The sequence below is a fragment of the Helianthus annuus genome, chromosome 16, assembly GCF_002127325.2.
Source record: "Helianthus annuus cultivar XRQ/B chromosome 16, HanXRQr2.0-SUNRISE, whole genome shotgun sequence".
NCBI lineage: Eukaryota > Viridiplantae > Streptophyta > Magnoliopsida > Asterales > Asteraceae > Helianthus > Helianthus annuus.
The window spans coordinates 107,805,272-107,877,360 of NC_035448.2; the positions used below are offsets into that span (position 1 = coordinate 107,805,272).

Here is a 72,089-nt window from a genome sequence, read left to right on the forward strand (position 1 = left end):
GAGTAACAGAAATGGGCTCGTGCAGAACCCCACTGGGTTCGCACAAGGCGGTCTGTTGGTACTTAGACTATAGACTATGTCAATTCTAAGACATCGACCCGGACTAGGTCGAGTCTTGCCTAATTCCCTATAGTTATGGCTCTGATACCAATCTGTTACACCCCAACCGATGACGGAAACATCGAGGTGAGGCACTGAGCGAAACAGATTGTCCAAAAGAATCCATAACACAATTGGTGACAATATAATTAACATTCATGTCCCATACCATAAACGCATAAAGCACAAATAGTTATTACAGACATAGTTCTCAAAGACAAAACATTGTTCCGACAACTCATAAATTATTCGTGGGTTTCTAGACTACCTAACTTGATTCCATGACATCCAGCAAATAAAAGCATCCTAAACACCTGTCACATACGTTAAAATAAAGTCAATACACATAGTGTAAAGGTGAGTACACAAGTTTAATAGTATAACAGTAGCGAAAGCGATTTACGCATAACCAACATGTAACACGTAGAAATGTGAAGTAAGTAAGCTATCGACAATGAAATATGCACAGACATGACTGCGAGTTGTATAATGCGTAACACATATCACCACCACGACACTTGAAGAAATACCCTCAACAACCCCTGTCCACGACAGGTGTTGAGTCCAAACTATAGTACTATCATTGATAAGGTGTCAGGCTACAATCACTGTGTAAACATAACATAAAAGCATTCATCGAATAACACGTATAACATGCAGAGCAGTTAGCGTAAAAAAAGTGGTTACGTTGTGTGTCGATGTGATTTGATATAGATAACGTATGTAACACCCAAAAGTGTGTCAAGCAAAAAGGGATCGAGTGTACTCACTGATCGTGTTTAGTAAATAAACACAGTCTTGGATTGAAGGGAGCGTTTGATAGATTAGCCTGATCACGGTACGATAGTATAAGCGTTGAACAGTGCGTAAAACAAAGTGTCGGTAAGATGAGAGACGAATGATGATCCGGTCGGATGACCGTCCAGACGGATGGTCATCCGGACAGATGACCATTCGGTTGGTTGGTCATTCGACTGAAGGAAGTGTGTTTGTGAAATGTTTGAACTTTTAAAGTTTTCGTTGTAGTATAAATAAAGTCATTCGATCGGATGGTCATCCTAACGGATGACCGTTCCATCGGATGGCTGTTCGATTGAAACTGATATTCTTTGAAGTTTTGAAAATTATTTAAGTGTTTGAGATTACAAATCACCTGGTCGAATAGTCGTTCGATCGGACAGCTATTCGATTGAGCAGCTTGTTTGTTTGAAATTTTACAAAATCAGTTAAGTTGGAAAGCTTACGGTTTAACGGAGACGGTATGACGAGGTGTTAAACAATGGGAATCACATCAAGTCCAACTCATCCGATCGGACGGGAATCACCCCGTTAGACCAGCCTTAACTGTTCTTGACGGAGTTTCATGTTTAACCCATGAATCGGTCATCTTTTCGATAGTAATCCGTTCTCAGTCTGGTTCTCCACTAGAGAATGAAGAGCCCGAACGAGTTCAGTTTCTATCGGTTTTGAGTTAAAAGGTGAAAAAAATGTTGAAGGAAAGTTTGAAATAGTTTGAAAATGTTTAGATTAATGTAGAAATCAGTGTAAAACGTGTAGAAATCCATTAGATCCGGACCATTCTTAATGAGATGAGGTCACACTTCAATGTTCATAAGAACTCATGATGACGTCACCTTAGAACAACCCAAATCAGATGATTTCACAGTGAAAAGTTGTGATTTGATGGAGAAGATGATGAGAAAGTGTGTGCTGATTGTGAAAGTACAAGATTTAGGAAGAAAACTTACAAGAATCGCGAGAAATCGAGAGAAAGGAGGCTGAGAGTGCACGGGTCGGAGGGAGCTGTCACATCAATGAGCAGTGATGTGACAGGAGGGGTATTTATAGTGTGAGAGGAGAAAAAGGCGGTGCGAAGTGGACCGGTCAGACGGCCGTTCGATCAGATGGCATCGGATGGTCATCCGGTCGGATGTCCATTCGACCGAATGGTCGATCGGTTGGCCTTTGCAAGTTGGTTTTCCGACTTTTGTTTCGTGCGTTGAGCGTTGCGTTGCGTTTAGGTGGGTTGCGAGTAAGAGATGCGATGGTTTTAAACAATAATTACATAAATAATATAACTAACACATAACAACATACAAGTACGTAAAGTTGCTTTTAGCGTTTGTGATTGGATTGCGATGCGATAGAGTTGCGATTGCGTTTACGAATAACACCTCAAACAATTATAAACATGCACAAGTAAAGCACATAATAGCACACACACATAGAATAATACCAATAACTGCGGTTCGAGTTGCGATGCGATAGCGATGCGATAGCGATGAGATAACTTTAAGTAGATCAGCGTTTAGTTGCGTTTATCGCATTGTTACTTCATATATTACAAATCGTAAAATAGCTTTAACTACTATATCGATTATCGAGGTTCAAGAGTACAAGCAATAATTAAGTAAGAAATGACAGATCTGAACGTTGACATTCCTTGACTTTGACGTTGACTTTGAATGGTACTTTGACTTCATAAGTCGGGTTGTTACAGTTTTAAATCTTAGAAAAACCTCAAAATAGAAATTTCATTTTAGTTTTTAGTTTGCTTTTTTTTCTATTTGATTTTACTTTGGGTAGTCGAGTTTTGTTTTTACAGGTACATGTTTTACAAGCACTTTATTTCACCATGAATTGGGTAGATGATGACCCATGTGAATGTTGTGGGAGCCGAGAACATCTATTGCATGAATGCTCATTGTTCCATGATAAAGTTCAAGCATACAAGGATCGGGAAGACTCCCTCATCGGAAGGTACGGATATGGAAAGGCGGATTATGAGGATCTCAAAGGTCCATCCTCACATTATGCATACGTTAAACCATATCCACTACCAAATTGTCAAGAATACTACCACCCCGATACGGATTACCATTACGAGCAAGGGTGGGATTACAACAATTATGAACAAGATATGCCACATTACTCAAGTTACCGGGAGGAGTATGTCGATTACTACCATGAATACCACCAGTCCGCATACAAGGACCCCACAAGATTCGATGCATTCCAAGTTTGATGCTCTCATAAACATGGTGAAAGAATATCATGAGGATATCAAAGATATGAAGAAAGCAAATGAAGTGAGAGATAAAGCTCATGAAGTATTGGTGATGCAAGTGGGTCAAATAGCTGATGAAATAGCCCAAATTAAATGCGAGCGGGATGAGTTGGCTAATGGTGTTGTGGTTGATGGTGATGTGGTGGAAGAGGTTATAGATCTTTCGGAGCAAGAAACTGAATATTTGAACCGAATTGAAGACATAACACTGCAAGATGAGTCAGAGCGGAAAGAAGCCCAAGTTCATTTCTATCCTTTACCCATGTTTATTACTCCAACCAATAATGTTGGGGATGAGGGGCCGGTGATAAGGGTTCGTAAGGTGGCATTGCAAGACATTGGACAATTTGTTAAGAAACAACCCCAAAGTTGTGCAATATGTATGCTGAGTAAAAGAAAAAGAGAGTGGATTCGACATGCCAACTACCGAGCGTATGTTGGAAACTCGGTAGGCAAATGTTCACTTAGACCACCGTGAGAGGCAAAATCAGGTATGATTGTTATATATTTTGTATTATTAATCGTTTTATTTTTTATTTTATCCGTTTTCTTAGATAAATGAACGTTGTGGGTGTGTTCCCTATATAACTCTCATGAGACCTACTCATCCTTCCGAGCTATCGGGATGTTTAAAGGGCTTGTGTGCATATGCTAAATGCCGCCGTGATTCGTACGAAATTGAGTTATATTTAACTTTAACACTCTTAACTATATTTTTATATGACATATTATACCTACTAGGGGAAGGTTCATTTGAGAAGAAAATTTATGTGAGAAGAAAGAGAACCAAGGGTACAATTGTAAAAAATTAAATATTTTTTCACTTATCTCATTTATTATCATATTTGACTAATTAATTAGTCATAAAAACTATTATCATTCACACTAATGTTTTTTGACTACACACATCAAAAACTTACCCAACACCTTTCGAAATTTATCCTAAACAACCCGTAACTTATCATATATACATTGTAATTTATCCTACACTCTAAATTATTATTTTTTTTTTTTGAAAAAAATATATATATTTTGAAGATAAGTTACAAATTTTAATGTAGTTAGCTATTAAAGAGGAATGCTACTAATTAATGATCTTTGTAGGTTTACCATATTACTCTTATAGTAAAATTGAATACTTATATCAAATGAAGTAGAGTAAGCTGCCATTTTGGTCCCTGTGGTTTGGGCATTTTTGTCATTTTAGTCCAAATCTCAAACTTTTTACATCTGGGTCCTTGTGGTTTGCATTTTGTTGTCATTTAGTCCAAAATCCAAAAACCCTCTATTTTGACTGTTGAAACCTGATTATTTTGTCCTTTAGTGCAGGGGCATTTTGGTCACTCTGATTTTACTCTTCTAATAAATTAAAACAAAAATAATTATATATTATATAATATATATATATATAACCCTCGATCTCTCTCTCTCACTAAAACAACACAGATACACCATACTCTCTCTCTCTCTCAGTTCTCTCTCTCTCTCTCTCTACACCGTTCACCATCGGCATCACCATAGATCACCACCTTCCACCGCCATACACACACTATCTCTCTCTCTCTCAGTTCTCTCTCTCTCTCTCTACACAGATCTCTCCTCCATCCTTCTTTCTTTTCAGATCTGTAAATAGGGGGTGGTTGACGATGACTGATTATGATGATGATGACTGATGATGATGATGGACGGGGATTATGATGATGATGTAAGGGGGTGGTTGACGACGGCAGTGGATGTGGTTATGGTGTGGCTCGGGTTTGGGTTTGCTTTGAGTTTGGTGAAGGTGGTGACGGCGCCAACTCCGGTGATAGGGATTCATCGTCTAGTAAGTGATAACGTGAGTATTTGGGGATTTTGGGTGTTTTATGAAGTTCTAGTGAATATTTGGGGATTTTGAGTTTTTGTTTCTAGTGAATATTTGGGGATTTTGGGTGGTTACGATGGTGGATTTGAGGGTTTTTCATGGTGGGTTTTCGGATTTGAGGGGTTTTCACAATGGTTGTGGTGGCAGGTGGATGGTGGTGTTGGTGGTTGCAGGTGGGTGGTGGTGACGGTGGTTGTGGGGGTGGGAGTGGGTGATGGCAGGTGGCGGGATTGAGAGGTGGTGTAGAGAGATGGGGGCGGTGGTGGCAGATGGGGGCGGTGGTAGGAGATGGGGGCGATGGTGGCTGGTGTTTGCTGCTGCTGGTGTTCATCTTCATCATCGACAACTTCAGGGTTTTATTTGCGGAGCCGCTGTCACCGGAAAACGAGGAAGGAGGTGTGGGTGTGACTGTTGGATGGGACGACGGTGGTGGTGGTGGTGGTGGTGGTGGTGGTGCTATAGAGAGAGAGAAGAGAGAGAGGGAGGAGGCGGCGGCGGTGGTGGTGGTGCTATAGAGAGAGAGAAGAGAGAGAGAGATGTGATTATGTTGGGGATGATGATGATTTATTTGATCTGCTGATTGCACAAATGAAATTATATTTAAAAATGACCAAAATGCCCCTGCACTAAAGGACAAAATAATCAGTTTTCAACAGTAAAAAATCAGGGATTTTGAGTTTTGGACTAAAATGGCAACAAAATACAAACCACAGGGACCCAGATGTAAAAAGTTTGAGATTTGGACTAAAATGGCAAAAGTGCCCAAACCACAGGGACCAAAATGGCAGTTTTCTCAATGAAGTAAAATGAAGCATTCTTATTGGTTTAAATATCTTCTTTTTTCTTCTTACAAAAAGTTTTTTCTCATTTGAACTCTGCACATACCTACTAAACATGATATATATACTTTAATCACTAAAATATATTAAGTTCAGTTTTGTAACTTATAAATATACCTTAATTTCAAAAGTCACTACCTATTTATATAAATCAAAATTTGAACTTATAATATTAAAACAAAAGAAATATATATCTTTTAATATTTCATATGACAATAATCTATATATACACTTTTATATTTTCCCTAAAAAATTACGTTTTTTATATTTTAGCATGATTTCATCTATGGCCTTTCTATAGACCATTAAGCATCATAGATTCCATTATCTAAGTAGATCATAATTTTAGAGAAAATAATTTCATATATATTTTTTTATATTCGAAAAGAAATCCAATTTTGTATATAATTCTAAAGACAATATGATGAAGTGAACAATCTATAACAAAACACACAAAACACATGTGACATCTAGAAATATCAACATAACAAAAAGGTAACCAATGTAATGACAAATATTATACACTAATCTTAATTTTGTTCAAAACACAAATCTATATCTAAGCCCCAAGTTATATACTAGAAATAAAGAAACAACATGTATATAAAATATAAATCTTTATCATTTGGGTTGGCAGAGGTTTATAGAATTCTGGAAAAATTAAAGAAATGAATAAAAGATATGGATTTTAAATATGCCCACCTTGTTTTCACTTGATGATTTGAGAGCACTTGGGCAGAATTGTGGTGAAGGAAAAAGGGTTGTTTTGCTTAGAGAATTCTTGGTGATTTAGAGTTTTGAAGAAGAAGAAAAGATTACTAAAAATTTGTTAATAAGAAACAAGTAAATGGCTTTTATTTTAGCCTTAATTATCCCATTACTTGGGACATTAACACTTGTTCCCGGGTTTCATTAAATGAGAGAAAAGAAAAGATTTGGAAGGAAATAATTTTTAGTTGTGTTTCAGAATTTCATTAAAAGAGAGAAGAGAAGAGAAAATGGGAGGTTTTTTCCCTAAATTTAATTTTTCCAATTTGGAAAGAAACGGAGAGAAGAGAAAAGAAAATGAGAGAATCCTTTCTTTTCTCCCCTTAAGTTAACTCGGGAACACAACGTAAGGTTCTGTTTGTTTTTGCTTATATTGTCTGTAAAGAGCTTATGTCTGCGGGCGGGCAGACATAAGCCCTTGAAGACTGTTTGTTTAAAAAAAAAGATCTTAAAATGGCTTTTAATAGCTTAAAAAAAGCTATGCATGATAGCTTCACTAAACAGATCGGATCTTCACACACACCCTTCTTCTTCTTCCTCTTCTCCCCTGCCACCACCACCTCCGCCACCACCACCGCACCACCTCCGCCACCACCTCCACCACCACCATCGTCAAAACCCACCACCACCCAACCCATCTGTGAGAGAGAGAGAGATCGGTGAGAGAAAGAGAGACCGTAGAGAGAGAGAGACCTGTGAGAGAGAGAGATCTGTGAGAGAGAGAGACCGTAGAGAGAGAGACCTGTGAGAGAGAGAGATCTGTGAGAGAGAGAGAGAGAGAGAGAGAGACCTGTGAGAGAGAGAGAGAGAGACCTGTGTGATGGCGGAGGTGGTGCGGTGGTGGTGGTTGTAGAGAGAGAGTGTGTTCTGTGAGAGAGAGAGACCGTAGAGAGAGAGGCGGTGGTGTGATGGCGGTGGTGTGATGGCGGAGGTGGTGCGGTGGTGGTGGCAGAGGTGGTGCGGTGGTGGTGGTGGTTGTAGAGAGAGAAAGAGTTTGTAGAGAGAGAGAGCTTGTGTGTGTTGTGTGGTTGAAGTTGTTTTTGAAGAAAAAAAACAAACCCTCTTCTCCTTGCAGACTGCAGACATTTGGGCCACATCTTCTCTTGCAGATGCCTGCAGATGTGGTTCGCATACTACAGACATTTTACATATGAAAAGACAAACAGCACCTAAAACATGCCATAAATTGGAGACTTGAAAGGGTCAAAGACTGAATAATTGCACAAAGACCGTTTCTGTCCAAAATAAAATCTGCAGGTCACCTTCGTCTGGTAAGGAATGACCTTCGCTGGAAAATTGGACTTTCGCATGGGACCTTTGCTGCTATTCATGGACCTTCGCTGAGAGCTCGCCTTTGCTGGGGGTTAACCTCCGTCTAGGATTCACCTTCGCATAAAAGTCACCTTTGTTGAGGGTCACTTTCGCATAAGAGTCACCTTCGCTAAAGGTGCTGATGTGTTGTTTAAGTATTATTTTTAATATATTAGCCAATCTAATAAAAGAAAAGGGTAAATTATTTTTTGAGTCCATGTGTTTTAGTGGTTTTAACTAATTGAGTCCAAAAGCAAAAAGTTTAACAACCTGAGTCCCTATAAGCATTTTCATTAACCATTTGAGTCCTTTTGAGTCCAAATTTTAACCTTTTGAGTCCAATTTTTGGACTCAAATTGTTATAAAATGAACAAAATTGGACTCAAAATGTTATAAAATAAATGGCTAGGGACTCAGGGCGTTAAACTTTTTGATTTTGGACTCAAGTGGTTAAAACCACTAAAACACAGGGACTAAAAAGTAATTTACTCAAAAGAAAATTAAATATCGATCGAGATACAAAAGACATAAACCAAATTCAAGTGTTCATTTATTACAGTTCGAGTTCGGATTACAACGGGTCGGGTTCTAGGATCCATTTATGGCGGATGTTACATTTGAGGGAACCAAATGGATATTCCTTGATGGTGACGTTTGGCCTAAGGCCCATCAGCCCATCTCCTTCTCCAAACCCTTCGGCTATCAATACCAACCTTCAACCACATGTTTAAGGATTTCGATTTCTGGATCTCTAACTCTTAACACACACTTGTTTCCTTACTTTCTTGTAATAACATTACTCATTCTCATGCCAGATTGTGGTTACGAGAAGAACCCCCACCTCTCCTTATCGCAACAAGCTCACTATGTTTTGTTTTGCAGATCACTCCAAGTTTTGTAGATCGAAGAAGAGATTAAGAGGATACCCCCTTGTCGAGAATACCACTATAGCTCTATCCCACGTGGAATAAAACTGGTATTCTTCAGCATGAGATCTTATTACACATCTTTATTTTATTTGATTACTCATGCTTATTCCAAGGCATTGTTTTTAGGATTGAAATTCGTTATTCACTCTTTTGACACCCCTAATGAAGAGCCAAATGTGAATGCTCTAACAGTTGGTTGCTAATCAAATCTTATATCCCATCTTTCAAAATGAAACCATAGAATTACCTCTTAATCCCCTTCAAACAAACTTATCAAGCTATCATTATTTAAAAATATTGATTAAATTTTTATAATACTCATACAGTCATACCCATTTAAAAAGGGTGTTACAACAACTTATAAACATGTTACATAAATCGTAAATAGAAAGTCTATGGATTTGGTGATTTACTATTTTTAACAACTATTTAATTCTTTCTTTTTCGGCAATCTAACAAATTGTACGGTCTATCCATCCCAAAACCAATCTCTATGAAACCCATAATTTAACTATTTACAAATCTATATCTATTCTATACTATATAATAAAAAATCAATACGTGAATACGTGTGACAGATGTCATTCATTGGATGTATTTACTTTCTGATTTCTCGCCTCCGTCTCCTACTTATATTGTATTAATTAAATAAATAATAAATTAATATTAAACTTTAACTTTGAGTGTCGAATGCAATCCTTCTATTTTTCTAATAAAATATTATCCTCAAATTTAAATTGTTAATTTAAGATGCTTTTAAATAAAACAAATTACTAAAACCAAACTTTGGTTAATATACTTTTATTTTCATTATTAAAAAATTGTTATCTCAATTTTATTACAAAATTTATATATCAAATTTTAGTAGTTTTTTAAACATATAACTTTTTTTCTATTATTTGGTATATAAAATTAGATTTATTCAACTCATGTAATACACATGTTTTTTTAAACGTACCTTTTTATTATTTACTATACAAAACTATAAAAATCACATAAATATTTGTAGCTATTCTTTAAACTATGATAATTTGAGACATAGTTTTTAATGTAAAAACTCATACCTTGATGAATTTTTATTTTTGTAAGTGTACAATTATACTCTAGTGTGTTTATGCTAAAGTAAGCTAAGTCCATTTGTTAAAGTAAACCATTTGCCTTAACCTTTTAATTAACTGTTATTTTTATTTTTTTGATTGTTTATGATTTTAGTGCCAAAGTAAGTCGTGTGCATTTGCTATATTTGCTAAATGTGTATTTGTAAATATATTTTGATTTATAAAAAAAATCAAATATCCATTTATTTATTTATCAATTTTATATCACAAATTTTTAAATTACGGCGTATGTGTTTAATTTTTTACGCTTTTATATATAGAAGTGAGCCGACGAAACAAACCGAATTTGTAACGATCTTTTTGTCATAAAACGACTTCAGTTTTTGTGTTCTCTCCTTCTCTTGCTATAGCGTTTGTCGATACCGTCTCAAGCCAAATCGATACGGTTCAAATTTTTGTCAAACTCACGGGTTAAATTCTGCTAGTTACAAATAAATAAAAACATGAATTATATTAAAAAGAAAAACTAGATCATTGGAAATAATTATGTTGCATGCGTTATATATAATATTATATAAATAATATAATAATGAGGGCTAGAGATTCATGCAGAAATCCAAACCTCCGCTCAAAACTTCTCGGCGAGCCATGATCGTTCCATTTTTCACGCTAACTGACACTTCAATCTCTCTCTGAGATCCACAATATATTCATCACTTTCAGTCCACAACTCATGTGGACTATAACCAACCAATGCCTGCCACTTTAACCTAGCTAGTTCAATTCACTCCATTGATCGATACTGTGTTTGGATCTCACAGTGTCAGCCACTCAGTCAGTTAGGGTTTCAACTTTCAAACACAAAATGTCGGTGGTAAAAGATCAGAACGAACGAGAACGAGAGTGTGCAGTTGATGATGATGATGAGTGGGGAGATCTGATCACGACTCCGAATCGGTTGATTCCGAATGAGTATTTTGTTTTGAAGGCGGAGGAAATGGAGTGTGGAGCGGATGATGATGATGAGGAGGAGGAGAGGAGAAGAGCTAGGGTTTGTGAAGATGTTGAGGGTGATGTGAAGGTTAGGGTTTCATCGACACCTGTTACGGTTTGGTCTCAGATTCTTACTGCACCGTCTGAGATTAGTATCGAATCGTTGCTGGATTCTACTGTTATGATTCCTAATAGTCAGGTAAAATTGTTGTAATCTCATTAATCTGGAATTTAAGATACATATTTTGTTATTTTTTTAATATATCGAAATAGAAGGCAAACAGGTAACAAGTTGGGGTTTTGGATAGGTAAATTAAGTTTTTTACTAACTACATTTGTAGATCTTTGGGGTCATAACATTACTATGCATGACCCGTTTGGACTCGACTAAGTAGCTCCACTGCTACATATGGAACAGGAGTATGTTTTGGGGATTTGGTTGTGTTTTGACCGACCGATGAAGGCCTTACTTGTTGTGTGATTAATAGTGTTGTGGTAATTGTGGGGTTTTAAAGGGTTTTATCATGAATTTACGGATAAGAATTAGATAACCAATGGTAAGTTCCATTAAACTTCTATAGTCCATATGATGACAGTAGGATATCTGAATCATAAAGTGGTTCTGAGGATCGTAAAGTATGTTTCTGGTTCATTAATGATTAATGAGATGATACTTTGTTGGATTTTGAAGAAAATTGAGAAGGTTTACTGAGGATTTTACTATAAGTCAAGAAAATGGTAACACAGAACTGATAAAAGTAAACCATGAACCTCTATGACCATTGAACATGTCAAGAAAATCGGTAAGCATTAGGCTGGACGGTATGGCCCGTCCTCAGCCCCGGCGCCGGCGTCAAACCATCCCCCCCCCCCCCATCTTGATCCAGTCATCGTCGTCTCCATCAGAATTTCGACGTCCAGGACGGAGCAAAACATGTGGGCCCCCCTCTTTCTTCTCGGCGCCGCTCCGTCACCCCATCCCGCCACCCCCCTCTTCTTTCTTCCCTCCGTCACCATACCGTTCAGCCTTACATGTATGGTCAAATTTCAAGAAATTTGCATGTTTGTTGTTGGTTTGACTTGTAGTGAAATAACAATGCATCCCCTTTTTAATACCCATAAGATGATATATGGAAACCTTGGGCTTCTGGTCTCATACCAAGCCTGGGAAATGAATTTTATGGCCCATGATCCAATAACTGGATCATAATCTCATCCATTAGGTAAGAGATCACTTTGAGATTTGTGGTCCAATAAATCCAAATCATGATAAAGATTGACCCCTTTATGATTAAATATTCTGTAATTAATAAAATATAAGCTTTTAGAAAACAACCTGTAAATGGAAACCATTTTAGAACTACCTATAGACTTTTGTTATAAAATGTATTTTACTTGCAGCTATTTTTTATATTGAATATCTTATTTACCATCATGTGATTTTTATCTTTATAGGGATCTCCTACTGCTGGAACTCTTCCTTTCCCACCTGTGAATCATGATACTTTAGGCATGAATTCAGCATTTGATGACAGTAGCTGTGGCAGTAATTCTTTCACATACCAGCCACAGGGTGATTCTTTATATTGGCCATGCATTTCAGATCTACAAAATCAGGTCAATATTATTACATATCTAAAATTGTCTTTAATTTCAAATTAATATAAGATTGGTCCGTCCCCCATGCAGCCACCAGTGTCGTCTGGATTCCCAGGGGCGTTACCGGAACAAACTGTTGTCACAAAACGCTCTGCTGCCGATATGCATTCTTCTGAGGCGATTAAACCTCCGAAAACTACAACCCATAATGTTAATGGTACAACTGCAAAACCTGCTCACACTGATAACCAACTGTCACCCATCATACCAGCTAAAGAAACTAACATGAGAAATTCAGAAGATGGATACAATTGGAGAAAATATGGGCAAAAGCAAGTGAAAGGTAGCGAATACCCTCGAAGCTACTACAAATGTACGCATCCAAGTTGTCAAGTTAAGAAAAAAGTCGAACGTTCTCATGATGGTCATGTAACCGAAATTATATACAAAGGTGCTCATAATCACCAAAGTCAACGCAATGTTAGCGGGTCAACGGACACTAATATTGCAATCTATCAAGCACCAGAAGGCATGGATTTGTCATCTTCAACATCAATTGTCACTGATAATTCTGATTTAAAATCACACGCTCCAGAGTTTTCGTCTTTAAACGCTAATTATGATGTTGATGAAGAAGATGGGATCCACATTGGAACAGGAGATGAAGGTGATGAAGATAAATCAGACTTGAAAAGGAGGTGTTCTCTCTCAGACCCATGTAGATGCACTTTCTAAATATTTCTTATTAATACATGAAGTTCTAGCACATTTTTTATATTGAAATGAATTTATATTTCAGGAAAAAAGGGAACTTTTTACTGGATACTAGTTTGGTAACAAGAGCTATGCGTGAGCCAAGAGTTGTGATTCGAATTGAGAGTGAGATTGATATACTTGATGATGGTTATCGCTGGAGGAAATACGGGCAAAAGGTTGTAAAAGGGAATCCAAATCCAAGGTAATTCTTTTAAACTTTCAGGAATGATAGAAAATGTCGAATTCTCTGCTACGCATTTGTTTTATGTTGTTGATTAGGATCCAACATCCGGACCAGTGGCGGAACTAGCCCAAAAACTTAGGGGTATCCTAATTTTTTTTAGGTTCAGGGGTATCCTTTATATAATAGAAACGGAGTTGAGAGGTATTTTTTACACTACGAAAATGGAGTTACGGGGTATTTTTACACTACGGAGACGGGATTGAGGGGTAGCCCGTGCTACCCCTAGTTGAACTATAAGTGCGCCACTGATCCGGACTAAAATGGGTCAGAGTGAATTCGGGTTTAAGCATGTTGGGTTGAGTTGACTCGCGGGCATTTTTTTCTTACACTTTCTAGATTATTTAATAATAATTACATGTGAAATATGGTTTCAAAACAGTATCATCACAATAATAATAACTTCCTTTTGATAAATGCAGTAATAATTCCCTTGAGTTATAATAATAACTTTTTTTGACCCGTTAACCGCTTTTAGACCCATTTAACCCGTCCTTCATATGGTTAAAAAAATATCGGGCCCATTTGACTCATTCAAAACGAAATTGATTGTCCTAGATGAAAAGTTTGTTTTTGGGTCTGGTGAAAAATGGGCCAGTTGGCCTGAACCGCAGTCTCATTCTGTACTTTTTTTTATTCATCTATCGCGTTTACAAATATGATTACAGAAATTATATTATTTATAATTTTATATTAATAATCCACATTATTTAGAAAAAGCGGGTCAGGAGGTTTTAGGCCCATTTGGCATGTTTCCTTTTTAAGTTTTGTTTATAACAAATATAACACACTTGACCCGTTAAAGATAAAACATAACTGCAGGAGCTACTACAAATGCACGACTACTGGTTGCCCAGTGAGAAAACACGTGGAACGAGCTTCTGATGATTTAAAAGCAGTTCTTACAACATATGAAGGAAAACATAACCATGAACTACCAGCAGCCAGAAACAGCACCCATGCCCACCCAACCATGGACAATGGTTCAGCCGCCAACGCACCTAACCAACAATTAGCAAAACTCACTAACATCCCAAAACCCGAACCACTAGTTCAAGATCTTCATCTTCGTTATAACCAAAAACTCAACAACGACCATATTCCATCAAAATTCATTGGGAATTTTGACCCATTGTCTTTTAATCCTGTTCTACCCGATTTCCCAATTTCACTACCACCTTCTGCAACCATGGCTCAGAACGGCTTCGGTCAGTATTTTATAGGCGGACAAGTGAGGAACAGTTTCGTCAAACCAAAACTCGAGCAGGATAACAGTTTTTATGACAGTTTTGAGGCATCCATGAGGTATTGTCGCACACTTCCGAATTTTCAGTCATAGAATGGAAGTTTTTTTAGAAAACATTTATTATTTCATTTAAAGTAGGACGGAGTTCCAAATCTAGGTTAAGAGGTCCATTAGTTGTTATTCATTTGTTTTCACAGTTTTGTTATTTCATTTTGTAGCGAAGGAATTTTGCAGCCCTTCATACTTCATATGCATAAAATTTCATTGAGTTCTATTGAACTTAATCAAAAAAGCAGTTCTTTTTATAATCTCATTTGATGGGTTTAAGTACAATTTAGTTCAATAAATTAATCCGAAATTGTTATAAACTTACAAAACTGGTCATGCGATTGTTATAAGTGTAAAGAACATAACACATTTAACTTCTTTATAAATCAGGGTTAGAGATGAAAATTTACTTATAAGGTATACCTTATGTTTCAATGAGCATATGTCAAAATATAAATAAAATTTCTAGTTAAAGAACGTTTTGGCAAGTAGTAAACTACAAAAAAGAAGATAATATGACACATCTACCAATAGTAATGTTTAAGTGTCCTTATGCTTGTATATATTCATGTGAAGGGTACACACCCTTTGTTTTCACCACACAATTACCCTCAAGATGATTCAATCATTTAAAACAACTTAAATCAATGGTTGGATGACATACAAACTTATCACTAAACATCATCATCATCATCATAATCTAACCAAATTGAAAGAAGATGGATCTAAACGTAAGTTATCTAAGGTCGTATGACACATCTTCTTCCTATAGCAATCTTCTTTGTTTTATGGAACTGTATCCTTGATACTGATAGATTATTGTTTGAAGGCTTTGTTGTAGGTATGACACATCATATGTTTCCAAGAATTTTAAGTCCGTGTCCCTTGATTTTACGCCCGCATAAAGCTTGTATTCTTCCAACACCGATGATAAACACCAATTTTGTAACTTCCTTAACGACCCCACAACACAACCCGTGCGATGCTGCCATGATCATAACACATTTGTTCAAACGTTAAAAACCAACCGACACATGGACTGTTTGTACATGTGAATTGAAACTGACTGCAACTTATAGTCGCAAGTTACAAAATGTAGTTTTTCATGTCTAGATAAACATATTTTACTTATTTAATTTTGATAAAACTAACTTTAAGAATAAGCCTAATTATTAGAATTTGTCACAAAACTTAAAAATCATTATGATTACAACTTCAAACAATAAAAACACAGCCAAACAATATATCTGACTCCACATTTTGTTGAATCTATTTATACCCATCTAGTTATACAAAATCAAAGGGTTTTCATGTATCTCTTATAAATTTTAAAAATATCATATTTTCTCAAATTACAAGTTTTCAATGTTTTTCAAGCATGATTTGGGAAACAACGGGTCGCACCAACTTGTATATAAGGTGTAAAAACGACATAAGTTGTCCAAAACACATTTATTTGTTACGTACCTTTCCTTGTTTGCAATGTATTAGAACCGGATGGATTCTTACATCTGGAAAAAGAAAACATGCATGTACTTAATACGACGCATATTTTCTATAACGATTATAGTGAAATTTTGTATTTAACATTCAATACCAATCAAAAGTTTCAAGGTCTCGGTTATAATATCCCTTAAAACATCTACAGAAAGCTCCTGTATGTTTATATCACACCCAAAATCGATATTAGAAAAAAAAAATGTTAAAATATTTACACTTTAAATTGGTTCGGTAATGAATACATATAGAGGAGCGTTTGTTTCAGAACCAATAAGATGTTGAGAACCACAAAAACCGCATAATACATTTATACCTATTACATTGAAGCTAATACACAATATGGTTATTACCGCCTTTGTTTCCCTCTTCCACTCCTTTTGATTATCTTTTATACGCTACATACAAGTGTGCTATGGTTTTTCTCATAGTTCCCAACCTAATACTGTTCTAAAATTTGTTTAATAACCAATAAAAGGTAGAGAATCGCGTACTAATGTTTATTCATCTTTTGTTATCTCTCTTGCTCCTTAGTATTTTATATTCACTATCTACAAGTGCATTAAACGGTTCTCGCAGTTATCAAGTTTTGAAACAAAGGTACCATGTGTATACGTGTTGCATACACATTGTAGCGTGTTCATCACGTTAACAAAACAAACAAACAACAACCTTTGTGCCAGCAATCGCAAATTGAAAAAGGCGAATATTATGAGCTTCTAAAAATTCCAAATTCTCCTTCGGATAGGGTTCGGGACACAAATATCTACACGAACAAGCAAACAAAACAATGATGAAAGCAATGGAATATAAAAAACCAAGCAACTCACATATCTCTCTCACATGATAGATCTAAGGTGCAGGGTCTGAAGAAAGGCGAAATTAGAAGGTTGTGGGAAACCAGATCTGTAAACACCATCTTCAACATCAGCAAAATTAACGGGCGGAACAAGTGGTTCAACGGATTCGTTCCTTTCACATTTCGTGATCATTGTTAATTTTGTTGAATCAAAGATGATAATGAAAGAACAAATCAATTCATGATGATGCTGAATGAATTTTGCGATTGGGGGCGTAAAGATCAAAGGAAACGGTTGTCTTCCTCTTCCTCTTCCCCCAATAATATGATTTGTGATTTTTCATGCCGTTTTAAATTAATTAGATTGTTTTTGGAAATTATTTTGTGATGCATGAGAAATATTCGTTCGTTAGGAATGGATTATCTCTACCCTGCAATGCATGGAATGAATGACGTGGAGGTATGGTGCTTGTTAACTTGTATGCTTTGCATCAGATGTTGTACATGTTTGGATAACGGTGGTGACTTGTTTCACAAGCTTTATCTTAAAAAAAGGAAAAATTTAAGTAATGTTTCGAAAGATTTTATTTTTCAATATGTGGAAATGGAAATATAGCTTTTAGTTAACTCTCATTTTTGTTAGCCAGCTTTACCGGCTAAAACGACTAGAATATACCCCAGGCTAGCACGGGTTACCCCTTAACCTCGTCTTCGTAGTGTAGAATACCTCTCAACTTTGTCTCCATGGTGTAAAAATATCCCTCAACTTCGTCTTCGTTATACAAAGGATACCTTGTTCCTAAAAAATACATTGGGATGCCCCTGAATTTTTAGGCTAGATCCGCCACTGATTTACCCTGTATTTTTTATGAAACGGCTAAGACTTACCCTATGTTTTTGCGATACGGATGCAACGGCTAAACCAGCGAAAGCGCCGGTTCAACCTCGTTTTAGTTGCTAGCTGGGCTTAGCCGTCATCTTTTGGAGACGGTTAAATTCGCATGTATTTATTGGAAAAAATGTGGTACTGTTTAGTTAATTTTATTATTTAAGATTATATTTAAAATGGGAATAATCACATTTTAAAATTTTAATTATTACATTTGTTGACATTTATGTTGTTTATATGCATTTAATTAAAGCATGGCTTACAGGTAACATGTTTCAATTTATGTTGTTTATCTGCTTTTTTTTATTAACATGTTTCAATTTATTGCTTTTATCTATAAAATTACCAAAATACCCTTCTAGTTGATGATTTTTTGGATGGAGTTAGAAGTGGGGAGCAAAATAACGATAAGTTAGAAAAATCAGGGAGAAAAATAACTATTTTTAAACTATTGAGACAAAACCGTTAAAATGATCAAATCACAAGGAACAAAATGGAAGTTAACTCTTGATTTTTTAGAGGCCGGTTTCAAAGTTCACGAGGTTACGAGTACCTAACAGTAAAAGAATTTTTTTTGGGTGGGCAAGTGTTTGGGCCTTGTAGTTATGGTTTATGGTTTATCGTTTGATAGTTTTGAAGTTGAAAAATTTGTAGTTATGTTTTTCTTTTGATACTTTGATGTTGACGATAATAAGAATATACGGATTTTTTTTAAATCTATAAATAGCTTGTTTTACGCTTGTAATATATGATTCCATATACTCGCAAAGAACAACAAGATACATGAATTAAAAGACGTAAAAACAAACATAACATTTTCAAATCAATACATGAATTGTGTAAATTTAGGTTAAAATAACTAAAAGAACGACATTTAAACTAATATAGGTTTTATCATTTCAAACTCTCTATAACGAGACATTATCACACACACGAAAGCCAACTTGGTTCACACAATAACTAGTATTCATACAACTCATAGAATTACTTAGCAATCCCATCCTATGTACAATAGTATGTTTCATATGTGTTGAAACATTTCATTTTTCTTTAACTTCGGGTGACTTACATGATGTATTTTGTGTATCATGAGTTATATATGTTGGTACAACGGGTGCTACATCGAACCGAGCCATAGAATCAGGGCATAGTGAGATAAACTCTGAGAAGGCCAAGTGGTTGCAACCATTGGCATCATGGGTCATCGGTCCATCGAACCCAATGTGTGTTACATGCTTTACATCAGTAGGGAGGCCAATCTCCATCTCCATTTCTTGTTCATCCACCTCCTCCTTGAATACTATCATCATAATTCACATGAGTAAAACAATATCATGTAGACAATATTTCATAATTATATATGAGCAAATTACTAACATACAATATTACAACAAATAAAATGAGTCTTCTTGTTAAATCAACATGTTTTTGTCTTTTTATTGAATTCGTAAAAAACTAATATGTGTAGTTTAGTCAAATATAATTAGAAATAAAATATAATTCACGTCATGCCCGTCTCTTTTTTAACTTTCCCATTACATCTGACATACATTATGTTGGAAAAGCAGGCAACCAACACGCAAACACGATTTAAACGAACTTGTTATACTCTTTTATTATTTATTAATTAAATCTTTTATTATTTATTAATTAAAGCACGCGAATTACAATAACTCTCACTATCTATTTATACTAAATTTATTCTAATCCTAACCCAACTTAAACCAATTAAATAATTATTAAACCTAAACTAGATAAATATATACCATTAAACTAGATAATACTTATCGAAACCCAATAACTAAATAATAAATAAACCAAACATTATATTCAACCCTTTTGATTAATCTTGAACTCACTTCAACTCCGATTAGGATTAACCCTTTACATTATTCACGTATAGGAATATGGTTCCCACATTTATATACTTAAACGTGTCTAAATACACACATATTTATTCATATAGGGTGGGAATAATGAGAGAACCACCTAGTTAGTTGAGAAAATCACTTATGAAACAAGCATTTTTTTTAAATCCCAACTTTTTCTTTATTAAAAGGTTATTACTGTGAATTTAATTAAAACTAAAAAGATTATATATAAATTGATGAGCTATATATATATATATATATATATATATATATATATATGTAATTCATGAGTTACATATATATAGCTCGTCGATCTGCTCACTTTATAAAATCTTTATAATATCCATAAAGATTACTAACAAAAAGAATAATTTTTCCGTGTGTGTATATATATATATAGAGAGAGAGAAGGTAAGATTTCAGAAAGGCTTAAAGAATGATATAAACTACAAAATAAGAAATAACTTAACGTAAAGAATGAACGACTCCATGTTACAACCATGTGTTTTCTTCACCAAGAGTCACAAAAAAGTTGCATTTAGCCTTTAGAAAGTAGGAGATTAGTCATGATTTACCAAGTGATTGAGACAAACTTTTGATGGTTCGAGTGATCCTGTGAAACCCAATGTATATATTAGGTTTTGATGGTGTGGGAAACTTTGACAAACCCTTCACCATCTCATCATCCGATGTGTCTTTAGCTTCTTTAACAACTTCCATTGACCTACACACTATCAAACGCACCAAAGTTTTAATAATACATTTACAATATAACATTTACTCGACCTAATGATTTTGTTTTCTTGCATGTAGAAACTATCTTATAAAGTATTTATATGCATACCCGAGTGAGCCGAGTTGATGTGTTCCTTTGGTCGTTTTCCATGTTGTATACAGACTGATACACTCGAAGAAGAGACACAACCCGCGTTGAATGGGAAAATTATGAGACGTTCCATTCGGTCTTTCATTGTAGAAATGAATGAGAAGTTGATGAAGGAAGGATGGGGTGGGTTATATAGTGAAGTATTGTGTATGCTTTGTAGTTAAGATATATCAAATAATCTTTTAGCACATCATATCTAATGTGATTTGAGGATACTTAGAATTTGTACTTGTAATAATGCATAGTCAAAAATCCTTTGGAGTTCAACTTTGAGTTTAGAGATCTGAGTTTGGTAGAGAGATTAAAAGGTCTTGCCAACTAAAGTAGTGCATGCAACCAAAAGTTACATGTTGATTTCCTAAGTTAATGAGACACCCAACAACTCCACACACGTCTTTAGATTTTTAGGGAAAATTGGGAATTTCCATATCTTTTTTATGATATTACTTAATATGCAATACTAAATTTATTATATTTTCAATAAGAAAACAGTTATTTGACGTAAAACATACATATTATAGAAACAGTAAGAAAAATGAATTATCGCAATCTATAACAAGTATAATTATATCATAAAAACACAAAGATTTGTAGATTTTAGGCTAAGAATGTAAAAAGGTAGAATCTCCTTGAGGTAAGATTGATCGATATCTATTGGTCGTTCTCAAAGGAATTTTTATTTGTTAGAAAAACAATGATAATAAAGTTGAAAGTCGGTATATGAATTTACTGAAACTTGGAATAAAAGTTATGATATGATGTGTATGTTGAATCTTTACTTTTGAGGCACTTTGGACTCCCATTATAAGAAAATAAGTAACATGAAGGGGCCAAAACACTTAAATTGGACGCCACTCACATTGCCATTGCCACAACTCAAAGAGTGTTTCACCAGCAAACCCATGAGAGAATGATTGTGGAATTGAAAGTCTTTTCATGGTCCATGCTAGTGTTCAAACTTTTGTGATAACGAGTCTTTAACGATTTAAAAAAATGGTGTATTAATTATTTCTCTTAATCATTGGTGGAATAAGTTTGGTTATGTTTTCGTGTATATATAATGTATAACATAGCATTATTTGGGGGCACCCATATTTTGACACAACCCAATACACCACACAAATAATTAGGTTTTGGGTTGGTTTATCTAACTTATTTAAAAAAAATGAGTCATGTTTGGGTTGGTCCGGTAAATTAAATGGGTCGTGTTCAGGTTCGCATGTGTTGAATCATGTGGACCCCGTCAAAAGAACAGATGATTGAAAGCCAAAATAATCTACATCATCTGATCAACAATAAACAGTGCTTAAAAGACATACTCCTCCCAATGGCAAAGGCATCAACATCTGCTACACTCAAAGGTCTAGTCTGCCAAAGAGAAAGTCTGTTGAAGACAAAGTCTGTTGATTACAAAGTTCTGCCCAAGTGAACCACTGCTTGAAGACAAAGTCTGCTGATAGCAAAGGTCTGATCATTCATTGCTGATGAAGACAAAGTCTGAAGAAGCAAGGTCTGCTATGGCTCAACAGATGATAAAGCTCAACAGCTGATTATTCAACAGATGCTACTCATTAGAGTTTTCAATGTAACAGTGTTTAGTCTTAGCAGATGTTAGAGGTTGTTAGTTTGTTAGATGTCACTGTCTAGGTGACGTCAGCTTAGATTCCTCAGATGTTTGATTTGTACTATAAATAGAACAGTGCATGTACTGTTCTATTATCACTTCTTCTTGACATTTTGTACGAATGTAACAACCCGACTTTTCGGGTCATTACTTAGATCTGTCATTTATTGCTTAATTAACTTGTACTCTCGAGATTCTGATTATCGCTAAGGGTTTAAACGATATTTTTAAACTATGTTTCACAACGCTTAATCACGACGCAGTTATTGCATTTCACGCAGTTTATAAATGCATACTATTGTTATCGCATATTACATCGCATGTTTATACTAAACGTTATCGCAACGCAATCTCAACGCAACTCGAAAAGCAGATTTACTTTTATGCATTTTATGTGTTATGTGTGTTACTTGTGTGATTATTACTTGTTTGATGTTATGTGGTCATCTCATCGCAACCCTTACTCGCAACTCGCTTAAACGCAACGCTCAGCGCACGAAACAAAAATCGGAAAACTAACTCGCACACCGGCCCGATCGAATGACCATTTGATTGAATAGACATCCGTCCGGATGACCATCCGATCGGATTGCCATCCGATCGACCGGATATCCATCCGACCCTCGCTTCCACCACCTTAACTCCTCTCACACTATAAATACCCGCCTGTCACATAACTGTTCACTCATGTGACAGCTCCATTCAACCAGCACGCTCCCAATTCCCTTTCAAGCACTCTTCTCTCGATTCATGGCTATTTCGTAAGTATTTCTCCCTAAATCTTGTACTTCCATCATCACTACACTCTTCTCCATCATCTTCTCCATCAGAATCACTAATTTTCATCTCGAAATCACATGATTTGGACTTCTTGAAGGTAACGTCATCATGGTTTCTTATGCAAACTATTGTGAGGCATCATCTCATCAAGATTTTTCCAGATCTTAGGGATTTCCACACCATTCAACATAAATCTCAACAAAATCTAAACATTTTCAACTGTTTTCAAACTTTTCTTCTCTTTTTACACAAAACAGATAGAATCTAGACTCATTCAGGCTCTCTACTCAGTCTCTAGTTGAGAACCTGTCTGAAAACGGATTTCCACCAAAGAGACGATCGATTCACGGGTCGAACATGAAAACTTCATCGGGGTCAGTTAGTCTGATCGAATGTGATGATTCCCATCCGATCGACTGAGCTGGACCATGGTGTGCTTCCATTGTTTGACACGTCATCATGCCGTCTCCATTAAAACTTCAAACTTTCGGACTTAGAAAATTTTACAAATTTTCAAAACATCAGGTCGGCCAATCGAATAGCCATCCGATCGGATAGCTATCCGATCGGATGACCATCCGATCGAATGACTATTCGACCAGGTGACTTGTCCCCTATAACTTTCAACACTTAAACGATTTGATCAAAACTTCAAACTACCAAACCCTCGATCGAATAGCCATCCGATCGAATGGCCATCCGTCCGGATGACCATCCGATCGAATGACTTGATTAATACTACAACGAAAACTTCAAAAGTTTCCAAACAGTTCACAAACACTCACATCTTATTCGAATGGCCATCCGTTCGAATGGTCACCCGCTCGGATGACCATCCGCTCGGATGACCATCTGAGCGAATGGGTAATTATCCGTTCGTCTCACCATCCGATACTTATCTCATCCGACATGTTGTTTACGCACTGATCAACGCTCATGCTACTGTTCTATGCTCAAGCTAACTTCAACGCGCTCCCTTCAATCCAATTCAAGACTGTGTTTATTTATTAAACACATAATGTGAGTATACTCGAACCCTTTTTGCTTAACGCACTTTTGGATGTTACATACATTCTATATCAAAACACAACAACACACAATGCAACTCTTTTATAAACGCTAACCGCTCTCGCATGTTATAGGTGATTCGATGAATGCTTGTATGTTATGTTTACACAGTGATATTTGCCTGACACCTTTGCAATGATAGTACTATAGTTTAGACTCAGCACCTGTCGTGGACAGGGGTTGTTAAGGGTATTACTTCACATGGTCACAGTGGTGATAATGTGTTGCGTATTCTACACTTGCAGTCATGTCGGTTGCATACGTCATTGTCGATAGCTTACTTGATTCACATTTCTACGTGTTACATGCTGGTTATGCGTAAACGCTTTCGCTATACTATATGCTACTCAAACTTGTGTACTCACCTTTACATTTTATGTATTAACTTTATTTTAACGTATGTGATAGGTTGATAGGATGCTATGCTAATCTTTTGTGGAATCAAGATAGGCAGTCTAGAAACCCACGAATAAAATTTGAGTTGTCGGAACAATATTTTGTTTATGAGACTTATATCTGTAATGACTGTTTATGCTTTATATGTTAATGGTATGGGACATTAATGTTAAATATATTATCACTAATAGTTGTTATGGATTCTCTTGGACAATCTGTTTCGCTCAGCGCCACGCCCCGATGTTTCCGCCATCAGTTGGGGTGTGACAGATTTCTATCAGAGCCATAACTATAGGGAATTAGGAAGGACACGACCTAGTCCGAGTCTTGATGTCCTAGGGTTGACCTAGTCTATAGTCTAAGCACCAACAGAGCGCCTTGTGCAAGCCCAGTAGGGGTTCTGCACAAGCTTACTCTCGATACTCTCACGAAAACTACCCGTTGTGCAAACACTGCATACTACAGCTTCGCATAAAGACAACCTTTCCTAAGGCTGAAAAACGCATTATTGCCTTTCCTAAGGCTGACATGATATACACGTTTTCGAAAACACTCGCATAATACAATCGAGTGGTTTGGTCGAGATTAGGTGTGAAAACCAAGAACTCTCGATAAAATAGCTCACTCTACGCATATTTTACTCTCAGCACGAGAATCTTTCGTCGAGTCAGGAGTGAAATCCATATCTAGACGGAATTCTCCATCTCTATCTTGTGGCTTTGGCCACACTATCAGGAATAAGTTGTTAAGTCAGGGGTGAAACCCCTATCTTGACGTCTAGTTCCATTCTCTACTTTGGTTTTACAAAACTCTCACCAAAGTCTCGACGGATTCCAATGACTCAATTTACGTAACTAACCGAAAGGATGCGTGTCGTTCGCCATATTTGGACGAGAGCACAGTCTATTAGGCCCACGCGTATACCCAAGGTCGTTATGAATAGTCGAATCACTTTGGGTAGTCAATGTCTAACACCCAAGACAATCTACTTCGATTCTAATCCCGCAATCGCTGATTTTTTTATGAGTTTTCGATTTTATGTGTTTATATGGCCAAATGTTCATAAGTTTCGATTCTGGAGATTTGTTTGCTCTACTGTTCAAAACACGCACAACACGCACAACTTTTTCGCTAACTAATCGCAACTCAAAGTAAGAACTCTCGCGTGCTATGTTACTCACTTACGCTACTCGCTATTGCTACTTGCTATCACTCGCTACTCTCGAACGCACCTCGCGACCTTGAAAGATAGGTGAATACGTGCAAAATATGTAGGTGAATCGTGCAAAATATAGGTGAATATGTGCAAAATATGTGACTACGTGTCTTCGTGCCTATATGTTTCTATGCTTATGTACCTACGTGACTATGTGCCTATGTGTTTGATGTGTTCCTGTGCTTTACGTAGTGATAATGATAATAAAGGATGTTTTTCGAATGCTAAACTTTTTTTTCGGAAACTCAACATAATCGAATCTTGTTTAAATCATACGACGATGTCTGCTGCAGACAATGTCTTCCCTTGGCTCTCATACTCGCCACAACGTTCAGAGAAGCAGAGATGGATCTCGAACGCACCTCGCGACCTTGAAAGATAGGTGAATACGTGAAAAATATGTAGGTGAATCGTGCAAAATATAGGTGAATATGTGCAAAATATATGACTACGTGCCTATGTGCTTCTGTGCTCACGTGCTTATGTGCCTACGTGACTATGTGCCTATGTGTTTGATGTGTTCCTGTGCTTTACGTAACGATAATGATAATAAAGTATGTTTTACAAACGCTAAACTTTTTTTTTCGGAAACTCAATATAATCGAATCTCGTTTAAATTATACGACGATGTCTGCTGCAGACAATGTCTTCCCTTGGCTCTCACACTCGTCACAACGTTCAGAGAAGCAGAGATGACAAGCGCATCGCTTCTCTTGTCGCCAAGGAAATGGCTAAAGTCATACCTCAGATCTTCAGTAGATCAATGAGGTCAGCAGCAAGTCGTCTGTCGAATCGAATAGCGACTCCCCGAAAATGCCCTACAGCTTTAAGCAATTCAAGGCCTACGGTCCTGCTAACTTCACAGGTGAAGATGGACCCAGCGCCACGTTCCAGTGGTTTGACTCAATCGAAGTAACCTTCAGGCAGAGTTGATGCCTAGAAAACCTGCGTATTGTTAATGCAACTGGAGTTTTTCAGTCCAGGGCTCTGGACTGGTGGACTGCTGAGCGCAACAGGCACGGTAATGATGCAGCTTATGGACTTTCATGGGAAGAGCTCAGGGAGCTTATGATGAAGGAGTTCTGTCCTCCTCATGAGATGCAAAAGCTGGAGAATGAATTCTGGCATATCAAACAAGAAGGAGGTGACACGCTGGTCTCACCGCTCGTTTCAAACAGCAAAGTATCATCTGCCCTGGTCAAGTGACAACTCCGGATATCACGATCAAGAAGTACATTTGAGCTTTACCCGATTGTGTAGCTGACTTTGTTTAGGCAACTAAACCCACTACCATTGAGGAAACTTAGCAACTCGTCGCTGAGATCAATGATAAGCGAGTTTTGGCTGGTTATTTCAAAACCTCAACCAAGAGTCTGAATCAAGCAACCGCTACTCCCGCTCCCGAAACTGCAGCATCCCAAGTTTCAAAGTCATCACGTCAAGGACGCAAACGCAAGGGTAACAACAACAAGAACTACGCTACTAGCGCCGCACCTCTCAACGCTGTTCCTGTCCAACCCAATGCCACCCAGAACCGTCAAGTTGCAGCACCTGTAACCAACGCACTGCCTGCCAAGCGTGTGTATACTGGTCCTCATACTCTATGCCTTACTTGCACCTACCATCACCCAGCTAGGATAGCTTGCCGTTTCTGTGTCCACTGCAACCTCTACAGACACTTCACAACAAACTGTCGCACTGGCCCACGTCAACAAGCTCAAGCTCAAGCTCCTCCAGCACTACCAGCTCCACTCCCCGCCCCTCAGGTCAACCAAGCAGCTCCTGCGCCTGCAGCTCATGCACGAGCTTGCTTCTCATGTGGTGACCCAAATCACTTTGCTAACGTCTGCCCGAACCGCGTGGTGAAACAAGAACCACAGCAACCACCGCAACGGCAGCAGGAACAGCAGCAGCAACCATAGCAAGCAGCCCGCTGAAGAACTTTGAACATCAATGTCTGTCAGGCTCAAACTGACAACAATGTTGTCAATGGTACGTTTCTCGTTAACGGTATTTATGCTTCGTATTTATTTGATACTAGAGCCGATAACTGTTTTGTGTCGTTTGAATTCTAAAAGCTCCTAAACCGTAAATGCGCTAACCTCCCAACGACGTTCGACGTAGAAATTGCCACCGGAAGAACCGTCACTGTTAGTTCTGTTCTCCGTGATTGTACTCTTGAACTCAACAATCACGTTTTCCCGATTGATCTTATTCCAATGCAACTTGGTAGTTTTGATATCATAGTAGCCATGGATTTTCTTCGTGAAAATTGTGCTGAAGTTGTTTGTTTCGAAAAGATAAATCGTTTCTCTCTTTCAAGTGGTGATCAACTCTGTGTCTATGGCGAAGTATCTTCGAAGGAATTAAAACTCATGTCGTGCATTCAAGCAAGCAAGTATCTCCGAAAGGAATACATGGCTTTCTTGGCTCAAATTGTACTAGCGGAGAAGGAAAAGAAACCAATGGAAAAGGTACTTGTGGTTCGTGATTTTCCTAATGTTTTTCCTGATGATTTACCCGGTCTACCCCCGTCCCGTGATATTGATTTTCGTATTGACCTCATCCCTGTCGCTAACCCTGTTGCTAAAGCCCCTTATCGCCTAGCACCATCAGAAATGCGTGAACTTTCTAGCCAACTCCAGGAATTACTTGATAAAGGCTTCATACGCCCTAGCACATCTCTGTGGGGCGCACCTGTCCTTTTCGTGAAAAAGAAGGATGGATCGTTCCGAATGTGCATCGATTATAGGGAACTTAATAAGCTTACTATCAAGAATCGTTATCCCTTACCCCGAATCGACGATTTATTTGATCAATTGCAAGGCGCTACGTGTTTTTCTAAGATCGATCTACGCTCTGGTTATCATCAACTGCGAATTCAGGAAGAAGATATCCCCAAAACCGCTTTTTGCACTCGCTACGACCATTATGAATTCGTCATTGTGCCCTTTGTTCTTACCAATGCACCCACGGTTTTCATGGATTTGATAAATCGCGTGTGTAAATCCTTCCTCGACCGCTTCGTCATCGTATTTATCGGTGATATCCTTATCTATTCGAAGTAGAAAGCTGAACACGCGCAACATCTCCGTTTAGTTCTTGAATTCCCGAAGGGAATCGCCTCGAGCCAAGTTCTCCAAGTGTGAATTTTGGCTCGAGTAGGTTCAATTCCTCGGTCACATCGTCAACAGTCAAGGTATTCACGTCGATCCCGCGAATATTGAAGCAGTTAAGAGTTGGATTACACCAAAGACCCCGTCCGAAGTTCGTTCTTTTCTCAGATTGGCGGGTTATTACCGTCGATTTATAGCTGATTTTGTGACATCTGTGCTTGTAATCATTGTATAAACCTTAAACAATTCAGTTATCAATAAAGCAATGTGATTTGACCCCAATGTTTGTTTATTTATGTTTGACATTTTGCACGTTTTGATTTTTTGTTTTCGATTTCAAACTCTATATCGCTTTCTGGAAAGTTATACGCAAAATGATGCGTAAACGTAATCAGTTTAACACAACAAACACTCCGGAACATCAACATATGCTTAACATACCTTAAATAACCTTTATATAACTTAGAAGTAAGTTTTGAAGGGTTTGGTATGGCGAAAATAAGTTTATTCGCTTACAGGGACTATTTTCAACAAACTGCAAAAGTATGCCGATTTATATAGTAACGAACATTCTGGAACTTGATCATAAGCTAAACATACCCTAAATATCCTTTACATAGCTTAGAAATAGGCTTTGAGGGGTTCGGTATGCTAAAAATAAACTTATTGATCAAACAGGGACTAAAAGCGTCAAAAAGTGCATAAGTTTGCATTTACACGCATATCTTACATTCTGAACATATCCGGACATCCAAAAATTTTTTTAATCATTAAAATATTTTATTTTAGTGATTGGCATGATAAAGTTCCATTCGTCGTGTAATTTGGATCGTTTTTCGCGTCCGTTCGTGTTTCGTCGTAATTAACCGAATAACGTGAGCGTACGACCAAATGAACCGACATCCGAGATATTTTCAAGCATATTTCATGTCCCCTACACTTTGGCATCATTGTAGAGCCGTGAAAATGCCTTAACGGGCCTTAAACGTGTCAAAAATGGCATTCAACACATGCATGGACTGAAACTGCAAATTTCAAAACATGTTGCTGAACTGCTATCGGTCGCGGGCCGCGTAGGCCGGACCAAACTCATACGCGGGGCGCGAGAGTAGGGGTGCAAACGAGCCGAGCCGAGCCCGAGCTCGGCCAGGCTCGAGCTCGATTAACTTATGAGAGCTAGGGCTCGAGCTCGGCTCGATTCGAGCTTTGTTTTCAATGCTCGAGCTCGGCTCGTTTGTATTTTATCAAGCTCGATCTCGGCTCGTTTATTATCTATTAATTAGTATATTAAATAAAAATAATATAAATAATAGACTTTTTAGGCTTGCGAGCTCGATAAGTAAAGCTTGGGCTCGGGCTCGTTTACTAAATAAGCTTATTTTTAGGTTCGAGGTCGGCTCGTAAACAAGTTTAAATAAGCTCGGCTCGACTCGGCTCGTTTACACTAAGGCTCAATAAGGCTCGACGAGCCTAACGAGCTTCACATGTGAGGCTCAAGCTCGGGCTCGATAAATAAACAAGCTTTGTTTTGAGGCTCAAGCTCAGCTCGGGCTCGATAAGGCTCGGCTCGTTTCGAGCTTTTTCTCGAGCTGATCTCGAGTAGTTCACGAGCCGCTCGGCTTGTTTGCACCCCTACGTGAGAGCTCCCCAGATCAGCAAAAACTCAGTTTTCACAAACAGCAGTTGGTTTCTGGCTTTTGTGCATGGTTTAATCAAACTATGAACTGGTTTGGACACCCATAGCTTTGTAAAACAGTGGGCAACACATGGAGGGCCAAGATTGAAGCTCGAAATCCAAGAAACGATCCTAACGGTTATCCGAAATCTATAAATACCCACCCCAAACTCATTCCATCTTGCTCAAATCTGATCTTTCTCCCATTTCTGGACAATTGGGACTATCCCTTCTGGTTGAAGGTCCTAATCTTCAAGTTTTCTTCTTCTATCTTCCTTGCTTAGACCTCTTGTAAGCTTCTTTCATGCTTTTATGCATTTTTAAGCATGAAAGTCAAATAATGTTTGACTTTCTACTTTGACCAGTCTTTGGTCAACACAAAGTTCATTTGAACTTTGTAACGTGAGCGTAATCACGATGGTTATAGTCTCTTGTGACTATACCTACTGATTACCACGTTAATTTGGCGTAGTGACGAGTCAAAGTTTCGGTCAAAGTACGTGTTTATGCGTATTTTGCAACGAAACTATCTTTGCGTATCAAAACAATTTGTTTTGATATCAAACTTGTTTTCTAACTTAGTTAAACATGTTTTAACATGTTTAACTCGTCACTTTTAGTTTACTGCTTATATAGGGTCGTAAGATAAGCGGTCTAAACAACCGCTTAGACTTTCGAACCCGACCCGTTTGGTCGATCATTAGGATCCGACCAAACACATTTTGTGACCATAGTTGTATAGGGAATAACCCTCCGAGGTTATACCTTATGGTCACTACGTTTAGTGAGTTGTATGATAGGTAGTTTATATGCCTTAGGAAAATGACCAAAATGCCCTTTTTACGCATAATTTCATTTTAAGCATATGTAACCTAAATTTTGACATCTAAACTGATTAGGCAACATTATTAGACATGTTAAGGCATATGATATTTGTCATAGGACTAGTTAAGCGGTCCGAACGCGTTTTACGCGAACGACGCGTTAAAGTAGCGTAAGCAACCTAAACGGGTCGTAATGGGTCGTAAGCACTCAGGATAGGTTCCGATTTAGAATGTAGGCTTTGTTAAACCATATTACATGGTTTCCTATACTCATTTGGTTTACGAAACCTCATTTTATCCGATCTTCTGATTTAGGTCTGGTTTATTAACGTAGTTACCTATATTAGGTGCCGATTGATTCCGTGATCCTCCTAGCTTTGTTTAGTTGTTATTTCAAGACTATTGAGCATTATCAAGTGAGTACACAGTCCCCTCTTTTATTGTTTTCAAATATTTTGGGGTGCAACACATGTGCCTACTTGTTACTTTCGTGCTTTTCATGCTTTTATAACATATGCTTGCCATGTTCATGTAGTACATGTATAGTACATGATTTCATCCACGTTTTATGCTATGCATGTTTAATTAACATGCGAGTACATTGATTTCATCAACACATTTGTTTCATATGTTTATTTTAGCATATGTACACATTGATTTACATCACATTTTGCTACGATGTTCATTTAGCATACTTAGTACATTATTTTCACATAACATGCTTACAATTGGTATGACATTTGGTTTGTATAACGAAACTGAAATACGTTCATTAACATTAATCACACCGCTCGGTAGTAAGTAGTGGTACCATAGGACTTGACAACTCCCATTCCCGAAATCCTAGGTTTGTTTGGACGTAAGGAATGACTAAATCCGAAAACATTTTTGATAAACCTTTGATTTGTTCTAGGGTTTATCCTTCAGTCTCAAGGCTTGAATGTATACGTTTAACATTACCACATAAGTGTCTGTATCAGTAAAGCATGGATTATGCAAAACATATCTTTTGACTTAAACTATGATTTATATCAAATACGTTGTTTTGTACATTTTACTTATGGGGTTGAGTAATACTATTATTCACCATACATTTCATTTGGTTACACATAAACATTATACATATGGTTTGAGTAGTTACTTTTTACTTGCCATACATAACATTTAATTATACAAGACATGGTTTACATTTAACATTAAACATTGCTTACACATAAACATTTTGACAATTATTTAAACAAGACATTTTGGTGGTTATTTGGTAAGTGATTTACATAACGAGGGGACGTGTAATATGATAAAAGCATGGTGGATACGCCGTTGGTACTTCCTATATATAAGTGCTTTTATGATATTACATATCGTAGCGTTATCTAAATCATTTTAACAAGAACATATTATATTTTACAACAAATGACATACTTTCACAAGACATTGATTTATATACAACATAACCTAGACAATTACCGATTTTCATATGATTTACAAAGAAAAACATTTTACAAGATTCATGACTAACTTTTGTTAAACATTTCTTTCAGCTACAAGTCATGAATCCTAAATCAATAAACCTATGCATCTCACATTCATTTTTATGCTGACGTACCTATTTTCACATGTGTTTTCAGGAACTGATGCGTAGGATTGGTCAAATACACTTAGGTGAACTTGGGCCTTAGTGACATAAAATGAAGCAATACTAGTTTAAATTATGTTATGTACTGTAACACCCCAACCCGGAAGGGCTGACGTGTCACAATAACGGTAGCATAACAAAAGTCATAATTCCATTTATTTATTTGATAAGGATACAACCATACGATTATTAAAATTTATACACAAGCGGAGATATTCATCTTAATTAACTTAATAACTTCAGATTTATTCCTATGCTTTATTCTTCTCTCTTTTCCCCTCCCAAAGTAACCTGTGGGCCTGTATGTACAAAAAGTTTACGAAATGAGCCGAATGCTCAGTACGGAATTATAGGCTCAAATAACAAATAAATGCTTCATATGAAATCTTATCCGGATGGAACTTTAGGCGAAAATGATACGATGCAAGAACAAAATTTCATAATCATATCTTACGGATGTACCCATGAGCAAACTTAAAACGTGACAATACACAGGTAGCTACTCCTGCATAATTATCACATGAGATGGCGAATTGGCATACCCGTTATCCACCTCCTTATACTTATACTTAAATCCTAGGATCGATCCATACGCCTCCTAATAGCCTTATGTACCACACTTGTACTTAAGAGACGCCGTGAACTGATCTCTCCGTCACGGATGGAGCACATGATGTTGATGCCACAACAACATGCTCGTGGGACACTCCACGAGAAGCGATACTCAGGGTATCAGAGTACAAATGGTCTTATTCACATAACTTATAAAACTTATTTTCATAACAAAACGGAACATATATTGGAACATGCGATAATGAGTATAACATAATACTATCGCATGACATGAAAGCTAAATCAAATGATTAGGATAGGAATCGAACGGACTGTCAAATGAATCGATAATCAAAGACGTGAGGAGTTTTTAACAGATATAGTAATTTAGTGGTTTTATAATAATTTGAATATGAAGCAAGAAAGAGTGGGGTAAGGATCCGTACCTTAATAACTCCAAAGTGAAGCTATCTTATGCTAATATTTTAGAGTTTCGACTATTGATTAATCTTTTAACCTAATTTCACCATAATGCACACAAAACAGAGTTAGTGATCAATACAACGATTACGATAATTCCCCGAGATCAATTTGGACAATGAATGTCCAAGTGCAATACTTCGGCTCATTTATCAAAATGACAAACGATAAAGTACAGTACTTCGGCTCGTATATCGAATCATCGACAACGATAAAGTACACTGCTTCGGCTCAGTCATCGGATTACCGATGATAGATGAAACATAACCCAAATATGGGCAGCACTTAGATATTCTTTGGGATATATTGATTCCGGACAATGAATCGTAATAGCGATCGAGTAATTACCCTGATTGCGGCAGCACCTCGATAATAGTGTGTGTTAATTGAAGTAAAACGACGATAACTCTGTGTATATTGTGAGTTTTTCCGTCGATTTTGTGCCAGAAATCAAGTCCCAGACTCCTCTATTTATACCCGAATTTTGACACCGTCGCGTAGCGCGAGGGGTATCACTTGTAGGCGTCGCGCTACGCTATTGGTAATTTATGTTAGGCGAAATTTGTCCCTGTCGCGTAGCGCGAGGGGTAACCCCTATACGTGTCGCGCTACGCGAGTGGTCACCTATTTTCTATAGGTAGCTTTGTGTCTAAGTAGCTTAGCTGAGTTGATAAAATTGTAAAATTCAAAACGGCCAGCAAGTTATTTAGATAATCGTAACTAGGGTTTTGCCCCCCCTGAGTTTTAGGGGCCCTGATCCTGATTCCGATTGTTCTAAAAATTTTTAGGGTTCATGCCAATTTACTTGGGTGTCTCATTTAGGGTTTCCTTAATAAATAATTACTATTATTCTTTTTATTTCTATAAAAATGATTTTAAATTTATGGGCATTACAACTATTACCCCCTTAAAAGAAATTTCGTCCTCGAAATTTTGCAAATAAGAATATAACCTATCGTATAAGTAACAGAAACGAAACTTTCCTAGCAGAGTTACTAACTTATATAACCCGAATTTTCTAACTACACATGGGTATTTGAAATTCATAGCTAAGGTTATGACTAAACTTGTCAATTACCTTATATATGTGCCTTAATGGTCCTTCTTACTAAGATATCTTACCGTATGAAAATTTTAATAGAGATTTTCAGATACTTAGAGTGACTATTAGTACTGAAATTTCCTACATAGATATACTTAGTTATAGCTAAAATATCTTCTCATAAGGTAAAGCATAAATGACCGTAAACAGAAACAAATGAACATATATCAAATAGCAAGATTTACCGTTACTCGACTAAAATTCTATTGCGAGAATAGATTAGGGTATAGAGAGCGAATTGATTCTTCGGATTCCCATGTTGCTTCGCGTTCAGAGTGATTTTTCCAAAGGATTTTAACGAACGGGATTACTTTCCTACGTAAAACCCTTTCTTGTCGATCTAAGATGGCTTCTGGTTCCTCTTCGTAGGACAAATCTTCGTGAATTGAAAGTAACGGATAACTAATGACATGGAGTGGATGATAATTATATCCTCTTAAAGAGGATATATGAAAAACGTTATGAACGTGAGAGAGTTGGGGCGGTAAAGCCAGTCGATATGATACTTCTCCAATTCTTTCAAGGATTTCAAACGGACCGATGAAACGGGGACTAAGTTTTCCTTTAATTCCAAATCTACGAATGCTACGCCAAGGTGATACCTTTAAGAATACGTGGTCACCAATTTTAAATTCGAGGGGTCGTCTATCTTGATCGGCATAGCTCTTTTGTCTACTCTGAGCTTCTTTCAATTTTTCTCGGGCTATAATGACTTTTTCATTAGTAATCTGAACTAATTCTGGCCCTTCAATAATCTTTTCTCCGACTTCATCCCAGCATATGGGTGCACGACATTTCCGACCGTACAAAAGCTCAAAGGGTGCCATGCCAATACTTGCTTGCCAACTGTTGTTGTAAGCGAACTCAACAAGACATAGATATTCATCCCAGTTTCCAGACCATTCAAGTGCACATGCTCGGAGCATGTCTTCCAAGGTCTGAATCGTACGTTCTGACTGCCCATCTGTTTGTGGATGGAAAGCCGTACTAAACTTTAGTTGTGTCCCCCAAGCTGCCTGAAAGCCTTTCCAAAATCGTGAGGTAAAACGTGGGTCTCTATCGGAAACAATGGAAGATGGTGTGCCATGGAGTCGAATAATTTCTTGAAGAAATATTTCGGATAACTTATTAACCGAAAATCCTTGCTGAATTGGTAGAAAATGTGCTGACTTTGATAATCTATCGACCACAACCCATACAGCATCATTCTTCTTGAATGTCTTAGGTAAGCCAGTAACAAAATCCATTGTGATTTCATCCCACTTCCATATGGGAATATCCAATGGCTGCAACAGACCGCTTGCTCGTTTGTGTTCAATTTTCACTTGTTGGCAAGTGAGGCATTTACTTACGTATCGAGCAACGTCTTCCTTCATGCCATTCCACCAGAAGTTCTGTCTTAAATCTCTATACATCTTGGTAGATCCTGGGTGAATTGAAAATGGTGAGCTGTGAGCTTCGGCTAACAATGACTCACGAAGGGTGGAGTCATCGGGTACACAAAGTCTTTTGCCACACCAAATCACCCCCTGATGGTCTATACTAAATTCAGATTGCTTACCCACCTCGAGATTTTGCACAATTGCCCAAAGTTCTCCATCTTGCTTTTGTGCATCTTTGATCCGTGATATGAGGTCGGGTTCAATCTGCATTCTAGCTAGATATCCATCAGATTTACTAAACTGGAGCCAAATGTTCATCCTTTCAAGATCCCTCCTAATATGAGGTTGAATTTGTAGGCAAGATATAGTCCCGGAATTCTTTCGGCTTAATGCGTCAGCTACAACATTGGCTTTGCCTGGATGGTATTGAATATTTGCGTCATAATCTTTTAAAAGTTCTAACCACCTTCTTTGCCTCATATTTAGCTCTTTCTGCGTAAATATATACTTGAGGCTCTTGTGGTCGGTAAAGATATCACATCTTTCACCATACAGATAGTGTCGCCAAATCTTAAGTGCAAAGACGACTGCGGCCAGTTCTAAATCATGTGTAGGATAGTTAACTTCATAAGGCTTCAACTGACGGGAGGCATAAGCGATAACCTTCCCATGTTGCATTAGCACACAACCTAATCCTTTCTTTGAGGCATCACTGTAGACTTGGTAACCTCCTGATCCAGAAGGGAGAGCGAGTATCGGAGAGGATACGAGTCGTTTCTTTAATTCTTCAAAGCTTTTCTCTTGTTCCTCATTCCAGGAGTACTTCACCCCTTTTCTTAGGAGTTTTGTGAGTGGTAAAGCAATTACCGAAAATTTTTCAACAAATCTTCGGTAATAGCCAGCAAGACCCAAGAAACTTCGTATTTCGGTAACAGAAGTGGGTCTTGGCCATTTTGTAATAGCTTCAACCTTTGTTGGGTCTACCATAATTCCCTCCGCTGATATGACATGACCTAGAAATGACACTTGGCTAAGCCAAAAGTCACATTTGGAAAACTTCGCGTACAACTTCTCATGCCGCAAGGTTCCAAGTACTATATGTAGATGTGCTTCATGCTCTTCGCGACTCTTAGAATATACCAGAATGTCATCGATAAAGACAATAACGAATTTGTCTAGGAATTGGTGAAATACGCGATTCATCAAATCCATAAAGACTGCGGGTGCATTAGTTAGCCCAAAGGGCATAACCAAAAATTCGTAATGACCATATCGAGTACGAAAAGCGGTCTTGGGAACATCATCATTCTTGACCTTTAGTTGATGGTACCCAGACCTCAGGTCGATTTTTGAGAAGAACTGAGCCCCCTGAAGTTGATCAAAGAGATCATCAATGCGAGGCAGAGGATACTGATTACGAATAGTAATCTTGTTTAGCTCTCGGTAGTCAATACATAAACGCATACTACCGTCTTTCTTCTTCACAAATAAGACCGGAGCACCCCAAGGTGAAACACTGGGTCTTATGAATCCTAAATCTAACAATTCTTGCAATTGTTCCTTCAACTCCTTCAGTTCCATCGGGGCCATACGGTATGGAGCTTTAGAAATAGGTTCGGCACCAGGGATCAAGTCAATGGTGAATTCTAACTGACGGTCGGGTGGTAATCCTGGAAGTTCATCCGGAAATACATCAGGATATTCACGGACAACGGAGTGGCTATCGATACTCTTAATACTAGCAGAAATATCCTTAATCGATGCTAGGAATCCAGCACAGCCGTTTGATATGGATTTTCGAGCCTTAAGCGCAGAGATAATTTTAAGAGATTTATGAGCTTGAGTTCCCTGATATATAATATCAGGATGATGAAGATTACCGAAAATAACACGGCGAGAATGACAATCTATAGTTACCTGATGTCTAGACAACCAATCTATTCCTAGAATAATATCAAAGTCACACATATGTATTGGAAATAGGTCTGCCTTACACACAATAGATTCAATACGGATCGGACAATCCTTATATACGTAAGTGATTACGGACGAAGTTCCTATGGGAGTGGAAATGGTTAAAGTATGATCTAAGAGAGTTGGTCTTATCGGAAGATACTTAGTAAACGAGTGGGATACTAAAGAATGAGTCGCTCCTGTATCGAATAACACATAGATACTATGTTCACCAATCTGAAGGGTTCCAGATACAGTACCTGGAACATTAGCAGCATTAGTAGCAGAAAGTGCGAAAACTCTTCCTCCAACATTGGGTTGATGATTCTTCTTAGTATCTTTCTTAGGACATTCCTTGATCATGTGTCCAGTTTGGCCACATCTAAAGCAGGCTCCTGTACTTCGGTGACATACGCCTTGATGTCTCTTACCACAAGTATTACATAGAGGGTATGTAATCTGATTCGGGTTTACTTGTTGATTTAGTGGTTGAGCTCTAATAGGTTCTGCATACAACTGAATTTGGTTTTGAGCAGGCCTCGGGTTTTGAAGTCTAGGTTGCCATGGACGTGCTTGATTTCCAAAGTTTGGATTTCCTTGCACTTTGCGAGCTTGATGTGGTGGTGTAGTGGACGATTGGCCAATTTCCTGCTTAAATTGGCCTTCCCTATTTTTCTTCTTATTATCCCCAGTTCGAGATAGGAATTCTTTCCTTTCGAATTCAAAAGTTTTGATTGCATCAGCAACTTCGGTGATATCCTTAAATTTTATGTACATGATCGACTTCCGAATTCGATCATTAACTGCCCACTTGCATTTTTCAGCCTGGACTTCTGCTGATCCTGCAACATCTCCTACAATACTAGCCAATCTTGAAAATCGAGTAATGAACTCAGAGGCTGGTTCATCACTCCCCTGTTGAATCACTGCATACTCCCTGATATAAGCTTCTTTATCAGCGGTCGAAAAATACTTGTCGTAAAAGATATTACGAAAGTCGACCCATGAAAGATTAGCGTCAAAATCATCCCCTCCTTTGACTTGCTTATATCCTTCCCACCAAGTTTGTGCATCATCTTCAAATTTGTAGGTAGCCAGTCTAACTTTGTATTGCTCCGGAACTCCAAGAACTCCGAAGATCTTTTCAATGTGAGCTATCCAGTTTCTTGCTTCGACTGGATTAGTAGCGTGACTAAAGGATTTCGGTTTTTGTTTTTGAAATTTACTAATTCATATGTCTATAGTATAAGTAATATTGTTCGTGGTATTCTCACGGGTTTGACCACCAGAGATTGGATTAGTGTTAGTGTGTTCTGGATGACGAGTTTGTTGAATAACGGCCTCAGCTGTTTGGGCAACAAGGTTTGGAAGCAACCCAGCAACAGCCTGGTTGATAGCATTAACTATGTTTGGATCAACTGGAGTCTCATTCGAAGAAGTGTTGTTACGTTCATGGTTAGTACGAGTATTCCTACGTGGCGGACGACGAGGAGGCATCTATAAGAATAGACATAGGAGTTAAATCAAATAAGAGATCAAGTTGAATCCTATCATAGATATCTACCCATTCCTCACAGGTCTTAATTACTATCTTCAATTTTTCTACAGGAAAGAGCCTTTGCTCTGATACCATAGCTGTAACACCCCAACCCGGAAGGGCTGACGTGTCACAATAACGGTAGCATAACAAAAGTCATAATTCCATTTATTTATTTGATAAGGATACAACCATACGATTATTAAAATTTATACACAAGCGGAGATATTCATCTTAATTAACTTAATAACTTCAGATTTATTCCTATGCTTTATTCTTCTCTCTTTTCCCCTCCCAAAGTAACCTGTGGGCCTGTATGTACAAAAAGTTTACGAAATGAGCCGAATGCTCAGTACGGAATTATAGGCTCAAATAACAAATAAATGCTTCATATGAAATCTTATCCGGATGGAACTTTAGGCGAAAATGATACGATGCAAGAACAAAATTTCATAATCATATCTTACGGATGTACCCATGAGCAAACTTAAAACGTGACAATACACAGGTAGCTACTCCTGCATAATTATCACATGAGATGGCGAATTGGCATACCCGTTATCCACCTCCTTATACTTATACTTAAATCCTAGGATCGATCCATACGCCTCCTAATAGCCTTATGTACCACACTTGTACTTAAGAGACGCCGTGAACTGATCTCTCCGTCACGGATGGAGCACATGATGTTGATGCCACAACAACATGCTCGTGGGACACTCCACGAGAAGCGATACTCAGGGTATCAGAGTACAAATGGTCTTATTCACATAACTTATAAAACTTATTTTCATAACAAAACGGAACATATATCGGAACATGCGATAATGAGTGTAACAACATAATACTATCGCATGACATGAAAACTAAATCAATTGATAGGAATCGAACGGACTGTCAAATGAATCGATAATCAAAGACGTGAGGAGTTTTTAACAGACATAGTAATTTAGTGGTTTTATAACAATTTGAATATGAAGCAATAAAGAGTGGGGTAAGGATCCGTACCTTAATAACTCCAAAGTGAAGCTACCTTATGCTAATATTTTAGATTTATATGGGCAGAGTTTAGACTACTGATTAATCTTTTAACCTAATTTCACAATAATGCACACAAAACAGAGTTAGTGATCAATACAACGATTACGATAATTCCCCGAGATCAATTTGGACAATGAATGTCCAAGTGCAATACTTCGGCTCATTTATCAAAATGACAAACGATAAAGTACAGTACTTCGGCTCGTATATCGAATCATCGACAACGATAAAGTACACTGCTTCGGCTCAGTCATCGGATTACCGATGATAGATGAAGCATAACCCAAATATGGGCAGCACTTAGATATTCTTTGGGATATATTGATTCCGGACAATGAATCGTAATAGCGATCGAGTAATTACCCTGATTGCGGCAGCACCTCGATAATAGTGTGTGTGTTAATTGAAGTAAAACGACGATAACTCTGTGTATATTGTGAGTTTTTCCGTCGATTTTGTGCCAGAAATCAAGTCCCAGACTCCTCTATTTATACCCGAATTTTGACACCGTCGCGTAGCGCGAGGGGTATCACTTGTAGGCGTCGCGCTACGCTATTGGTAATTTATGTTAGGCGAAATTTGTCCCTGTCGCGTAGCGCGAGGGGTAACCCCTATACGTGTCGCGCTACGCGAGTGGTCACCTATTTTCTATAGGTAGCTTCGTGTCTAAGTAGCTTAGCTGAGTTGATAAAATTGTAAAATTCAAAACGGCCAGCAAGTTATTTAGATAATCGTAACTAGGGTTTTGCCCCCCCTGAGTTTTAGGGGCCCTGATCCTGATTCCGATTGTTCTAAAAATTTTTAGGGTTCATGCCAATTTACTTGGGTGTCTCATTTAGGGTTTCCTTAATAAATAATTACTATTATTCTTTTTATTTCTATAAAAATGATTTTAAATTTATGGGCATTACATGTACTCTTTGTTTCTTCTCTTCTATGACAATGTAATCCATTTGTTTATAAATAAAATGAAACTTTAAATACCATGGTTGTGAAACAATAATTCTGCCACTCCACTCCCCGACGTTTCCGTCGCGGTTTGTTGTTTTATGCGGTCGGGGTGTGACAGATTTCTCTAAAGTCGTCGTTCTTCTCACCTCTCTTACGCATAAAGACAAGACTTTTTCTTAGGGAACCGAACAAGAGGAAGCCTTTCAAACTCTTAAGCGTATGCTTTGCAACGCTTCTATACTCGCGCTACCCAATGGAAACGACGACTTTGTAGTCTATTGTGATGCCTCTAACCTAGGTCTTGGTTGTGTGCTTATGCAACGGGACAAGGTCATCGCGTACGCCTCTTGCCAGCTCAAAGTCCATGAGATGAACTACACAACCAATGATCTCGATCTTGAACTCGAGGCAGTTGTTTTTGCGTTGAAGATCTGGCGACACTACCTTTATGGTACCAAGTGTACGGTCTTCACCGACCATAAGAGCCTACAACACATCTTGAACCAGAAAAAGCTGAATATACGTCAACGTAGATGGGTTGAACTTCTGAACGACTACAACTGTGAGATACGCTACCACCCAGGCAAGGCTAATGTTGTTGCCGATGTTCTTAGCCGATGAAGCTATTTACATAGTGTTCATAACGTTCAAGCCCAACACGACCTCGAAGCTCTCATTCGCGACGCTCAACACGCCTGTTTTCTCGAGAACACTTCGAAGGATGAAAAAATTCTTGGAACCGGATATCAACTAGTAAGCAAACCGAATGGTATCTTTCACTATCTCGATCGCATTTGGATACCTAGTCGCAATAACCTTCGAGAGATATTGCTGACTGAAGCCTACAAATCTCAATATTCCATTCATCCCGGTGCCGACAAGATGTACCAGGACCTCCGTGTAACACCCCATGTTTCGAAAGTCAAAGTCAAAGTCAAGATTGAAGTCAAAGGAAGACAAGATTGCTAATTGCAATATATCTCTCCTTGCTCAATTCCTGTTTTGACTTCTTTGACTTGTAGATAGTCTTTTTATGCTCTTACCTTAGTTGTATTATGTGGAGTACTTATTAATAACCGAGATTTAATCGATGTCTATCGCATGTTTATCGCTTTATCGCTTATCGCAATCGCACTCGCAACTCGAATTACGCGTTCTGGATATCGTTTTACGTGTGTGTGCCTTTTATGTGTTACTTGTGCATGTTTTACTTATGTTTATGTTGTGGTGATTAATCGAAACGCAATCGAAACTCAATCACAATCAAATCGCAAACGCTAAACGTAAGTTATTTAGGATTATTGTATGATATAGTAGTTGGGATTAAAAGTAATTTGTATGAGAAACTCTATCGCATTGCAACGCTCAACACGCGAACCGAAACTGCAAAACTCATCGCGCCAAACACTCGAATCGAGTAGCCAGCCAACCGAGCTGCCACCTGATCGAGCTGCCACCCGATCGAGTTGCCACTCGATCTAGCTGCCACCCAATCGGGCTGCCACTCGATCGACCAGCCACTTTTCCCCTTTATTTTATGGAAACCCTATAAATACCCCATACGTCAACATCACTTGATGTTGACAGCTCTCTCCCTCTCAACTCGCTTCAGCCGCTATTTCTTCAAATCTCTCACGATTCCTGTAAGTTTTCAACCTAAATCTTGTACTTTCTTAATCTACACGCACTCCTAGACCTTTCTATCTTTTGAATCTTAACTTTTAACCATGAAATCACTAGATTTGAGGTGTTCTATGATGATGTCATCATGGTGTTCATAAGAACTTCATGTTTTGGCTTCAATCCACCAAGAATAACTTAGATCTGGATGATTTCCACATAAATAAACAACGATCTCTCATAGATCTGAACATATTCAAGGTGAAAAAGATTGAAAGATGGTTTTCTAACTTTCTTTCAACTCTTTTACACTCAGTGCACTAAAAACTGATAGAATCAGAGTTTGCTCTAATCTTCTACTCCTTCTTGTAGATGTGTTGGTTCAAGATCTGGATTCTATCCATGAGAATACTGATTTCGGGTTAAACTGTCACACCCATCTGTCACACCCCAACCGATGGCGGAATCATCGGGGCGCGGCACTAGGCGAATCAGATTTCTCAAGAGAATCCATAACAACTATATTGCGATAATATTTATTACATTCGTTATCCCATTCTAACAAATAATACAATCACATATGTTATCACAGATTTCTTGTCCTCTCGAACAATACAAATCCGACAACCTAGATTTTAGGTGAGTTTCTAGACTTCCTAGCTTGATTTGAGATAGCCTACGAACTAACCTGCAACATACGTTAAAATAATGTCAATACAAAAGTATTGGCGAGTATACAGGTTTGATATGTAATAGCGTAAATAGATTAAAAGGTGCTGCGAATTTCCACATGCATAAACGTAATACACGACATATATACTCACAAAACTGATACTACCAGCTAAGTCCTCGATGCTCGATTCTTCGATGGCATAACTAGACCCCGTCGGGCGTAATAGTACTATACTAGTGGTGGTGGGACGTCACGAGTATAAGTCCTAGCACATATGAAACTAGCATCACGTATATCTATGCATAACAGTTATTCGCATGTGATAAATTGATTGATTGAATATTTCGTTTGATAAGTTCGATTTGTTAGGAACGTATGTTACACCCAAAAAGTGCGATAAAAAGGGGTTCAAGTATACTCACAGTGCGTATTTGGTATGCTAATCACGGCTTGATTGGATTGACGGGAAGGTGTCTGGGAGTACCCTGATTACAGACCGATTGCATGAGCGTTTGATAGCGCGTTAAAGAATAGTGGGATAAGCAAGAACGAATGATAATCCAATAGAATGCTGGCCCATTCGGACGGGCTGTCTGATCGGATAGGTTATCCGATCGGATGGGCCGTCCGATCGGAAGGGCTGTCCGATCGGCTGGCCTGTCCGATCGGTTAGCCTGTCCGATCGGCTAGCCTATCCGATCGGTTGGGCTGTTCGATCGGTTGGGCTGCCCGATCGGCTGGCCCGTCCAGCTGTATTCGACAATATTTTGAAGGTTTTTCGGTGGTTTTGGTCGAGACGTTGCTGTGACGTGCTAAACAACCGAAATTTCGTCAAGTCCGACTTGTTCTAACGGCCGGGAATCACCCCATTCCATCAGAACTGGCCGTTCTTAGCGGTTTTTCCATGTTTAACCCGAGTTTGGTCGTCTCATCGTTAGAAATCAGATCTTGGACCAACACGACACTAGAAATGAGTAGAAGGTCGGTATAAGCTCCGATTCCACCGTTCTTGAGTGCTTTGAGAGTAAAAGAGTTGAAAGAAAGTTGGAAAACCATCTTTCAATCCTTTTATTCATGATTAGGTGTAGATCTGTTGTGAAAATGTTGTTTATTCTTGCGGAAATCCTTCGGATCTAAGTTGTTCTTGGTGGAATGATGCCAACACTTGAAGTTCATAAGAACTTCCGGATGACATCACCCTAGAACACCCCAAATCCGTTGATTTCACGGTTAAAAGTTGAGATTTGAAAGATAGAGAGGTGGAGGAGTGCATATAGATCAAAGAAGTACAGGATTTGTGTTGAAAACTTACAAGAAATGCGAGAAATCGAGAGGTGAAGGGTCAAGAGCGTCCTGGTCGACTGAGAGCTTCTCATCAAAGGAAATGGTGAGTGAGTGAGGTATTTATAGGCAAGAGAGGAAGGAAAGGAGGGGAAACTGGTCCGGATCGGATGGCCCGTGATGCGTGTTAGTATATATATATGTTTTAGGTATATATTTTAAGCCTTTTTTACACTTTAGCCAAGTTTTAAATTTATAAAACACGATATTTACTAACACTAAACACACATATGGGCAAGTGCACCCATCGTGGACGTAGTATAGTGTTGGTAAGATACCGAGGTCGTCCAAGGACACAAGAGCTTTTAGTACCGGTTTATCCTCAACGTCTAATCAAATCAAAATGTTAGAAAAAAGATTTTTAAACTAAGAAAATAAAACTAACTAAATGCTGAAAAATAAAATAAAAATAAAAACATATAGACAAGATGAATCACTTGGATCCGACTCGTGTGTTAGTATAACCTTTGATTATTTTCGCACTTTTGCACTTGTTTAAGAGATTATCTTAGTTATTATAGTAGGCCCCTCTTTTGAAGGCGACGTTACCCTCAACCCAGTAGTTTGAGTCAGCAAGGATACAATCCTAAAGGGTCGGATTATTGAAAGATAATTAATTAAGTTATTAATGCAAATTATGGTAGGCCCCTCTTTTGGAGGTGACGTTACCCTCGACTAAGTAGTCTGAGTCAGCAGGGATACAGTCCTAAATAGCCGGGTTATAGTATTAATAGTAGTTAACTTATGAGGGGATCAAAGAGTTTGGACCCCCACCATCCAATACCTTTGGGTATTGAAGGAGGTCCTACTAAAATTGACCCAGGTCCCTTGTAGGACCTCTAAACGCTGAAAAAGGGCAAGACCCTTACCAAACCGTTCCCTTAACCCTCGACCAGGTAGCCAACATACCTCCATATAGACCGTGGAGATATGAATGGTGAAAATCTTTTATTTTATATAGACAGTAAAATAATGTCAAGACACCACGGACAAACGATAAGGAAGAATCACCTTCAACATAAGAAACTAGTTATTAAAGTCATTAATACAAAACCAATTAAGAAGTTCAAAAGATTAAAAATAAAAAGTATTATACTAAACACTAGTCTTCACCAAGTGATGTAAGAGACTTAGGCAAACATGGCCTTGATTGTCAAGAACTCTTACGATCAATCTTGGATCCCGAGACGACTCACACACTCTATGATGGACAATGGATGATGGTGGTGGATGATGGTGTTGTGATGGTGGTGGGTGGTGGATAAAGTGTGAGAGAGGTGGTGTGCCAAGGGATGAGTTGCAATGGATCCAAGCACTCCTATTTATAGGCTGAACAGAAGCCTGGGCACGGCCCCGTGTCCGCTGGGCACGGCCCCGTGCCCGTCTGACACTATCTCTCCTCATTAATTGTAATTCGCAATTACAATTAATGCGTCTGCAGTACTTTGGGCACGCCCCCGTGTTCACTGTGCACGGCCCCGTGGTGAGCAATAGAAGCTTCTGCAGGTTTGTCTTTTCTGCTGCTTCTTGGGCACGGCCCCGTGCTCGCTGAGCACGGGGCGTGTTCAGTCTTCTGTCTTCTCTGTTTTGCTTGGGAGGATGCTGTCGAGGGGTCGGGCAGTCCACTTTTGTTCCCTTTCTTGTATTTATGTTAGATTTAGCTGTCTTTTTGCTTCTTTTGTTAATTTGAGCTCATTTAATCCTGAAAATACAAAAGGAAGACAAAAATACACTTTTTCCAACATTAGTACTTAAAAAGGGTTAGTTTTATGCCTCATTTGATGTAATTTATATGTTGCATTTTACACACATCAGCCCGTCCGATCGATTGGCCTGTCCGATCGGCTGGCCCGTCCGATCGGCTGGCCCGTCATATCGGTTGGCCCAGCCGTTCGGCCGGCCCAGCCGTTCGGCTGGCCCATCCGTTCGGACGACCTGTCCGTTCGGAGGTGTTTCGATCCACGTGTTTGTGCGTTGCGATAGTTTTGGTCTCACGCTTCCATATACTTATTTATTATTTATTTATTTATTATAATTAATCACAAAAGGGTCGTATATACGTATTCATATTATATATTTAATTACCCAAAGTTTGCGATACGGTAATTGAGTTTCGTTTCGAGTGTTCGATTTCCTTTCGACGCTTCACGGTCATCGAGGAGGGTAGATTAGGTCCTCTCCCAATGCCATCGTGAACGTTAGATATATATTTTAGGTAATAAGTTACACTACGACACATCACGGCTATCAAGGAGGGTAGAATTGGTCCTCTCATGACATCTTCGTGGTCGTCAGCAAGTGTAACGTGATGTGATATTGCGAAAATATTGTGATATAGCGACGTAACTGATGTGGGTACATTATGATCTGAATCTCTGGTGCTAGGCGTAACGAGTATATCGAGTAGTAACAACGCACGAAAGTACGGGTTGTTACAGTCTCCCCTGCTTTAGGAAATTTCGTCCTGAAATTAATCCACCAGTAGGGTTGTAAGAGTTGATGCGAAATGATTAAAAGCGTCTAGATAAGCGAACGATCGATTAAGATTCGACGAGTGAGAGTGTTGCGATAAACGGTGATAGCAGCGAGTAGGGTGATTTGCAGGACCAAAAGATGATAACACCAACCGACAGTGATTAGAGAGTGTTTTAAACTTCTGAAAAGTCGATTAATTAAGAAAAACTTGCTTAGGAAAATCTTCTCACGGTGCGGCGTTAGCTGTAGCGTTGTTCACACCAGCACGATGAGAAAGGTTTGTTAGGTTACTAAAAGATCTTTAAGTGACTAAACTCATTTTACGAAATTTTCTCGCCCCACGTCGTTGACTTGAGTCGATTGTCACACTAGTGTCACAAGAAGATCTCGTTTTGTACAAAGATTTTGAAAAAAAAAAGTTTTATAGGAAAAGTCTTGTAAGAAAATTAAGTTTAAAATTTGTGTAGACAAGCCTTTTAATTATACCAAAAATTTTAATTTCAGGCCGGCCCCGCATGGCACTTTCCCACGAAAATTCTACAATATGGTTAAAACACTTATATATAGGAAGTACCAGCGGCGTATCCACCATGTTTTCCTCATATGGCTTCCGTTTCGTGAGGCGGTGTCATACGTGTCAACATAGTACAGTCAGAATTACGATGACTCGATCCAAGCAGAGGGGTTGGATCAAGTCTTAAAAGGGCAAACTGGGCGATGGAGTCGTGTTCAAACTCGGTTCAGCGATCCAAGTGGGGTACAATGAGCGAGAATGACAACGATAAGCGATGAGCGATAGCGTCAATTGATAGCGACAACTGTCGAGCGATAAGCGACAGTCAATGCGTTGCAAGCGATTGAGACGTGTGATTCGATTAGATTTAATGACACCACAATTTTAACTACCATTATCCCTCATGGCCTTTTTCCACGAAAGTCTGCTGATACGGCTAAAACACCACCGTGTCTTAGCCCTATTAGCTTCGTCCCGTGAAGCGAGGTCATGAGTGCTAACATAACACAGCTTAACACAGATAACACGAAGTAGCAATAAGCGTTGGAAATATCGAGGCGATGAGATAGGTGCGAGAAGCGTTACAGCGAGAGACGACGAGTGCCGTGCGATTCTCGTCAAGCGATTCACGATACACGATTCTCAGCAAGCAATACATAGTAGCGGTAGAGATTGCGAGTTACACCCAATATATGATTGCGTTTTCGAGCCACATAATAAGCTTTTGAGATTAAGACACATAATATGCGTTTGATAGATTCTAGCGAGACACATCATATACGATTGCGATTTTGCGAGATAGATTCCATGCGATAATGCGATTACGATCGTGCTGACTTACGAAAAGTCTTGTGAGTACACGCTTTGGTTTACGATTGAGATTGTTACGCCTTGCGATGTATAGTTTAGTGTGTCAAAAATAACCACAATAGTATAATAGGTCTACGTTCCAACTCCACGTGGCACTTTCTTCACAAAACTTTGGTTGGCACAGCGAATCACCATCATGTTTCAACCATGCGCCTCTGTTCCGTGAATAGGTGTCACATTTCGTCAGACATGGTCAAGACGCTTATATATAGGAAGTACCAGCGGCGTATCCACCATGCTTAACCATGCCCTGAACGTAAAGGCATCATTGAGATTCACTACGATCTCCGTGCAATAACCAAAATAATCCGGTGTGCACCAGTGATTAACTTGATTCTTGTACGTTCATCGTACCTCATCTCAAGAACGCATGATAGGGGTAAAGTATATTATATAGTACATAGTGCTAGCATTTAGATGGTGCGCGAGTATAAGAGGAATAGAATCTGCATGCGACGATAGATGAAACAAGTTCCACCCATAAAAGAGATTAACGGCGATAAGTCGTATTATTACAACAACATTAAAAACAAAATAACGTTGTTGTGGAGGACTTCTGCGGAGACTGCGGTTGTTGCTGTAATTCCTCAAAGCTGCGGTCCCGTGCGGCAGTGTTGCGTAAGATGACCGTACCAGTTGCAATTTGCGCAATAGCGACAATTAGCTTCTGGCGGGTGATGATACGTACACTTGAGACACAGGGGATGGGGTCTATTGTAAGCACGTCTCAGTTGAACTGGGGCTGCTCGGAGAGGTTCTGGTTGTGACAGTCCAGTTGTTGAAGAGTCTGGGCTCACGGTCTTCCGTTTACGGCTGTGCTGAGCTTCCTGAGATGATGTAGTGTCGTTGGCGGATTCGTCTGATGATTTGCTGGAGACATTGTCAGTGGAGCCTTCAGAAGAATCGTCGGTAGATTCGCTGGAAGAATCATCAGAAGAATTGATGATGATTGCTTGATGAGCTTGTCTGACAAGATTCTTGGAGAAGAATCCATCCAAGACTCGTTTGTCATTGATCTCTACGGCCAAGCGATAAGTTTCTTCGATGGTAGTAGGTCTGGCAGCTTCGACGAAATCACCCACACACTCAGGCAAGCCGCGAATGTACTTTGGAATGGCTTTTTCTGAAGTGCTGACTTGATTTGGGCAGATTACACTAAGCGGTTTGAACCTTGCGGTGTAGCCAGCATTGTCACCTTCGACTTACTTGATTTTCCAAAATTCGTCTTCTAGCTTCTGAATTTCGTGGGGAGGGCAGTACTCTTTCTTCATGAGCTCTTTCAGCTCATCCCAAGAGAGAGCGTAAGCTGCGGAGATCCCACGTTTGTTGCGTTCGGCGGTCCACCAGTCGAGTGCTCGTGATTGAAATGCTCCGGTAGCGCAAGTGGTACGGAAACTATCGGGACACCCACTCTGACGAAGGGTAACTTTGATAGAATCGAACCACTGGAGTAGTTGGGTCACACCTCCTTCACCCGTGAATTCCATCGGATCACAGGATTTGAAATGTTTATAGAGAAAAGCAGATTGCAGCGCTTCCGTCTTAGAGTCTTCCGAGGCTCGAGAGTTGCTGAGAAAGTGCACTTGACTGACAAATTGAGGAATGAGCTTGACCACTTCCTTGGTCACAAGCGAGGCAATCCTCTTATTGGCGCTTCGTTTGCCTCTTCTCCTAGCTGTTCGTCTCGAGGTAGAGTCGTTGGAAGGCATCTAGACAGAGAGAGATTTGGAATGAGATTCGATCATAATGATTTTGAGTTTGTGATGCGATTAAGCGCGATCGAAACTTGTAACGTGTATTTAATGTATTAGATTCCACATAGGAGTCACATAGGAGACACGAGATTCCTAGGTTCTCACATAATGATTTGTTTGTATTTAGATATAGGTAGTTGTAGTTTATACTTATACACACATACCAATGTAGAATATGCGAGGACGCGATGTGTGAGAGAGAGGATGCGAGAGCGTAAGTGTGTAGTTAGTCATTTGTTTTGTTGCGAACATTCAGGCTTCGTTTTAGATTGCGATGGCTGTGCGAGTTGTGCGTTTGTAAAACAGGGAGCGAAAATTGATAAATCGTAATTAAACACATAAAACGTAGCTAAGTTCATCAAATCGTAAAAACCGGCGAGTCGTGGGCTTGGTAAAATAATCGGAGTGCCTCGGGTGTTTAGGCGTTGACTACCCAAGGTAACCCAACTATACCCAACAAGTTCATGCACGCGCGTTGACCTAGAAGACTTATGCTTCCACTGGGATGCAGCTCATGGCATTCATCCTCCTAGTCATCGCGTGGCTCGAGTCATTGTGGTGGTCGAGTCCTTGGTAAGAGCTTTTTGAAAACCATTTTAGAGAGTGGAACGGTTTATTAAGGTACGGGTTTCAACCCTGACTTAATAGCTTCGTTCCCAATTGTGGTTGTGCTCATCGGATGAATCCGAGAGCTCCACTAGAATTTCGAAATGGAGACTTTCGTCGAGGTATGGATGTCACTCCTGACGAACGAAAGATTCTCGTGCTAGAAAAATGCGCTGAGTGAGCAACCCTATCGAGAGTTCTTGGTTTTCACACCTGGTCTCGACTGGTTCACTCGGTTGTGAGATGCGAGTATTTTCGAAAACATGTGTATTGTGTCAGCCTTAGGAAAGGCTAAGTAGTATTTTGGCCTTAGGAAAGGCTTCTTCGTGTGAAGCTGTAGTATGCAGTGTTCACACAAAGTTGTAGTTTTTAGAAATTTCGACTGAAAGTATCAAGTAGGTCCAATACGAACCCTACTGGGTTCGTACGAGTCGGCCTGTGGGTATTTAGACTATAGACTAGGTCAATTTCTAAGACGTCGACTCGGACTAGGTCGAGTCTTGCCTAATTCCCTATAGTTATGGCTCTGATACCAATCTGTCACACCCATCTGTCACACCCCAACCGATGGCGGGATCATCGGGGCGCGGCACTAGGCGAATCATATTGCTCAAGAGAATCCATAACAACTATATTGCGATAATATTTATTACATTCGTTATCCCATTCTAACAAATAATACAATCACATATGTTATCACAGATTTCTTGTCCTCTCGAACAATACAAATCCGACAACCTAGATTTTAGGTGAGTTTCTAGACTTCCTAGCTTGATTTGAGATAGCCTGCGAACTAACCTGCAACATACGTTAAAATAATGTTAATACAAAAATATTGGCGAGTATACAGGTTTGATATGTAATAGCGTAAATAGATTAAAAGGTGCTGCGAATTTCCACATGCATAAACGTAATACACGACATATATACTCACAAAACTGATACTAGCAGCTAAGTCCTCGATGCTCGATTCTTTGATGGCATAACTAGACCCCGTCGGGCGCAATAGTACTATACTAGTCGTGGTGGGACTTCACGAGTATAAGTCCTAGCACATATGCAACTAGCATCACGTATATCTATGCATAACAGTTATTCGCATGTGATAAATTGATTGATTGAATATTTCGTTTTATAAGTTCGATTTATTAGGAACGTATGTTACACCCAAAAAGTGCGATATAAAGGGGTTCAAGTATACTCACAGTGCGTATTTGGTATGCTAATCACGGCTTAATTGGATTGACGGGAAGGTGTCTGGGAGTACCCTGATTACAGACCGATTGCATGAGCGTTTGATAGCGCGTTAAAGAATAGCGGGATAAGCAAGAACGAACGATAATCCAATAGAATGCTAGCCCGTTCGGACTGGCTGTCCGATCGGATGGGCTGTCCGATCGGCTAGCCTGTCCTATCGGTTAGCCTGTCCGATCGGCTAGCCTGTCCGATCGGTTGGGCTGTCCGACCGGCTGGGCTGCCCGATCGGCTGGCCCGTCCAGTTGTATTCGACAATATTTTGAAGGTTTTTTGGTGGTTTTGGTCGAGACGTTGTTGTGACGTGCTAAACAACCGAAATTCCATCAAGTCCGACTTGTTCTAACGGCCGGGAATCACCCCATTCCATCAGAACTGGCCGTTCTTAGCGGTTTTTCCATGTTTAACCCGAATTTGGTCGTCTCATCGTTAGAAATCAGATCTTGGACCAACACGACACTAGAAATGAGTAGAAGGTCGGTATAAGCTCCGATTCCACCTTTCTTGAGTGCTTTGAGAGTAAAAGAGTTGAAAGAAAGTTGGAAAACCATCTTTCAATCCTTTTTTTCATGATTAGGTGTAGATCTGTTGTGAAAATGCTGTTTATTCTTGCGGAAATCCTTCGGATTTGAGTTGTTCTTGGTGGAATGATGCCAACACTTGAAGTTCATAAGAACTTCCTGATGACATCACCCTAGAACACCCCAAATCCGTTGATTTCACGGTTAAAAGTTGAGATTTGAAAGATAGAGAGGTGGAGGAGTGCATATAGATCAAAGAAGTACAAGATTTGAGTTGAAAACTTACAAGAAATGAGAGAAATCGAGAGGTGAAGGGTCAAGAGCGTCCTGGTCGGCTGAGAGCTTCTCATCAAAGGAAATGGTGAGTGAGTAAAGTATTTATAGGCAAGAGAGGAAGGAAAGGAGGGGAAACTGGTCCGATCGGTTGGCCCGTCCGATCGACTGGCCCAGCCGTCCGGCCGGCCCAGCCGTTCGGACGGCCTGTCCGTTCGGAGGTGTTTCGATCCACGTGTTTGTGCGTTGCAATAGTTTTGGTCTCACGCTTCCATATACTTATTTATTATTTATTTATTTATTATAATTAATCACAAAAGGGGTCGTATATACTTATTCATATTATATATTTAATTACCTAAAGTTTGCGATACGGTAATTGAGTTTCGTTTCGAGTATTCGATTTCCTTTCGATGCTTCACGGTCATCGTGGAGGGTAGATTAGGTCCTCTCTCAATGCCATCGTGAACGTTAGATATATATTTTAGGTAATAAGTTGCACTGCGACACATCACGGCTATCAAGGTGGGTAGAATTGGTCCTCTCATGACATCTTCGTGGTCGTCAGCAAGTGTAACGTGATGTGATAGTGCGAAAATATTGTGATATAGCGATGTAACTGATGTGGGTACATTATGATCCGAATCTCTGGTGCTAGGCGTAACGAGTATATCGAGTAGTAACAATGCACGAAAGTGCAGGTTGTTACATAAACATAAAACACCGTCTCGAACAGTTAACTGGTCGGGCTAGGGTGGTTCCTGTCCGATCGGGTCACTAAGTCTTGACGAGGTTTCTGTTGGTTAGCACGTTATCAAATCGTCTCGAGAAAACTACAAACTACCAAAACAACCAAGTGAAGAAGACGATCAGGTCGTCTGGGACGGATTGCCGTCCGATCGGATTGCCACCCGACAGGACAACCACCCGGTCGGCTTGCACCTTGGGTCCCACACTTAACTTTTATTTCAATATTTGAGGTTTTGAACATTGAACGGATTGTCGTCCGATCGGATTGCCACCCGATCGGATTACCACCCAACTATGTGATGTTTAGACTTCAAACAATTTTCAACATGTTCAATACATACGTATTGCCACCCGATCAGATAGCCATCCGATCGAGTGACCGTCCTGCGGTGAACTTGTTCTCAACTTGAGAAGCCTCGCCAATTGGATTGCTATCTGATCAAACGACCGTTCGATTGACCTGCCTGAAAGGTAGAGATACTTCTCTATTTTCAAAATACTACAACGAAAACTTCAAAAGACAAGCCATCATAGACAAACATATCCATCCCAATCGAGATGACAATCCAATCGAGTGGCCACCCGATCGGGCGACCACCCGAACGGATTGTCATCCGACCGACCGGCCACCCGATTAGATTGCCACCCGATCGGATTACCGTCCGATCTACTGACACTTCGCACCATTTTGCGCGCCGCTCATCGTTTATGCTATCGTTCTGATCAGCTAATCTCTCTCTAAGCACTCCCTTCAATCCATCATCGCTGTGAGTATACTCGAACCCCTTTTTGCTTTACGCACTTTGGGGTGTTACATACATTACTTATTCTAAATCACATCGAACACACTACGCAATACTTTAACGCTAACTGTTACCGCATGTTATACGTGACTTAATGAATGCTTGTTTGTTATGTTTACACATGGAATGTTATCTACCTGCCTTAGCAACGATAGTACTATAGTTTGGACTCAGCACCAGTTCACTCAGGGGTTGTTAAGGACAATTTGTTGCATGGCTCACAGTGGTGAATGTGTATGACGAACTGCCTCGTGCAGTCAACCCGCAGTCATTGGTATCGATAGATCCATGTTGATAACTAACGTGCTTCATTTCACACTGTGTACGTGCTGGTTATGCGTAAACGATTTCGAACTCTATTATATCTATTAAACTTGTATGCTCACCTTTACACTTTGTGTATTGACTTTTACCTTAACGTATGTGGCAGGTGCTTAAGATGTTATATTGCTTGGGTTGCTGTGAAATCGAGGCTAGGAAAGGTCTAGAAACAAATAAACGAATTGTCTGTATTTGAAATCTGAGTTGTCAGAACAATTTGACTTGATTTTGTCTGTAATAAATATGTTACCTTATACGTCATGGTATGGGACGTGATGCTTTAAATATTTGGTAAACGTAGTTGTTATGGAAACTTCTGGACAATCTGTTTCCCTCAGTGCCACGCCCCGATGTTTCCGTCATCGGTTGGGGTGTGACAGATTGGTATCAGAGCCATAACTATAGGGAATTAGGCAAGACTCGACCTAGTCTGGGTCGATGTCATAGAAATGACCTAGTCTATAGTTAGGTACCAACAGACCGACTTGTGCATACCCCGTAGGGGTTATATACAAGCTTGCTTGCTATTTCTTGCTATTCTCGCCTACGCTACACTATCACTGCACTCTAATTTTCGAAAATGAACTGGTGTGTAGGATCGTACGATGACCCAAATGAGTCGTTGAGAGGAGTTTTACTCTGTTTCAGGTGCGGAAAACAAAAAACAAAGATAGAAACAGCTTGCAGTTCACTTAAATCACTGATTTGATTGATCTGACAGCGATTACATTCAAACCTCACACCGACAGCACTTCGGCGTGGAATACAAGGGAATGGCTCCTGATTTCGCTCCTGGGTGACTATATATAGTAGTCTGATTTCACCCGAAATGACATCTCAACATTTGGAGCGGAATCAGAACATGTGATTCCGGGCGAAATCACAAACATATGAGTTAGGAGCGAAATCAGCTTCTTAACTCTCAAACTCTCCTATTTTCTCGTAAAACGAGCCCTGATCTATACAATGTAAACTAAGACTCGATACAAGACGAAGTCGACAGATGCATGCACCAACAGACTCCCCCTCATGTTGACGAGTCTGACTGTGTCGAGTCTTGACAGATTTCAGCCTTGATCAGCCTCTGGGCTTCACTCTCTCTTCTCTTTCACATTGTCTTCAGACTCCCCCTAGCGATATGCTGGCATTCCTTTAGTTCTTCAGTATCATCTGCTTCAGGATCGTTGTCTTGCTTTCACAGGTTCATGATCGTTGGCTGGCTTAAACTTTGTCCACAGAATCGAAACCTGGCTCAATCCCTACCCATAGAGTCTTCAGGTGTCGATACCTGGCTCTCACAAGCTTCTTAGAATCGAATAACCTGGCTCTTCAGAAGATTGTTCCAAGATCAAAACTTGGCTCTACTTCTGCTCAGGATCAATAATCTAGCTCATACTTAACCTGTATAAACTCTACCTCACAGTAAATTTTACATGATTCAACTATAGAGACATGCACCAACACTGACTCTCCCTCAAAACAATCTATCCTCTTTGATGAACCACTTGTTGATTTAAAAACACATTTGATGTTCAAGACACACTCCCCCTCACAACAATGTCATCATGTTTAGCACTTGAGACTTTGAAAATCAGCTTTCCAACATCAGTTGTCGAAAATCTTTTTGAATTTTTAAAAAATTTATGCTAAAACACACTGAAAATCTTTTTGGATTTTGAAAAGTAAAGAAGATAAAGACACCAATTGTAACGAAATGCATAAATGAAATATTTACAAACAATATTTTTGTGAGTTTGTGTAAGAGGATCATATCAGTTCTGAGACGAGTCACTAACACCGTTAAGCTTCATTTCATTTTAAGTTTTAAACAATTCACCTAACTGTCAGTATATTTGTCCACTTAAATTTTCACGCAAAGTTCAACTGCTTCGAGATACGAAATTAATGTCTTAAAGACTTAAACTTATCCGTGTGTCCTGCTACTTGAATATACTCCCGTATCCAGATTCCAATATTCAGTCTTACAGGTGAGTATACCACAGATGATATCTGTTCAGGGGTTAATTGCGAGGGCCGTGAGAGCTCAGGTCGATACTTCCGTATACGCAAAGAGATGACGGCTTCGACTTTTGGTGTGTCCCCTTTAGAGGATCTTTTTGTTACAACAACAATGACTATCAATTTTATTGTTTAATCAACTTGCTGAGGGCGAGCCTATATTTCAAAGCATTTGCAGAAAGTATTATCCGGGGACTAGGTCAGTATTTCCATACAGCAGAAGTCCCGGGATAATACCCCAGATATCACTGAACATAAAGACCTAGTATCTCAGAATAAGAGACCTTTCAAACAAGATTCCAGGGGTTACCTATATATCCAAGAAGTTGTTACCCACAGAATAAACAAGTTTGAATTTTTAAGTTTATATCTCGTTACAATCTACTAAATGTGTAAAAACCTACTGGCATATCCACAGTGAGATTGTTTATCTCATTTTTACATTCCAATTCTTTAGCATGTTGTGACAGTCCACTGATGTACTATTGTTTCCTCTTTTTCACAACAAAAACTCATTTTTGATTTTATCATGTTTTTGTCTTTTTCAAATTTTCTAATGTTTTTGGATTTTCTTTTCTAAAAATTTCTTACTCCCCCTAAAATTCAAAAACATTTAAAGAAATTGAAAACAAACTATACAGAACATGACAACTGATATGAATCGCCTCAAATCTCCGCCACTTGGCATAAACAATCAGAACTCCCCCTTTCAACAAAACTATTTTCTCATTTAGATTTCAAAACACTTAAGTTTGTTTTAATCCAAATGATTTTTCCGGAAAATAAGTTTGTTTTTACCAATTGTAGAATCGTCATTAATAAATTCGGGGATATGGTTCATCATCTTTGTCTTTTACCCATATGTAGTAAATCAAGTACAAATTAATGTCCCTGATTTACCGTATGCAAGAATGTACCCTCTGTACCAATTTTAAGAACAAAACTATCTACCAGTTGTAGAAATACAAACACCTGTACCATGTGTAGGAAACAAACATCTACACACGATCATTTACCAATCAAAGATGCCGATTCCTGCTTCTCACTTACCAACCTGGAAGCTCCGGCGTAGTCCTTTAACCTGTAAAAATTTCAACAATTTTTCAAATCTATCACAAAAACACTTTATAAGAATGATGCCGATTCCTGATCCACGATTATAAACTTGGGATCTCCGGCATAGTCAGATGTTCAAGGGAAAAGAATTTCCACCCAAGTCTGACCAACCTTGGGTGTTTTTAGCTCTTTCAGCTCTTGTTCAGTTGGGTTAAAAGTTGCCTTTTTAGTTGCGTAAAAATCTTTAACCCCTTTTGCTTTCCCATCAAGCATTTTCCCAAAAATTTTCTTTACATTCCCATTGAATGTTTTCTCGACATCAAACTCATATTTCTCGGAGTAAAACTGATCCGAGATTTCAACCTTACCAACTTTCTTTTTAATTTCTTCAAATTTCAGTGATGGAAATTCATCATCACTTACTGAAAACACATAATTTACCTCTTTTATCTCACCTTGTGGCTCCTCTGGCTTTGTGGAACCAGAATCATCGCCGACCTTCTCATCAACCTTTTTAACAACACACACTTGGTTGTTCTTTGCTTTCTTTTTGTAAAGATTCTTTTTAGAACACTCGCCAACCTCATAAGTTGAGTTTTCAAAAATTTTAAATTTTTCAGTTGGTGGCTCAACATCAACAACTTTCTCTTTCATTTTCTCAGAAACTCCCTGTTTTGTCTTTGCATTTTTCGGACAATTCCATGCAATGTGACCAGCTTCATTGCATTTGAAACAGGTTCGATTTTCTCTTGGATGAAACACTCCAGTTCCATTCCTTTTCTTCTCAGCAAGAAACTCCTGGTTTGATTGTCTCCAGAACGGTTTTTTCTGTTCATCCTTAGCACTTCCACCTGAAACAAATTCTGTTTTTGTTTTAGAATTTTTCTCATTTTTATAGTTTTCTGGTGGAATAAAACCTAAACCTTGCTTTTTGTAGCTACGATTATGGTTTGGTTTCTTTTGAAAACCAGAACCAGAATTGTAACCTTTTTTCTTGTTTAAACGTTGTTGAACTCTTGAAGTGTATTTTTTAGGTTTTCCATTAAGATTTAAATCTTTTATTTCAGAAATATTAATTTCTGTCATTTTGAAAACCTTTTTGATCATGTCAAACCTAACACTTCTTATTGGAAACTCTTTGTTAGAATATAACTTGTCAGAATCATTCAAAGTATAGGCTACTTCGAATGTTTCATCATTCAAGTTTGATTTTGATAACAAAAACTCTTTACTGTAAGCCTTTTTGACCGACGACTTTGGACCATTTACTGACGATCTTGACCCTCCAGATTCATACTTTGACTCGGACTCCTCATCAGTATCCAACACCTGATCGAGCACCTTTTTGATTAACTCAGACTCATGATCAGTGTCAGACGAGGTAAACGTGACGTCAATGTTTTCTGGTAATTCATCAGTTGTGTCAGTTTTTAGCTTTATATTGACTGCTTTTTCAAGTTGCTCCTCATTTGGTTTTCTAGGAGAATACCCTTCCCAGATCGGAGGCGGACACTTGTTATAGCTAACAGTCGGTTTCTTACCACTATCTTTCTTCTTTGGCTTGTCGTCTTGAAAAGCTTCCATACCTGCAACAGTTGGATAAATTCGAGCAATAAGATAATCAGAACTAGAATAACTCTGCAATAAGTGTCTAATTCTCTCATTCTCAATCTTCTCGGTTTCCAACTCTTGCTTCCATTTTGCACTTTCTTCGATGTAGAAGTTGATAGCTTTCTGCTTTGTCATCATCACAGCATTCATCATTGTTAATGCTTGTTCTCTTTCAGAGTTTGTCTTTTGAAGACCAGTTACAGTTAGTTTTGTTCAAAACATCATAAGGTTCTTTCACATAATTGAGATTGAACAACAACTGCTCTTTCTTCTTTTCATACTCAGCTATCATCTCATCTTTTGTTGCACATTCTTTGCATGGTTCAAGACATTTTGTGCAAGGCTTGATGACTTCAACAATTTTTTCAACTTCAATGATCTTTTCCACTTCTATAATCTTTTCAGCTTTGATCACTTTCTCTGTTTCAGTCACCTTTTCTTCTTTTTGAACAGTCTCATCCTTTTCAGCAACACTTTCAGCATTCTCATTCTGAACAACATCTTCAGATTTCATTTGTTGTTGTTCTTTTGCAGCTCGTTTCTCCTTTAGTTTTTCCAAGCGATCTGCAAAATAAAAATGAAAACTTTCAGGAGACAGATGAGATTTTGCAATGTTAATATGTTTTTCTTCCTCATCGTCACTACTATCATCAATTGGTGACTGATCAAACTCGATTATTTTTCAGAATTATCATCCAATGAACCAGAATCAGATGGTGTTTGATCGAAGACAACTTCTTTTTCTGAACTAGCATCACTCTGTACATTCTCATCTGAACTCTGTGAACTTTCATCAGCACTTTCTGAGTTAACATCAGATGCAACAGACTCTTTCTCCACATTCTTCACAGTCTCTCCAATCGACTTCATCCATGTGGCAAACATATCTGGTTCTTTAACAATCTTAGCAATGAATGCTTTGAACTCTCCTTTTTCATCAACAAACATATCCCAGCTGAAACCCTCAGGTAAACTTTCATCATCCTGATTGACTAAACAGACTTTGCTTTCTGGTGATATGTAGTCGTTCCAGTTAAAATCCACCAAACATGCTCTCTTAGAATCCTCGATTTTTCTACCATGAGCCACCTGCGGTTCTTGTTGTCGTTACTGTCCAACTTGCTGATAAATGGCTTTTCGGTAATAATCATCTTTTCCGAACGGATTCTGAACTCCACTAGCTTCCCTGTTCTTGCATTCTCGCTTGAAATGACCTTTCTCCCTGCAATGAAAACAAGTAACTTTTGATTTATCAAAACCTAAAGTAGATACGTGTGCATCAAGAAAGTCATTTCTCCCAGTTATAAGCTTGAATTTTTTAGCTCGTCTGAGAACACTTGCTAGACACCATTTGATATCCATTAGTTCCATTTCTTCAGCGTCTATCTGATCGTAATCCTCCTTTGTGAGCATAGGATTCCCGATCCGACCTGCAACTAGACCTTTATACGAGAGAAGCACAGAACCAAGTAATGCCATGTGATCTTTAGCAGTTTCTTCAGAAAAACTTTGACCCTCTGGAAGATTCAAAGCTATGTTGCACTGGATCACATAACAATTTCCAGTTTTCGTGCTCTGAGAATGAAAGGCTTGTAGTTGACTCTTTCGGATTGACGCTTGGAAATGAAGAAAAACCACTGCTGCTTTTGTTTGAACTCTGATCAGCTTTTTCTGTTGAATCCCCAGCACTAAACGCAGTCTGTATTTTCGGACTTCTCTCAGCTTCTGGAACCGGAACACTACCTTTGTAATACATTTTTACATCCTGTTGACCACTTGGACTGTTCATCCTCGCGATCTTTTGCTGTTCCAGATCCTGACTCTCAATCTTCTCAATAAACTGAGAAATCGTTAACTCATTATAAACCCCGGTATTTTTCAGAATCATCAAATAAGTTCCCCATTCTTTCTGCGGTAACGCATCAGCTAATTTGTCTACCCACTCTTCACGATCTTTTGTAATACTCAGCATCGACATGGATCGCACTAAGTGGCAGTATCGCTCAATCAGCCTCTTCGTATCTTCTCTGGTAAACTATTAAACAGATCAAACTCTTTCTTGAGCAGCGCTTTCTTGCTCTTAATCATATTCTCACTACCCTCAAACTTGACTTTAAGTGCATCCCAAATCGATTTTGAAGTTTTGTCATGTTGAAGCAATATGAAGATATCTTTTTAATGGCTTGTTGAAGCAGACTGATCATCATCTTCTCGGCTTTGTACATATTCGGTTCTTGATCAGTAAACTCTGATACTTCTTTGATAACCTGCAAATTTGTTCGTGGTAACACATATTTCTTCAGAATACATTCCCAAGACCTAAGATGGTTTGCCTGAACCCAGTTTTCGAATCTGTCTTTCCACCCGTAGTACTCTTCGATACTCATCAGTTTCGGGGGCCTTTGTGTAGTTCCTGTCTCATTTTCCAAATTCATGGCTTGAGCAACGACAGCCGGAGTAGACGGAGTTGCAAACGCGTTGTAGAAATCGTTATCCATGATTCGGCAGCACGTTGTTCAAAAATAGTAACTTTCGAGCGGAATTAACCAGATAAACCCTCAGGAGCGAAATCAGATGATTGCACAGGAGCGGAATCAGAACTTGCAGCTTGGAGCGAAATCAGAACTTGCACAGGAGCGGAATCAAAAGATTCTTTGGAACGGAAACAGAATTTTGACAATCTGGAACGAAATCACTTAGAACTTTGGAGCGGAATCCCAAATTTGGTAGTTTGGAGCGAAATCAACCACTAATCCTGAGCGAAATCAGAATGTATTTGGAGCGAAATCAAACTTAGTCTGTTCGAGCGAAATCTGCTCGGAGTCCATTTTTGTAACACCCCAACCCGGAAAGGGCTGGCGTGTCACAATAACGGTAGCAGAAACAAAAAGTCATAATTCTATTTATTTATTTGATAAGGACACAACCATACGATCATTAAAGTTAAGACTAATATACAAGTGGAGACATTCATCTTATTTAACTAATATCTTCAGATTTATTCCTAGGCTTTATTCTTCTCTCTTTTCCCCTCCCAAAGTAGCCTGTGGACCTGTATATACAAAAAGTTTACGGAATGAGCCGAATGCTCAGTACGGAATTTTAGGCTCAAATACCAAATAAATGCTTCATATGAAATCTTATCCGGATGGAACTTTAGGCGAAAATGATACGATGCAAGAACAAAATTTCATAATCATATCTTACGGATGTACCCATGAGCAAACTTAAAACGTGACAATACACAGGTAGCTACTCCTGCATACTTATCACATGAGATGGCGAATTGGCATACCCGTTATCCACCTCCTTATACTTAAATCCTAGGATCGATCCATACGCCTCCTAATAGCCTTATGTACCACACTTGTACTTAAGAGACGCCGTGAACTGATCTCTCCGTCACGGATGGAGCACATGATGTTGATGCCACAACAACATGCTCGTGGGACACTCCACGAGAAGCGATACTCAGGGTATCAGAGTACAAATGGTCTTATTCACATAACTTATAAAACTTATTTTCATAACAAAACGGAACATATATCGGAACATGCGATAATGAGTGTAACAACATAATACTATCGCATGACATGAAAACTAAATCAATTGATAGGAATCGAACGGACTGTCAAATGAATCGATAATCAAAGACGTGAGGAGTTTTTAACAGACATAGTAATTTAGTGGTTTTATAACAATTTGAATATGAAGCAATAAAGAGTGGGGTAAGGATCCGTACCTTAATAACTCCAAAGTGAAGCTACCTTATGCTAATATTTTAGATTTATATGGGCAGAGTTTAGACTACTGATTAATCTTTTAACCTAATTTCACAATAATGCACACAAAACAGAGTTAGTGATCAATACAACGATTACGATAATTCCCCGAGATCAATTTGGACAATGAATGTCCAAGTGCAATACTTCGGCTCATTTATCAAAATGACAAACGATAAAGTACAGTACTTCGGCTCGTATATCGAATCATCGACAACGATAAAGTACACTGCTTCGGCTCAGTCATCGGATTACCGATGATAGATGAAGCATAACCCAAATATGGGCAGCACTTAGATATTCTTTGGGATATATTGATTCCGGACAATGAATCGTAATAGCGATCGAGTAATTACCCTGATTGCGGCAGCACCTCGATAATAGTGTGTGTGTTAATTGAAGTAAAACGACGATAACTCTGTGTATATTGTGAGTTTTTCCGTCGATTTTGTGCCAGAAATCAAGTCCCAGACTCCTCTATTTATACCCGAATTTTGACACCGTCGCGTAGCGCGAGGGGTATCACTTGTAGGCGTCGCGCTACGCTATTGGTAATTTATGTTAGGCGAAATTTGTCCCTGTCGCGTAGCGCGAGGGGTAACCCCTATACGTGTCGCGCTACGCGAGTGGTCACCTATTTTCTATAGGTAGCTTCGTGTCTAAGTAGCTTAGCTGAGTTGATAAAATTGTAAAATTCAAAACGGCCAGCAAGTTATTTAGATAATCGTAACTAGGGTTTTGCCCCCCCTGAGTTTTAGGGGCCCTGATCCTGATTCCGATTGTTCTAAAAAATTTTTAGGGTTCATGCCAATTTACTTGGGTGTCTCATTTAGGATTTCCTTAATAAATAATTACTATTATTCTTTTTATTTCTATAAAAATGATTTTAAATTTATGGGCATTACAACTATTACCCCCTTAAAAGAAATTTCGTCCTCGAAATTTTGCAAATAAGAATATAACCTATCGTATAAGTAACAGAAACGAAACTTTCCTAGCAGAGTTACTAACTTATATAACCCGAATTTTCTAACTACACATGGGTATTTGAAATTCATAGCTAAGGTTATGACTAAACTTGTCAATTACCTTATATATGTGCCTTAATGGTCCTTCTTACTAAGATATCTTACCGTATGAAAAGTTTAATAGAGATTTTCAGATACTTAGAGTGACTATTAGTACTGAAATTTCCTACATAGATATACTTAGTTATAGCTAAAATATCTTCTCATAAGGTAAAGCATAAATGACCGTAAACAGAAACAAATGAACATATATCAAATAGCAAGATTTACCGTTACTCGACTAAAATTCTATTGCGAGAATAGATTAGGGTATAGAGAACGAATTGATTCTTCGGATTCCCATGTTGCTTCGCGTTCAGAGTGATTTTTCCAAAGGATTTTAACGAACGGGATTACTTTCCTACGTAAAACTCTTTCTTGTCGATCTAAGATGGCTTCTGGTTCCTCTTCGTAGGACAAATCTTCGTGAATTGAAAGTAACGGATAACTAATGACATGGAGTGGATGATAATTATATCCTCTTAAAGAGGATATATGAAAAACGTTATGAACGTGAGAGAGTTGAGGCGGTAAAGCCAGTCGATATGACACTTCTCCAATTCTTTCAAGGATTTCAAATGGACCGATGAAACGGGGACTAAGTTTTCCTTTAATTCCAAATCTACGAATGCTACGCCAAGGTGATACCTTTAAGAATACGTGGTCACCAATTTTAAATTCGAGGGGTCGTCTATCTTGATCGGCATAGCTCTTTTGTCTACTCTGAGCTTCTTTCAATTTTTCTCGGGCTATAATGACTTTTTCATTTGTAATCTGAACTAATTCTGGCCCTTCAATAATCTTTTCTCCGACTTCATCCCAGCATATGGGTGCACGACATTTCCGACAGTACAAAAGCTCAAAGGGTGCCATGCCAATACTTGCTTGCCAACTGTTGTTGTAAGCGAACTCAACAAGACATAGATATTCATCCCAGTTTCCAGACCATTCAAGTGCACATGCTCGGAGCATGTCTTCCAAGGTCTGAATCGTACGTTCTGACTGCCCATCTGTTTGTGGATGGAAAGCCGTACTAAACTTTAGTCGTGTCCCCCAAGCTGCCTGAAAGCCTTTCCAAAATCGTGAGGTAAAACGTGGGTCTCTATCGGAAACAATGGAAGATGGTGTGCCATGGAGTCGAATAATTTCTTGAAGAAATATTTCGGATAACTTATTAACCGAAAATCCTTGCTGAATTGGTAGAAAATGTGCTGACTTTGATAATCTATCGACAACAACCCATACAGCATCATTCTTCTTGAATGTCTTAGGTAAGCCAGTAACAAAATCCATTGTGATTTCATCCCACTTCCATATGGGAATATCCAATGGCTGCAACAGACCGCTTGCTCGTTTGTGTTCAATTTTCACTTGTTGGCAAGTGAGGCATTTACTTACGTATCGAGCAACGTCTTCCTTCATGCCATTCCACCAGAAGTTCTGTCTTAAATCTCTATACATCTTGGTAGATCCTGGGTGAATTGAAAATGGTGAGCTGTGAGCTTCGGCTAACAATGACTCACGAAGGGTGGAGTCATCGGGTACACAAAGTCTTTTGCCACACCAAATCACCCCCTGATGGTCTATACTAAATTCAGATTGCTTACCCACCTCGAGATTTTGCACAATTGCCCAAAGTTCTCCATCTTGCTTTTGTGCATCTTTGATCCGCGATATGAGGTCGGGTTCAATCTGCATTCTAGCTAGATATCCATCAGATTTACTAAACTGAAGCCAAATGTCCATCCTTTCAAGATCCCTCCTAATATGAGGTTGAATTTGTAGGCAAGATATAGTCCCGGAATTCTTTCGGCTTAATGCGTCAGCTACAACATTGGCTTTGCCTGGATGGTATTGAATATTTGCGTCATAATCTTTTAAAAGTTCTAACCACCTTCTTTGCCTCATATTTAGCTCTTTCTGCGTAAATATATACTTGAGGCTCTTGTGGTCGGTAAAGATATCACATCTTTCACCATACAGATAGTGTCGCCAAATCTTAAGTGCAAAGACGACTGCGGCCAGTTCTAAATCATGTGTAGGATAGTTAACTTCATAAGGCTTCAACTGACGGGAGGCATAAGCGATAACCTTCCCATGTTGCATTAGCACACAACCTAATCCCTTCTTTGAGGCATCACTGTAGACTTGGTATCCTCCTGATCCAGAAGGGAGAGCGAGTATCGGAGAGGATACGAGTCGTTTCTTTAATTCTTCAAAGCTTTTCTCTTGTTCCTCATTCCATGAGTACTTCACCCCTTTTCTTAGGAGTTTTGTGAGTGGTAAAGCAATTACCGAGAATCTTTCAACAAATCTTCGGTAATAGCCAGCAAGACCCAAGAAACTTCGTATTTCGGTAACAGAAGTGGGTCTTGGCCATTTTGTAATAGCTTCAACCTTTGTTGGGTCTACCATAATTCCCTCTGCTGATATAACATGACCTAGAAATGACACTTGGCTAAGCCAAAAGTCACATTTGGAAAACTTCGCGTACAACTTCTCATGCCGCAAGGTTCCAAGTACTATATGTAGATGTGCTTCATGCTCTTCGCGACTCTTAGAATACACCAGAATGTCATCGATAAAGACAATAACGAATTTGTCTAGGAATTGGTGAAATACGCGATTCATCAAATCCATAAAGACTGCGGGTGCATTAGTTAGCCCAAAGGGCATAACCAAAAATTCGTAATGACCATATCGAGTACGAAAAGCGGTCTTGGGAACATCCTCATTCTTGACCTTTAACTGATGGTACCCAGACCTTAGGTCGATTTTTGAGAAGAACTGAGCCCCCTGAAGTTGATCAAAGAGATCATCAATGCGAGGCAGAGGATATTGATTACGAATAGTAATCTTGTTCAGCTCTCGGTAGTCAATACATAAACGCATACTACCGTCTTTCTTCTTCACAAATAAGACCGGAGCACCCCAAGGTGAAACACTGGGTCTTATGAATCCTAAATCTAACAATTCTTGCAATTGTTCCTTCAACTCCTTCAGTTCCATCGGGGCCATACGGTATGGAGCTTTAGAAATAGGTTCGGCACCAGGGATCAAGTCGATGGTGAATTCTAACTGACGGTCGGGTGGTAATCCCGGAAGTTCATCCGGAAATACATCAGGATATTCACGGACAACGGAGTGGCTATCGATACTCTTAATACTAGCAGAAATATCCTTAATCGATGCTAGGAATCCAGCACAGCCGTTTGATATGGATTTTCGAGCCTTAAGCGCAGAGATAATTTTAAGAGATTTATGAGCTTGAGTTCCCTGATATATAATATCAGGATGATGAAGATTACCGAAAATAACACGGCGAGAATGACAATCTATAGTTACCTGATGTCTAGACAACCAATCTATTCCTAGAATAACATCAAAGTCACACATATGTATTGGAAATAGGTCTGCCTTACACACAATAGATTCAATACGAATCGGACAATCTTTATATACGTAAGTGATTACGGATGAAGTTCCTATGGGAGTGGAAATGGTTAAAGTATGATCTAAGAGAGTTGGTCTTATCGGAAGATACTTAGTAAACGAGTGGGATACTAAAGAATGAGTCGCTCCTGTATCGAATAACACATAGATACTATGTTCACCAATCTGAAGGGTTCCAGATACAGTACCTGGAACATTAGCAGCGTCAGTAGCAGAAAGTGCGAAAACTCTTCCTCCAACATTGGGTTGATGATTCTTCTTAGTATCTTTCTTAGGACATTCCTTGATCATGTGTCCAGTTTGGCCACATTTAAAACATGCTCCTGTACTTCGGTGACATACGCCCTGATGTCTTTTACCACAAGTATTACATAGAGGATATGTAATCTGATTCGGGTTTACTTGTTGATTCAGTGGTTGGGCTCTAATAGGTTCTGCATACAACTGAATCTGGTTGTGAGCAGGTCTCGGGTTTTGAAGTCTAGGTTGCCATTGACGTGCTTGATTTCCAAAGTTTTGATTTCCTTGCACTTTACGATCTTGATGCTGTGGCGTAGTGGATAACTGGCCGATTTCTTGCTTAAATTGGCCTTCTCTATTTCTCTTCTTATTATCCCCAGTTCGAGATAGGAATTCTTTCCTTTCGAATTCAAAAGTTTTGATTGCATCAGCAACTTCGGTGATATCCTTAAATTTCATGTACATGATCGACTTCCGAATTCGATCATTAACTGCCCACTTGCATTTTTCTGCCTGGACTTCTGCTGATCCGGCAACATCTCCTACAATACTAGCCAACCTTGAAAATCGAGTAATGAACTCAGAGGCTGGTTCATCACTCCCCTGTCGAATTACTGCATATTCCCTGATATAAGCTTCTTTATCAGCGGTCGAAAAATATTTATCGTAAAAGATATTACGAAAGTCGACCCATGAAAGATTAGCGTCAAAATCATCCCCTCCTTTGACTTGCTTATATCCTTCCCACCAAGTTTGTGCGTCATCTTCAAATTTGTAGGTAGCCAGTCTAACTTTGTATTGCTCCGGAACTCCAAGAACTCCGAAGATCTTTTCAATGTGAGCTATCCAGTTTCTTGCTTCGACTGGATTAGTAGCGTGACTAAAGGATTTCGGTTTTTGTTTTTGAAATTTACTAATCCATATGTCTATACTATAAGTAATATTGTTAGTGGTATTCTCACGAGTTTCACCACCAGAGATTGGATTAGTGTTAGTGTGTTCTGGATGATGAGTTTGTTGAATAACGGCCTCAGCTGTTTGGGCAACAAGGTTTGGAAGCAACCCAGCAACAGCCTGGTTGATAGCATTAACTATGTTTGGATCAACTGGAGTCTCATTCGAAGAAGTGTTGTTACGTTCATGGTTAGTACGAGTATTCCTACGTGGCGGACGACGAGGAGGCATCTATAAGAATAGACATAGGAGTTAAATCAAATAAGAGATCAAGTTGAATCCTATCATAGATATCTACCCATTCCTCACAGGTCTTAATTACTATCTTCAAGTTCTCTACAGGAAAGAGCCTTTGCTCTGATACCATAGCTGTAACACCCCAACCCGGAAAGGGCTGGCGTGTCACAATAACGGTAGCAGAAACAAAAAGTCATAATTCTATTTATTTATTTGATAAGGACACAACCATACGATCATTAAAGTTAAGACTAATATACAAGTGGAGACATTCATCTTATTTAACTAATATCTTCAGATTTATTCCTAGGCTTTATTCTTCTCTCTTTTCCCCTCCCAAAGTAGCCTGTGGACCTGTATATACAAAAAGTTTACGGAATGAGCCGAATGCTCAGTACGGAATTTTAGGCTCAAATACCAAATAAATGCTTCATATGAAATCTTATCCGGATGGAACTTTAGGCGAAAATGATACGATGCAAGAACAAAATTTCATAATCATATCTTACGGATGTACCCATGAGCAAACTTAAAACGTGACAATACACAGGTAGCTACTCCTGCATACTTATCACATGAGATGGCGAATTGGCATACCCGTTATCCACCTCCTTATACTTAAATCCTAGGATCGATCCATACGCCTCCTAATAGCCTTATGTACCACACTTGTACTTAAGAGACGCCGTGAACTGATCTCTCCGTCACGGATGGAGCACATGATGTTGATGCCACAACAACATGCTCGTGGGACACTCCACGAGAAGCGATACTCAGGGTATCAGAGTACAAATGGTCTTATTCACATAACTTATAAAACTTATTTTCATAACAAAACGGAACATATATCGGAACATGCGATAATGAGTGTAACAACATAATACTATCGCATGACATGAAAACTAAATCAATTGATAGGAATCGAACGGACTGTCAAATGAATCGATAATCAAAGACGTGAGGAGTTTTTAACAGACATAGTAATTTAGTGGTTTTATAACAATTTGAATATGAAGCAATAAAGAGTGGGGTAAGGATCCGTACCTTAATAACTCCAAAGTGAAGCTACCTTATGCTAATATTTTAGATTTATATGGGCAGAGTTTAGACTACTGATTAATCTTTTAACCTAATTTCACAATAATGCACACAAAACAGAGTTAGTGATCAATACAACGATTACGATAATTCCCCGAGATCAATTTGGACAATGAATGTCCAAGTGCAATACTTCGGCTCATTTATCAAAATGACAAACGATAAAGTACAGTACTTCGGCTCGTATATCGAATCATCGACAACGATAAAGTACACTGCTTCGGCTCAGTCATCGGATTACCGATGATAGATGAAGCATAACCCAAATATGGGCAGCACTTAGATATTCTTTGGGATATATTGATTCCGGACAATGAATCGTAATAGCGATCGAGTAATTACCCTGATTGCGGCAGCACCTCGATAATAGTGTGTGTGTTAATTGAAGTAAAACGACGATAACTCTGTGTATATTGTGAGTTTTTCCGTCGATTTTGTGCCAGAAATCAAGTCCCAGACTCCTCTATTTATACCCGAATTTTGACACCGTCGCGTAGCGCGAGGGGTATCACTTGTAGGCGTCGCGCTACGCTATTGGTAATTTATGTTAGGCGAAATTTGTCCCTGTCGCGTAGCGCGAGGGGTAACCCCTATACGTGTCGCGCTACGCGAGTGGTCACCTATTTTCTATAGGTAGCTTCGTGTCTAAGTAGCTTAGCTGAGTTGATAAAATTGTAAAATTCAAAACGGCCAGCAAGTTATTT

General features: G+C 38.8%; 4 protein-coding genes across 4 annotated transcripts; 1 reads left to right on the plus strand and 3 right to left on the minus strand.

Moving 5' to 3' along the window:
• The first annotated feature begins 10,550 nt into the window (after positions 1-10,550).
• LOC110903575 (probable WRKY transcription factor 4) lies at positions 10,551-15,011 on the plus strand. The gene is made up of 5 exons (XM_022149420.2): positions 10,551-11,127; positions 12,384-12,545; positions 12,618-13,225; positions 13,327-13,485; positions 14,347-15,011. The coding sequence occupies exons 1-5, from the start codon at positions 10,801-10,803 to the stop codon at positions 14,861-14,863; spliced, it is 1,773 nt and encodes a 590-aa protein (XP_022005112.1). The 5' UTR covers positions 10,551-10,800; the 3' UTR covers positions 14,864-15,011.
• Positions 15,012-15,389: 378 nt separating this feature from the next.
• LOC110914959 (tyrosine-protein phosphatase DSP3) lies at positions 15,390-17,627 on the minus strand. Its single transcript, XM_022159561.2, has 5 exons — positions 17,159-17,627; positions 16,988-17,081; positions 16,416-16,473; positions 16,286-16,329; positions 15,390-15,803 (listed from the first exon to the last, which is right to left on the minus strand). Exons 1-5 carry the CDS (start codon positions 17,305-17,307, stop codon positions 15,585-15,587), a joined length of 564 nt encoding a protein of 187 aa, XP_022015253.1. The 5' UTR covers positions 17,308-17,627; the 3' UTR covers positions 15,390-15,584.
• Positions 17,628-18,876: 1,249 nt separating this feature from the next.
• Positions 18,877-20,938, minus strand: LOC110914948 (CRIB domain-containing protein RIC4). The gene is made up of 3 exons (XM_022159551.2): positions 20,719-20,938; positions 20,450-20,605; positions 18,877-19,303 (listed from the first exon to the last, which is right to left on the minus strand). The coding sequence occupies exons 1-3, from the start codon at positions 20,843-20,845 to the stop codon at positions 19,044-19,046; spliced, it is 543 nt and encodes a 180-aa protein (XP_022015243.1). The 5' UTR covers positions 20,846-20,938; the 3' UTR covers positions 18,877-19,043.
• Positions 20,939-66,396: 45,458 nt separating this feature from the next.
• On the minus strand, positions 66,397-69,561 carry LOC118488233 (the record flags this gene model as incomplete). Its single annotated transcript, XM_035985475.1, has 4 exons — positions 68,671-69,561; positions 68,347-68,634; positions 67,234-68,133; positions 66,397-66,465 (listed from the first exon to the last, which is right to left on the minus strand). Coding segments are annotated over exons 1-4 (2,148 nt in total), but the record flags the coding sequence as incomplete, so codon positions are not given.
• Positions 69,562-72,089: the final 2,528 nt, after the last annotated feature.

Coding starts and splice junctions, on each gene's coding strand:
- LOC110903575 (XM_022149420.2), top strand. CDS start 10,801: ATGTCGGTGGTAAAAGATCAGAACGAACGAGAACGAGAGTGTGCAGTT. Junction 12,546..12,617: donor TTTCAGATCTACAAAATCAG/GTCAATATTATT, acceptor TCCCCCATGCAG/CCACCAGTGTCGTCTGGATT. Junction 13,226..13,326: donor AAATCAGACTTGAAAAGGAG/GTGTTCTCTCTC, acceptor TTTATATTTCAG/GAAAAAAGGGAACTTTTTAC.
- LOC110914948 (XM_022159551.2), bottom strand. CDS start 20,845: ATGAAAGACCGAATGGAACGTCTCATAATTTTCCCATTCAACGCGGGT. Junction 20,606..20,718: donor CATCAACTCGGCTCACTCGG/GTATGCATATAA, acceptor TGCGTTTGATAG/TGTGTAGGTCAATGGAAGTT. Junction 19,304..20,449: donor AAGTTTGTCTCAATCACTTG/GTAAATCATGAC, acceptor TTATGATGATAG/TATTCAAGGAGGAGGTGGAT.
- LOC110914959 (XM_022159561.2), bottom strand. CDS start 17,307: ATGATCACGAAATGTGAAAGGAACGAATCCGTTGAACCACTTGTTCCG. Junction 16,474..16,987: donor TTGCGATTGCTGGCACAAAG/GTTGTTGTTTGT, acceptor ATAAACATACAG/GAGCTTTCTGTAGATGTTTT. Junction 15,804..16,285: donor TACATTGCAAACAAGGAAAG/GTACGTAACAAA, acceptor TGATCATGGCAG/CATCGCACGGGTTGTGTTGT.